General features: G+C 41.2%; 1 protein-coding gene across 1 annotated transcript; it reads left to right on the top strand.

Annotated features, from left to right (window-relative positions):
- Nucleotides 1-15,238: 15,238 nt before the first annotated feature.
- On the top strand, nt 15,239-52,548 carry LOC132407121 (palmitoyltransferase ZDHHC1-like; the record flags this gene model as incomplete). Its single annotated transcript, XM_059993416.1, has 9 exons — nt 15,239-15,414; nt 16,634-16,735; nt 24,432-24,530; nt 29,380-29,570; nt 32,518-32,633; nt 36,050-36,120; nt 39,577-39,679; nt 42,896-42,998; nt 51,288-52,548. Coding segments are annotated over 9 exons (1,113 nt in total), but the record flags the coding sequence as incomplete, so codon positions are not given.
- Nucleotides 52,549-72,089: the final 19,541 nt, after the last annotated feature.

The following is a 72,089-nucleotide window of genomic DNA, read 5'->3' as shown; positions in this document are numbered from 1 at the left end:
TTCTGATACAAAGTTGGAAGACATTACTCATCAAGGAGAACATAGAGTTACTTCTAGATTTACAACTGAACTTCTTGACAAATCCAATTACTTCAGTTTCTTGAAATTCAAAACGGCATCACCTGGAGTGACTATTTTCCCATGGTAGAATTCATGCAGTGACAGATTCTCCACCTCATCTAAGAAGGCGGCAAATAATTTAAATGTATCTCCCCTGTACTCCTTCGCAATGACATACTTCTGAAATACAATGTGTATTTGTTTCTACCATGTCTATGTGAACATCAGAAAAAAAATAACTCTTCTGAGCCACAGTGCCAAACTCAGTGCCAGAGACCAGGTTGCTGCGGTTCCACTCTTGCAGCTCGACCCTCCCAACATTATCCAAATTGGCATACTTACTTTTGAGGGAAACAGTCACAGTCTTACTATACACTGGCTGCCCATTTCCCTTCTTCCTTACAGTAACCCAGTTACTTGCCTCCTGCAACCTCAGGGTGGACTATCTCCCTGTAGCTCCTTTCATTCACTTCCTCAGTCTACCATACGAGCTGGGTTTCTTCAGACAGACCTACACCCAAAACGCCAAATGTAGCTTGACCAAGGTTTTCTACAGCTCCCACAGGGCTTCCCAACTTAATACTCAACACACTTAATTCAGAGAGTGGTCACACAACACTCCTCGTCATTGTAGCTATGCCCCTAACAGCTGCCCAGTTCACTGTCACTAGCTGGGTGCCATCTATAATTAGATTGCCCCCTTTCCCTCTGGACTTTGTTCACACCTCAGGAGACTATTATAGAGGAATGTGCTATTATCCAAGATTCCCATATGCATCTGTGTTGCATTCCTATCCCTCTGCCCAAATTCCTATCTAGGATGTTCCAGTGTCATCGAAGTATCTCAGCAAGTTCCCTTTCCTACCCACATCAGGTAGCTGTATCACAACAACTGCCACTTATCAGCTGTCCTTCAACCTCTGTGAAATTTTGTTTCATGTTTTTGATCAATTGTGGTTTCTGTTCAATTTAATTAATTTATTATAACAATTTAGATTTTATCTCATAAATATTAATTAGACTATTTTACTTGCATCTACCTACACATTTAGAAATTACACCAACGCATTCAAGCAGACTAAATTTTGAATGATTACTGTCTGGGGCTATGTGAATCAAGCCAACATATAGTCTAACTTGGACTATATGTGATGCACCATCAATAACTCACACTGAGACGTAAGGCGAGATATCGGCTTTTATTGACTGGAAGAAGGAACCAGGAGTGAGTGTCCATCATACTATGACCTGGAGACTGAGGCGGAGCGTCAGGCCTCAGATCGCCTTTATACAGGGGCCTGTGGGAGGAGCCACAGGAGCAGTCAGCAGGGGGCGTGTCCAGACAGGCACATAGTTCACCACAATATGTGTGTATTTAAAAATGGGAAAATTAGTAATTTTTATACATTTATCAGACATTCCTTCTCAACTTGTATACTGGAACAGTACCTTTAGAACAAATTTATAATTTCTTGTAGGAAACTAAATACCTGAGAAGTGAACAAAATCAGAATCATCCCAGTGAAGATAAAGCCTTCTAGATTTATATTTAAAAATGTATGTGTGTTAGTATTGGTACAGCTTGAACAGCAATCTGCTGTAACTCCCCACGAGCAATGTTCCTTTCTTCATTCAATCCATATGAAGCACACCGGAGGCAGAGATTTTCAATGAAGAAATGGTCATTGAGATCCCCTTGTCTATTAAAGGTCAAATGCTTATGCCTGGAGTGTGCCACTGATAATGTGTAAACCGTAAGCTAAATTAATAAATCTGCTATCCATTTCTGCATCTACAAATAATACCTAAAATCTCCCAAAAAATTCTCCTGCATTTGCAAATATGCATGTTGTTGTTGTTCCTTTTTTGCCTTGTGGCACATTGGGTGACATTGTTTGCTGTTTCCTCAGCATTTGTCATCTTTTTACGAGGCCGAATTGCTAGCTCAACATTCAACCCAACAGGGATGGAAATCGCGCAAGGGGCATTCTGCCGATTGCACGTCTTTTGTAGATCTGGGACACTTCCCTTTAGTTTTAAAGTTTGTTGTTGTTGCCTTGGTAGGAGATCCAATATCTGGAGGGACATTTAAGTACGACTCTGACTCTGAGGGATCCCAAGACTGAGCTGCGAGCAAATAGAATCTATTATGAGTTTCAATATTATCAACTGTGAAGAGGGAAGAATCAAAGTTGGCGAGCCCACAGTTACAATAGGTCCAGGAGTAAAAAATCTTATAAATCTGTTTATTCATTTCAATGTGTGCACGATGAAACAAAAAATTACAAGCTTCATACTCAGTTGCTTGTGGCCCATCCTTAGCAGCTTTGTTCTAAACCATACAGTGAATTTTTGGCTTATAAGGCTCTGGATTAAAATCAATGTCATTTGCGAGAATGAGTATAAGAAGCACACAAGTCTTTGGTCTGGAAGTCAGAAGCGTGGTGTTCAACTTATTAATACAATGAGCATCGATAGTAAAATGGAACCAACTCACCCGATCCACTGGGTTCATGATTGTAGCCAGTAGACATGCGGTCTAATGTTGGGCAAAATATAAATATGTGTAGTTTAGTTTTATCTAAAAGCAAAATCCCGATCCCAGTAGGCAATGGAAGTAGAAATCCTCCACGACTACTGTTTCCCACTGTACTATCCAGATTTTCCACTGCACACGCTGAATCCATGAATCCACGATAACACACACAAGGCACGGTGTCCAAGGTGGTCTCCAGTGGCGCGAAAAATGCGGAATCAAGTCCAAAACTTTTCTATCAAAAATACAACTAAAAGTGCAGAAAATGCACAACTGAGCTAAAGCTAGAGTTAATAAAAATAACTCAACGACTAAAAATCATAATAAAATTCACGAATTAAAGTTAAAAAAAAGACAGGAGAAAACCTGCAAAATGGAGAGCCGAAACAAAACACGCCCGTTCACACGGAACGCCAGAGTGGAAACGCTTTAGGCATTTTATATCTACAGAAGGATTTCAGAGAGTATTGTTGATTCTGTCACCGATCCCCGTTACATCACGGTACACACATCGAGAATGTTGCATTCACAGCTCCCGTACCAACAAGTGCATTTACGGCCTGACTCAGAGCAAATTCCGAGAGGAACTAAAGAGTGCGGTGAAATACCCACTGAATCGGGTTTGGAAAACCATGAAACGTTAGACATAAATTCTGTAAAGTATTACAGTTCAGCTGCCTTCACGTTTTCTATTCTATCCCCCCACTTGTGCGTAAATGGAAACAACGTGAACAGATTTCCAAAACAAACATGAGAGAATGTGCAGACGCTCGAAACACAAAACAACATGCACAGAATCAGATCCTGATGAAGGGTTTCGGCCAGAAACGTTTTTCACTTTCCCACACAAAAAGGGCTGGAGGAACTCTGCAGGCCAGGCAGCATCTATGGAACGGAGAAAAAAATCTATCGAGACCCTTCATCAGAGTCCTGTCAACTGTTTACTCTTTTCCCTTTTGTGCTTGAATTTCCAGCATCTGCAGATTTCCTTCGTGTGCTCCATTTTGTGTGTGTTGCGCTGATCCAGCCGGCATCACTGGCCTTACCATCCACGAGAAATCTCTTTTGCGCCTCAGTCCCGCCCTGTTAAATTGAAGCCTGATGCGAATTTTTTACCCCTGCTACCCGGTTTTCAAAAATTGCCTGATCTTGGAGTATATTTTCGTCTTTTATTAGCAACTCCTGCTTCCGCCATAACCCGTCCTCTCCTTCACCCTCTTTTTCTCCTTCACTGTCTGTAGGTTCTCCTCCTCAATGCCAACGAGAGAGAGAGAGAGGGAGGGAGGGAGGGAGGGAGGGAGGGAGGGAGAGAGAGAGAGAGAGAGAGAGAGAGAGAGAGAGAGAGAGAGAGAGAGAGAGAGAGAGAGAGAGAGAGAGAGAGAGAGAGAGAGGGATATTGCCTGCAGAACCGCAGCTGCACAACTTTTCTGCTCTCTCTCTCAGCTGGCTCTGGGCTTTCCTGATCTTTCCACATGCTGGGATAAAAGTCGTCAAACAATTGGGGTATGTTCAAACTGGGCAGATATCTGAAGTGCAAACATCTAGATGTTTCTTCTTGTATCTTACGGAAAAGTTGAAGACCATCAAATTGATCTTGGTGATTGGTGAGTAAAGTCATTCTCACTTCACTGGGTGAGAGCTTCTGAGATATGAAAATGGAGACTTTAACAATCCACTGTGAACCACTGGATTTCGGCCGAGCTAGGATGATCAGAATAACAATAATTATATTAAATGCGGTGCAAGATTGATCTAACACATAATATCTACCCAGAGTGACTGCGGTAAACATGATCTGTCACAGTTCCATCATGTTAGAGCCATTTTAGTTGTACATGCAGACACCTTACATATTAGAAGGAGTTCGTGAGCAAAACACTTGCTGATGGCAGCAGAATATCATGATATGCATTAGTTGAATTTCTGTAATAAAAACAGAAGATACTGGAAAGTCGCAAAAGCTGTGCAGAGAGAAACGTAGTTAATATTTCAGGTTGGTGATCTTCGTAACTGAAGAGTTGGAAAACTGGTGTATTTCAAGTTGCAAGGAAAATGGCGAGTGATTAACTGGAGGCTGTGGTACCAATGGCAGTGGTGCTGGCTGAGGGAATGCAGTTATCCCATGTATCACCTCTTAAGGAGAAGGAATATTATTACTTCTAGGAAAGATTTATTGGAATATTAACCAAATGAAGGCAAAGAGCATTAGGTCGGCGGGGGGCATTTTTTTATATAAAGTATGGACGTGCTGGATTGAAGCCTCTGTATAACTTTGATTCCATTACTAACAATGAAACTCAGTTGGGACAAATAATGAAATCTGTCGCAGGCTTATGAGAATCAGGTGGGGAGTGGGGGGTGTAAAATGTCTTAAGAATGGTGTTAGTTGAAGTAGTGTGTTTTAATTGTTTTTGAAATATGGATATTTTACTGTTTAGAGATTTGCAAAAGATTCCAGCGACAGCCCTACAAATAGAATTCAGTTGTGTGCGCTTTTTCCTTATGTTTGCCTTGGCTGAAAATAAAACTGCAAATCTTGACACTGAACATTTACCCTGCACCTGTTAGTGAATGTGTCGAAAATAAGATACCTAAAATCAGCGAAGCACTTGTGTGCCTTGAAATAGGATTTGTTAAGTCTTTTATAGAATGTCAGTGATGCAATTGAATGGTGCGCAAAGATGCTTGCACAGTTCATTAATCTAGGCAATGAATGACAGTTAACTCTGAATGTCCAGAATGGTTTCTGGATGAAAGTACTACTGTATCTTTGTAATGAAGAGCAGTGTGGTGTGCAGTAGCGTAGTGGGCCTTGTTCATATTATTTTGATTCCACCTCTGGAAACCTATCATTTTAAGCTGCAGTGACTCAACTGCTTATGTGTGTATGTGCCTCAGCCAGCCTGCTGATGTTTACTCCCACTGTAAACCTCCTTTTTCAGAATTTATGTTTCCACATGACTCTCTTGAGTGACTTGTTTACAGTTCACACGACTAGTGCATTTTGCACAATCAATGCATCCTATTTAAAATTTTGTCTTATTGATGCTTATAGGTGGTCCCAATAAGATGTGTAGATCTGTGATTTGAAGTGCCAGTTATGTAATCAGAAGGGTGGGTTAGGAGAAAGCTCAGGTTTACATGCCCCCATTTACTGTCCAATGATTCTTATTAGAGTATCTTGTTAATGCAATATCCTGTTGTGTGTTGGCCAAGATTAGGTAACTTGTAGCTTCTTGGTCTGGTCCTGGTCCCACTTCTTTGCAGCCTGTCCAATGACATTATTCATGAGTGTGGGGTCACTTTAAATTTGGCACACACCTTTTCCCCACCCCATGCCTTCCAAAAGTCCCCTGCCTGAGCCCTTCCTACCCAGTTCGTCTCCATGCTGTTTAGATTTGCTAATTATAAGAATGATGAACAGCATCACTTTGTATTTCTGTTCCAAGTTTATCTTTGGTCCTGCCTTGGGATTCATCGGGCTCTGTAATTAATTTGACTCTTTGTGAAGTTGTAATTTCCTTATCTAAGAATTTCTTATGTCATTGTGTACCTCTGCTGCCATCTCCATCCTGCTGGCATTCCAATTATTGCAATGTATGCCAAGTATCCTTACCAAGGCATATAAGGCCCAAGTTTTTTTTTTCGACCATAAGAGGCAGGTCCTATATCAGCCACTCCTTAACCAGCCATTTATCCAGCACTTGAAATCTTTGGATCAATACCACCAAAGAGCCTTACAAAAGATTGACAAATCAGCTGGAAGGACAGACAGCATACTGGAGGAAGCTAAAATGAACAGCAAAAAGCATAGAGTCCACTGTGGGTAAGGAGTTGGAAATTTGGAAATAAATAAGCAAAACATTGGGAGAAGTTTGTTCTCACAGTTTCCCTGGGTGGAAAGTCTTTCACAGATGGTGACTTAACAGAGTACTGCAGTTACTGTAAAGATTTTCAGAATGGATTCAAGGATTTGAACAATCTGGAAAATCTGGACTGGGTAAATAACCCGTTTCTTTGCAAGATGGAAGAACAGGGAGAGCACTTGCAAGAAGAAATGATCAAAATTCAGTATGGTAAAGAATCATTTTTTTTTCAAAAATGTTGGCTTTTTTGGTGTGTGATTACACTGTCGTACAAAGTTTACTTGTCTTTGGAGAAGAGCCAAACTGCTCTTCATTGCATTTCTATCCTACTAACTTGTTGAAAAAGGCTTCAGTGCAGTGAACTACATACAAAGAAAAAAGAAACCGCTTGGCCATTGTTACGCGTGGGGACTTAAGCCTTTTGCTGTCACAACTTGAACCCGATATTTCAACTCTTTCTAAAAATGACCAAGCTCAAAGATCACAATGATATCGAAGATGCTGTACAACGTGGTGTGTAAGATAGGTTTAAAGACAGATAAAAGTTTAAAGCAGAATCATTTTCTCATTTTAGCATATGGTGGGCTTGTTTTTACACGATGGGGGCGCCGGGAAGTACATTATGCCTAAGAGGAGTGTTGGCAAGTAGGAAGGGTCGGGAAACACTGGGACTTTTTGGGAAGGGAGGAGCGGGGAGACGATCGGAGGGGGGAAGGAACAGCCCCTCCCCAACGGTCCGCATTCTCCCGCGCCGCGCGGGCGTCGGAACGCGCAGGCGCAGTGTGTCGCGTCACGACGGGCGGTTGGTGACGTGGACAGTGGTAACCATGGTGCTGGCGGTCGCAATGGCTCAGAACGTGTTTGAAAGGTATGGCGGGCGGACGTGTTTTCTGCTCGGGGAGTGGCGGCGTCGCTGCCCGCCCGGCCGGCCGGTCGGTACCCGCCGTGGCGCCGGGTGAAATCACAGCCGGTCACTCACTCGCCCTGCGCCATGGTGTGGGCAGCGCTCCGGGGCCGAGGGGAAGGGGATGGTTGTGTCTCGCTGAACCGAGTTACTTTTCACGGGTTCGGGTTTAACGATAATGATCCGCTTCGCGCTTTGTAAGGATCTCAGACCCAGAGCCAATGTCATGGCCCAAGGTAGGAGCATGGCGCATCGTAAACCTACATTGCGATGTCCTCCAGAGCCGGCCTTGTCGCCACCCTCGTCCACTACATTTACAATACTGTCCCGAACATGCGAAGCAGTGACCAGGTATGACAGTGTAAAACCACTCCAGTCAGTTTTCTTTCAATTGTCGGCACAAGTATTCATCTTCATCATCATCTTTTGCCGTATCAGCCCAAGTGTTAGAGCCGTCAAATGGGACTTAACCTGCTGTAACCTGGGCTTGGGTGCCCAATTCTGGTTTTGCCTGGATCACACAGCAGAGGTGCAAATGTAGATGAGACAGCAATTTTCCAGTAGTGAGGTGAGAGTGACCAACATTGAGGCACTTCAGGGTGTGCGATGGCTTGTGGTATCAAGGAGTCCTGGCAAATTTGAAGCCTGCTGGCATCACTGTTCTGGCCCAGGTAGTGCCAGTGAACAACGCCACCTCAGGTTGATGTCCAGTCACAAACTGGAGAAAATCTGCAGATGCTTGAAGTCCAAGCGACACACACAAAACGCTGCAGGGGCTCAGCAGGCCAGGCAGTGAGTGCAGTTGACATATTGGGCCCACTGTACTTTTTTCCATAGATACTGCCTGACCTGCTGAGTTCCTCCAGCATGTTGTGTGTGTTGCTCAGGTCGATGTTCTTGTTGCCGTTCAAAGGATTTGTTTGTTGTGCTGGGGAGGGAGGGTGATGTTCTTGCTGCTGTTTGGGGGATTTTTTTTGCGGGGGGGTGGTATGTTTTATTTTGAACAGGTTTTGTGACTGCCTGTGGAGAATTTAAGTCTCAGGGTTGACTACTGCATGCAATCTTTGATATAAATATACTTTGACCTTTGATCAAAGGGACAATAGAGACAGATTAGGGGTGCTGGAAAACTGGAGCAACATGTACTGGATGCTGGAGGAGTTCGGGGGGTCAGGCAGCAGCTAGGAGGGAAATGGACGATCCCTTCATAAGGGCTGGAAGGGTGGAGGACATGAGCCAGAAGGAAAGGGCAAGAGGGGAGGAGGTGTTGATGGGTGATGGGTATATCCAGGTGGAAGGTAGGTAAATGGGATTACTGTCAGGTGATAGAAGAGGCAAAAGGTTGAACAAGATGGAACCTGATAGGAGAGGGCAGTTGACTGTGGAATAAAGGGAAGGAGGTGAGAAATCCTAAGGTGCTGGTCTGTGATATTGATGCAGGTTGGGGACAATCTGGATGGTATTGCTTCGAGCAAGCTTAACACTCTAACATGGTAGTCGAGGAGGCCCTGGACAGTTACGTCAGTGTGAGAATTGGAAGTGGAATTGAATGGCTGCTCACGAGGATATCCTGACCGTTAGCAGCTGGAGTGAAGGTGCTCAATGCAGAGGTCCCTCAGTCTGCTTCTGGTCTCTGCAATGTAGAGCAGGTCACGCTAAGGGCACGGAATGCAATACATGGCGCTGATGGAGTTGCATGTGAAAAGCTGCCTCTCCTGGAAAGATTGTTTGAGGCCCTGAATGGTGGTGAGAATGATGAGTTGGGGGCAGGTTGCTGGGATAAGAGCCTGGAGGGGAGTTAGCGAGGGAGGAGCAAGAAAGGGAGTTGTGGTGAGTCATCGCTGCAGAAAGTGGAGAGGGGAGGGGAATATGTGCCCCTTAGTGGAACTCTTGCAGTTCTCCTCTCACATTTTGGACTGGGTCAGGAGTTAGCTTTTGCACTGCAGTGCTTGTAAATCCTTGCGATTCTCCATTGTCCCAATGGATTGGAGCTGATCGACTACCTTCACAGCTGAGACTGACAGCTTTTGGTAGAATGATTACATGTTATAGTTCTTCTGTCTTTATATAAACTGTTCGATCTCAGCAATAATAATAAAGTGCAGTCTTCAGAAAGAATTTTAAATTACTTTGTATATTTAAATCAGTTTCCTGTTGCTACTTACATGATAATATCTTGTGGTTACCTTCCATTTCAAAAGGCTATCAGTCGCACTGAGTGCCTACAAGCTGACTGGGCTGGGAAATTTCAAACATTTACTCGCTTCTAAGTGAAGAGGTCTTCATCACTCAGTCCTAAGTGATTGTCATCTTCTTGGATTTAGGTCTCTCTTTTCAGAATATACATCAAGGCTCATAGATTGTTAAAACCTAATGGAAAAATGTTACCGTGTGGTCTCCCCCTGCTCCTTTAAACTGAATGGGATGGGTGTCATGCAGGTGAGAAACTGCTAGAAAATTCAGCAGTCTAATGAACAAATAGGCAATTAAAAGAGAGCGAGGACTCTGTCTTGGTTTTGATAACACTTTTAATTGTGACCTTGAGAGAGAGAGAGAGTACGGCGCCAGCTGAGACACGAGCTGGGAAGTCACCATGGTAACAGCTCAGAGCTGTTGAGCTAACGGGCGGCTGGAATTTCAAATGGATTATAAAAAGTTGAGGCTTTTGGTCTGATTACGGCAGAGGAGACACGATATGGGAGAAGTGCGGAAGCTACCCAAGAACCCACTGGTGGAATTTAAGACCACCACGAGGGTGGAGGCCACGGACCAATTAATTTTGACCTGTAATTACCATTGTGGGTAACAGCATGCTGGTGGGGGGTCTGCTGGTGGTGAACCTGTGCTGTGGGTTAATAGACCGTTCCCTAGAAGGGGCTCTGTCCGTCTGTGTCTGTGTGGGGTTCACACAAAGTGACTCTAAAGACTTGGGAAGCAAGAACAACTGAAGCTGCCAACGTAAACATCAACTCAATTCTCTCTCTCTCTCTCTCTCCCTCTCCCTCTCCCTCTCCCTCTCCCTCTCCCTCTCCCTCTCCCTCTCCCTCTCCCTCTCCCTCTCCCTCTCCCTCTCCCTCTCCCTCTCCCTCTCCCTCTCCCTCTCCCTCTCCCTCTCCCTCTCTCCCTCTCCCTCTCCCTCTCCCTCTCCCTCTCCCTCTCCCTCTCCCTCCCCCTCCCCCTCCCCCTCCCCCTCCCCCTCCCCCTCCCCCTCCCCCTCCCCCTCTCTCCCCCTCTCTCCCCCTCTCTCTCTCTCCCTCTCTCTCCCCCCTCTCTCCCCCTCTCTCTCTCTCCCCCCCACTCTCTCTCTCTCTCTCCCCCTCTCTCTCCCTCTCTCTCTCTCTCCCTCTCTCCCCCTCTCCCCCTCTCCCCCCCCACACACACACACACAAAAAAGTTCAACTGAACTGCTTAGACTTTCCTGATACCTACTTCTGGGATTATTATTTTTCTATCCCCACACATTTGTGGAGAGATACATATAAAATAGTTTATAACCTGTATCGTTTTATCCGGTTTAATGATATTAATTTGTAGTAGTAATAAAAATAGTCTCAATTTATAGTAAACCAGACTCCAGGTGTGTTCCATTTCTGCTGGTCCTTTTCAGCTTGTTACAGGATTCATGACATGGGCCTGTTTGGATATATGGAACAATTTCCTTATCTCCGGGAATAGGAAAGTGTTGGATGCTATTGGAAAGAGGTAAAAGCTGGGGAGGAAGCACAGAAAAGAATGATTTGTCAGAATGAAAGGCTTTATATGTTATGACATACAAAAATAACTTGTTTTCACAAAGAGAATCTTAAATAAAATATACGTATGTTGTTTGAATTTGGGAGGTTTTGCTAAAACAGGAGTGCGGCTGACTGAAAGATAAAAATCAGAATCAGGTTTATTATCACTGACTGATAGGTCATGAAGTTTGTTGTTTCGTGGCAACAGTGCAACACAAAGTTACAGACTACTATAATTTACAAAATAAATAGTGCAAAATCAGAACTAATGAAGTAGTCTTTGTGGACTATTCAAAAATCTGCTGGCAGAGGCAGGAAGCTCCTGTACCTCCTCTCCAGTGGTAATTAACAGAAGCGGGCATGCTTGAGTGGTGAGAGTCCTTAATGATGGATGCTGCTGCTTTCTTGAGATTCCACCTTTTAACGAAATCCTTAATGTAGGGATGGTGTCTGCCCACAGTGGACTGGCTCAGTGTACGTCCCTCTGCATCCTCTGTTGATCCAGTCAGAATGCTCTCCACCACTCAACTCTAGATATTTGACACATGCCAAATCTCTTAAAACTCCTAATGCAGTACAGCATGGAGGTGCTTTATTTCAATATTTGGGCCAAGGATAGATTCTCTGACACACAGAAGCTTGAAACTATGACCTTTTTCCACCGCAGACCCCTCAATGAGGACTGGTTCGTGTTCTCCCAGCTTCCCCTTCCTGAAGTGCACAGTTAATTCCCTGGTGTTGCTGACATTGAGCACGAGGTTGCTGTATGACACTTCTCAGCCAGCTGATGAATCTCACTCCCTCACGCCTTTCATTTTCTGATTACTAAAAGAACATCGGGAGATTATACTACAAATACAACAATATGACAGGAAATACAACATTAGCAGTATTTTGCAGAAAGGATTTCAGGATTATTGATTTAAATACATAGTGCAGTTCCTTAGAATACAGACCTTTTTATAGAATTTGATATATATAGGATTTTGATATCCTGACCCACACTCCACTTCAGAAGGTGATGGTAATGCACCTCAAAGCTGTTTGCAAGCTGCCATATAGCCGGAGAAGAAAAATAACTAAAAGGTGAGGGTGTGGCAGATGTGAAAATGTTTGTGTAAGGAAAACCATCTCACAGAATAAATAAAATCAAGGTGTATACAAAGAGAAACTGAATTGAAACTACATAGGAACTACTATCAGAATTCATTTTACACTCATGACTGGGGCATAAAGTTAACGCAGTGTAAACTGAATTGCCTCTATAGTGGAACTACATAACTTTCAATGTTAGCTTACATATGACTTTTTAATTTTACATTGCAGATGGATTGCTTCCGTAAGGGTCATAAAACTGAAGCAGAGGAAAACCGTCGTAGTCAAAGACGCTGCACCCCCAGACGTCCAAAGGTCAATGGTTGGAGTTGGCCACCCCATCCCTTTCAGATTCTATCTTGGATCGCTGACTTGTACTTCCTTATCGTTGTAGTGGGTATACTTATCCCTCTTCTTCCATCGGGATGGGTACCTGCTGGCTACATTGTATCCTTTTTATCAGGACTGCAAGACCTTACCAGTACACGTTTAAGGAAATAGTTGCACAGCCTGACCTGTTTCCTTGCAGTGATTTTATTTGCAAGTTGCAACTTGCAGATATACTGCTGGTTTCAGGTTTGGTGAGCATGGGAATTTAAAAGCATTTGAGCTGATAAAGAACTGCAGTAGAAGTGGGTATTAGTCATGGTGTAAAAAATATACTGTATGAATTTTATAATTTATTCTTCTGATTTAGCACATTTTCCTGTAATAAACTAGAGTCTAAAGTATTAAGGTGACTACAAGACCAGGAAATCTTACTACAAATGGCTAGCAAGGACTGCCTGTCTCTGCAGGCAAACCCCATCATAGAATGGTTACAGCATAGTAGGAGATCATTTGGAGAATTGTGTCCATGCTCGTTGTCCATCCGAGTAGCTTGTCAGTTCTACCCATTGGCCATTTCTCTGCAGCCTTTCAAGATTTTCCTCACCATTTATTTATGCAAGGACAGAATGGAACCTGCCTGCATCACATATGCAGATTACTACCATTCCAGATTCTCATTGGCCACTTTATTGAATACAGGAGTGGAACTCAGTGTGGCCGTCTGTTGCTAGAGCCAATCCACTTCAAGGTTCAAACATATTGTGCATTCAGAGAGGCTCTTCTGCACACCACTGTTGCAATGCATGGTTACCTGAGTTACTGCCATGTTCCTGTCAGCTTGAACCAGTCTGGCCATTCTCTGACCTCTCATTAATGAGACATTTTTGCCCACAGAGCTGCTGTTCATTTTTTTTTTTAGCTTTTTGGCACCATTCTCCGTTAACTCTAGAGACTGTTTTCTATGAAAATCCCGGGAGATCAAGAGTTTCTGCAATTCTCAAGCCACCCAGTCTGGCATGGTCTCAGTCACTTGAATCACATTCTTCCCCATTCTGATGTTTGGTCTGAACGTCAGCTTCACCTCTTGACCATATCTGCATGTTTGTATGCATTGAGCAGCTGCCACATGATTGGCTGATTAGATATTTGCATTAATGAGCTGGTGTGCCTAATAAAGTGAATATATATGTTGCATAATGAAAATAAGATTTATCTTAAGTCACTCTTAATTGATTTTCCCTTAGTTATATACCTGTGACTTTTAGTTCTTTACCCCTTCACCAGCGGGGACAGCCTCCCACTATCCCCTCTGTCCAGACCCCTCATCACTATCAAATCTACACTCAGATTTCTTCTCTTTAAGAAAAGTGATGCAAGCTTTTGTAATATTTGTAATTGTTGTATCACATTCCAGGAATCACTCTCATAAAAGTTTTTTATTGCACTCTGTAAAACCTTCACATCTTTGCTGTCATGGGATGACCAGTACTGAATGTGATACATATGTTTATAAAGGTTCAGCATGACTTCTGTGTTTCTTTTAATAAAAGACAAAGTTGTCTCACATAGTCTACTGTAGTTTTGTGTTGTTTCATGTAGCGCCAGGGTCCTGGAGGAACGTTGTTTCATTTTTACTGTGTACTGTGCCAGCAGTTTATGGTCAAGATGACAATAAAAAGCTATTTGACTTGATTATGGATCACCTTCATTTGCATGTGGATGGGCAAAGTGACTGAGCTTCAAAGACACGCGAGACCAATTTATGAAATATGAGAACCTTTAGGTTGAAAAACCCATGAGGGAATATTTTTGTTTAATGGGAAAAGCATGAACTAATGATAGAATAGTTACGGAAGAATGATCAGTATTATCAGTTTAAAAAAGTATTATCAGTGATTTGGTTCGATATTAAATCTAAGCTTTAAACCTGAATACGCTACAAAACATGCAACATAATTTGGGGGAACTACATTAAAGAATATAACAGTAAGCAAACAATGATACTCTCACATATTCGCACAGCTGGAGGAACTCAACAAGTCATAAGGCATCTATAGAAAAGAATAAAGAGTTATGCTTTGGGCCGAGGACCTTAATTAGGTCCGAGATGTTGACTCTTTAGTAGAACAGGGTTTGATACAAGCAGCCTAATGATTTTACCACCTTAGAAGAACTTACAGTTTTTTTCAATATTCATGTATATATTTTAAAGCTATTCCCTTTTACAATCCTAAGAAATTTTAGCATGGATCAAATTGATTAAAGTATTTTACTTGGGTGATGGTTTAACCAGCTTAACACCAATAATGCAAGACATTTAACTTGGATCAAAGCTGAAATAGCTGACTTGTGTGTATTCATGTGTGTATAACACTACTGTATTTAGTACTTTGCAGCTTTAAAATTATAGATAGGTCAGGTCAAGTCAAGTCAATTTTTATTGTCATTTTGACCATAAATGTTGGTACAGTGCATAGTAAAAATGAGACAACGTTTTTCAGGAACATGGTTCATATGACACAGTAAAAAAACTAGACTGAACTATGTAATAAAAAAAACACAGAGAAAGCTATACTAGACTACAGACTACAAGACAAGTTGTTATTTGGCTTGGTCATGTCTCATTTTATTTCAGTGTTTTAAAACTGATAAGCAAAGAGTTACAAAATTTCATCCATAATATTCAGAACACTTTAACCTTAACCCATTTTAATGGTTTGGTGGTGCTTTTATTTGGCACGTAGCGTTTCAGGTGTTTGCAGCTACCATCGACCCAGCTGAGGATAGTGTTCGGGCCAAGGGATATAAAAGATTACCCCCGGTGTACAAGGGCAAACCACTTAAATCTGGTCTCCATAAGCGTTACTGCCCGCTTTGTGAAGTTAAGGTGTAAGTATCAGACTGTTGCTTAGAACTGAAAAATATACAAAGTATAGGATCGGCAAGGTTCATTTGATCAATGGTCATGTGGCAGTTGGGTAACACTTAATAGCACTAGCTGTGAGATGAGGTTCAATTCCCAACGCTGTCTATAAGGTGTTTGTATGCTCGCTCTGTGATTGAATGGCTTCCCTCCAGGTACATATTCCAAAATGTTTGGGCCAGGGTTATTGAATTGTGAGTTTGTTATGTTTGTGCTGGAAGCATGGTGGTACTTGTGGGCTGCCTCCAGCACATGTGATGGAGTTGTTCTGACTGTGTTGGCCGCTGAGACAGAACAGTGTGTTTTACTGTAAGTTTTGATGTTTCAATGTACATGGGACAAAGCTGGATCAGATCAGGTTTGAAGAACTTTATACCTAACCTCTGACCTTGTGTCTTTGTAGACCTATGATGTCGTAAGCTATTAGAATAATACAAAATCATGTATATTACTCAATGCAGAATTAAGATTGTCTAAACTGATATCTTTATGTCTTATCATTGTCTATGTCTATATAATATTAACAGTTTTGAACCCCAACCAGTAGTTACTTGATACCTTTATAGTAACTGCAAATAATTGCCTTAAAATTGTAAAATTGATTGAAAATACTTGCAACAAAGAAATTATTTCTTTAAGTCCTTGACGACCAGGCTGTTTTCCTGTGACAATGCTCCGCAGTTTCTTTTGATATTGAAGAAAAAGATGCAAATACTAATTAAGGTTTTAGAAAGTATGATATTCGGAATATTCAGAGTAAAACACTGTAATGTATTATCTATCGAATATAATACATTGGAGCACAATTAGTTCATTTGGCCCATTAAGTCTGCTCTTCCATCCATCATGGCTGATTTAATATCCCACTCAACTCCATTGATCAATCTCATGAACCTCCTTTGGAATATTCTGATCTGTGCTCTCCTTCAGAGTTTGACTGTTTATCTGTTACAACTTACCACCATGGAGTTTCACTACAGATGCTGCTTTAGAATGCTGTACAATGTGTAAGCTATTTGCACTGCAGTGTTAGTGTAATTTATTTGTATTTTGACCAAATTAGAAGCACACTAGGACCCTACAGTTATTCCTCTGTGGGAAAAGTATAGAAGTTCCTATTTTTTCATATTTATTATAATTTTGGGATGATAGATCATTATCTTTTCTTGTATTTCTGATTCCCAGGTGTCGAAATTCCCATCACTGCAAGAGATGCAAGAAGTGTGTAGGTCATTTTGATCATCACTGTAAGTGGCTCAACAATTGTGTAGGAGGCAGAAATTACCGGTAAGACAGGTTTTTGTATGCTTGTCAATAAGAAAAATACACATAGCTATTTCGTAATATTTTTGAGTGGAACAGAAATTAAATTAAACTCTTATGACCATGTATGTAAGAGGCTGTGGTCCGGTCTGGTTTTAACATCATTAAGTTGAAACTTGGCCCAATCAGAACCAGTTCAAACACAAATCAAGCTAAAGTGCTTAAATTTTCGACCAGACCCTGACAATCACTGTGAATGTAAGTTTTGTATGTGCTACTGATTGGAGGTATGATATAATGGTCCTGATATATTAAGTGGTGTTGTATCGAAGGTTTTGCCTAATTCGGAATGCTAACTTACGTAGAGCTTTATTTCAGTATATCTGTTAATGTTTTCATTCAGTAAAGTGCAGATGATTTAAACGAGTGTTACTGGACTCACTACTGTCCATTTCACACACGTTTGGGAGTGCTGGGTACCAAATATATCTCCAAAGTATGTTCAAAGATTGTGTAACTGTACTTTGCATCTTGACATTTAAAAGCCGTGTTTGTTGTGAGGATGCACAGAAATATAATGTAGAAGGAAATATACAGAATGTACTATTCACTATGCACTGAATGCTTTGAATACTGTATTGGGAATCAGAGCTGGAAAACTTTTGAGATTAATTTTTCAGGTACCACTAGATGCGGATATTTAACCCTGTTTGATTGTGGAACAAGCATAACATTTCATTTTCAGTTCAATATTATTTTGCTTTCCCTGATTAAGCTCAACCCATCTCAACATTTGCTCCAGTTTCCAGATTTTTGTTATTGGTTTATTATAGTTATGTACTGAGATACAGAGGAAAGCTTCTCTTGCAGACTGTTCATACACTCAAATCCTTTGAAGTCGAGCAAGGTTATACAATATGATGATACAGAATAAAAAGTTACAGAGGTCACCAGGAGACGCTCATGGAGTGAGCACTGTTTTAGATTTGCTCCATAACCTTTACTTTTTTGCCCTATGATCACCCTTATTTAACTTATTTTTACCTACACCAGAAGATTCTTGCTACTTTTTTTGGACTTATCTTTAAGATAATTTTGTGAATTTTGAAGAAATGAGTACTGAAGTGGCTTTAAGATCTAAGGCCGAGACCCTGGGAAAGATTTTAACGGCAATGGAAAGAAAAAATAACTGATCCTAAGCGTACTGAATTGACTTATGATACGTTATCGGAGCTCTTGAATGAAAAATTTGAAGAACAACGACAGTCTTTCAAAGCAGATATAAAGGCTTTCCGGGATTCTCTGGATAAGATTGGTCATGAAGTTAAACAGCATCAAACTTTAATTGCAACTCTGCAAGAGGACGCTCGGAAGCGAGACTTGAAAATCGAGAATCTGGAGCAGAAATTATCTTCAGCGATTAAACAGTTGGAAATACTTAAAGCCAAGTGTGTCGATTTTGAAGATCAGTCTAGAAGACAGAACTTACGCATACTTGGTCTCCCGGAAGGTATCGAACAAGGTGACCCCTCAAAGTATTTCACTCAACTTTTAAAGGATGTGTTCCTTCTGTATTCTCAGATAGTCCTCTGTTACTTGATTGTGCCCATAGAATTATGCACCGATCACCAAGTTCTTCATTTAAAACACCTGTTGTTATTGTTCGATTTCATTATGTGCATGTTAAAGAGCACCTTATTCGTTTGGCTCGGCGTTTAGGGATGGTTAAATTCAGAGAATTCCAATTTCGGCTTGTGGAGAATTTCAGCCCAGAAGTGATAAAGGCACGGCTCGCTTTTAAACCTTTGATGTCCAAATGTTATGAGAAAAGTCTGAAACCAGCGCTTTTATACCCTGCAAAACTTAGAATCTCGCCTTCGAATGCACCACGAGTGTTTTTCTCTCCACATCTGATGTTCGAAACTTTCTGGTTGAGAACTACCCTACTGCTTCAGATTCTTATCTCTAATAAATATATGGTTTTGATCGTTACAAGATTGTTTTTGTTTCCAAAACCAGATTTTGTTTCTGACTTTTGTTGTAGGTTTATTTCACATTTTATATTCCAATTAAAGTTTTTTTTTGATTGACGTACAAATCTTTTTAATGTACTTACTTTAACCATTGTATTTTATTTTTGGTCATTATTATTAATCCTTTGAAGGTGAATTTTTTCAAATGTTTTGATATATATCTTTTTCATTTTTTGTGTAACTAAGATGGCAGTTTCTTTTCTAAAATTTTTCTTGCTTTTTTTCTTTTAATTTCGCCTTTTTTTGTCGTCTTCTTCCTATAATGCCTTTCTTGTCACATCCTAACTTTTATTTGTTCGGGTTTTAACCCGATTTATAATTTACCAGTGTTTATATTCTTTTTGTTTTTTTTTTAACTAGCAATTATATTAAGAAGTCTGTTTTAGTATAGTGTTAATTACTTTTTAGAATTTTAGGTGGATCTTTTTTTCTCATTTATATATCTGGAGTCACCTTCTGGAATCATGGGGGTAGATTTAGTCTCACACTTTTTTTCACTGGCCTACTTTAGGCTCAGGAGGGTCTCTTTTCCATGGGTGGTGGGCAGGGGGTTCCTTTCTAATTCTATTTCTCTTTTTATTAGTTTTTCTAGTTTTTTCATTTGGGCTGATTTCAAACTACTAAAATGTCCACTGTGTCATCATTTCTGGGTCCTCCCCTTATTTTTGTTCCTCTTCCAGGTGCATGAGTTCGTACTTTGATTAACTCTTTATATACCAAAGGGTTGATTTTGGAAATATGGCTCAGTCCATTAATTTTGTCTCTTGGGATACTAATGGCTTAAACCATTCGATTAAATGGAAAAAGATTTTTAAAGTATTCCAAAGACTGAATGCGCATATTATTTTTGTACAAGAAACTCGTGAGGAAAGAGGACAGTCAACATTTTTTTAGGTTTTGGAGGGGTCAACAGTACCATTCAAATTCGAATGCTAAAGTAAAAGGAGTTTGAATTTTTATTGACTTCGCTATAACTTTTATTCTACACGATATTATTTCGGATCCTAGTGGTAGATTTTTTTTTATTACTGGGTTAGTTTTTAATAAGAAGGTTGCTATGGTTAATGTTTATGCTCCAAATGTGGATTATCCTGATTTCCTTAAGTCTTTATTTACTTCTCTACCTAATCTAAATTAATACTGGGTGGTGACTTCAACTGCTGTTTAAATCCTTTGCTGGATAGAGCTATATCCATTCAGACTTTACCAAATAAATCAGCCACTTACATCAATTCTTTTTTGACTGATAATGGAATTTTCGATATTTTGAGATTTCTGCATCCTAAGGACAAAGAGTTTTCATTTTTCTCAAATGTTTTTGATTCTCGAGAATTGACTATTTTTTCATTGACTTTCGTTTTATTCCATCTGTATCTGGTTGTAATTATGACATTATAGCCATCTCTAATCATGCTCCAATGAAACTTTCTATTAAATTAATGGATACAGCTTCTAGTATTAAGCAATGGCCATTTGATTCTACCTTACTGCAAGATACGGATTTCATTAAATTTATGAAGGAATAGATTGATTTCTTCTTTTCAACTAATTCCACGGATGAACTTTCCTGCGGAATACTTTGGGACACTTTTAAAGCAATATGCGTGGACAGATTATCTCCTATTCTGTTGGTTTGAGAAAACGTATTAAGAAGGAAACTCATTTATTGGTTGATAAGATTAAAGGTATTGACAAGAAATATTCGATTGCTCCTAGTGATCTTTACAAACAAAGGGTTGAGCTTCAAATGGAACACAGTTTATTACTTACATCTTCAATTGAAAATTAGTTAATGAAAACCAGAACTGATTTTTATATACATAGTGATAAATCGGGTAAACTGTTAGCTAACCAATTGAAAAATGATTCGGTTAAATGTCAAATTATTAAGATTCATCAACAGAATGGTGAACTGACAGTTAACCATGATGAGATAAACAAATCTTTTCAAGATTTTTATACTTCCCTGTATCATTCTGAATTTCATCATGATCATAATACCCTTTATGATTTTCTTGGGAAATAGAATTTTCCAAAATTATCATCAGAAGAACTGTTAATATTAGAAATCCTAATATGGATACAAAGATTAAAGGTGTTATTTCCTCTATGAATTCTGGGAAAGCACCAGGTCCAGATGGGTGTACAGTGAATATTTTAAGTGTTTTTCCTCTACTCTTTCTCCTTGGTTATGCAAGGTCTTTGAAGAAGCAATTAGACTAGGTAAATTGCCACAGTCTTTTTATAGAGCTTCCATTTCTTTAATATTGAAAAAAGATAAAGACCCTACTGACTGTGCACCCTATCGACCAATATCCTTATTGAATGTAGATTCCAAGATCTTTTCCAAGTTACTGGTGACCAGGCTGGAGAAGGTATTACCTCAAATTATCTCGGCGGTTCAAACTGGTTTTATTAAAAATCGCTATTTTCAATATTAGGAGATTATTGAATATTGTTTATACTCCTTAACGCAGCACCTCAAAATGTGTAATTTCATTAGCTGCGGAGAAAGCATTTGATAGAGTTGAATGGCCATATTTACTTACTGTGCTTGAGCAGTTTAATTTTAGTCCAACATTTATATTCTGGATTATATTGATACTCCATACTCCATTGATATTCATACTCCAGTATCCTCAGTTTTTACTAACAACCAAAGATCTCCCTTTTTTTGTTTATTTTGGAGTACCAGGCAAGGCTGTCCTCTTAGTCCATTATTATTTGATATTGCTTTAAAACCTTTGGCAATTGCTATTAGAGAATCACCTAACATTTTTGGCATTACTCGTGGGATGGATATACATAAGTTATCATTATACGCAGATGACTTGTTATTATATATTTCTGATCCTGAGAAATCCATTCCTGCAGTTATATCATTGTTGGCTCAGTTTAGTGGTTTTTCCGGGTATAAATTGAATCTTAATAAGAGTGAATTGTTCCCCTTAAATAGACAGTTTCCAATTTATGGAAATTTACTTTTTAAATTAGTTAATGACTTTTTTATATACTTAGGGATTAAAATTACAAAAAAATCATAAGGAGTTATTCAAGGTTAATTTTTTACCCTTAATTGATCAGATTAAATGTTTGTTCACTAAATGGTCACCATTGTCTTTATCTCTGATAGGTCGAATTAATGCTATTAAGATGATTATTTTACCCAAGCTCTTATATATATATATTTCAAGTGGTACCAATTTTTATTCAGAAATCCTTTTTTGACAATGTTGATTCAAAAATGTCCTCAGATATATATGGCAGAACAAAAATCCTAGATTAGGTAAAAGATATTTACAGAAGGCATGGAAGGAAGTTGGATTGGCATTGCCTAATTTTAGATTTTATTATTGGACAATTAATATTAGATATTTGAAATGTTTGTTAAGGGATTGGGATTTATCTCCTAGCCCTCATTGGGTAAATCTGGAAACTAAATCTGTGCAAGGATTTTCATTGGCTTCTATTTTAGGGACTTCTCTTCCCTTTGCTCTTTCTAAAATTGCATAAACAAATTGACTATCCAATAGTCAAACACACTTTATGTATATGGTTTCAATTTCAGAAATTTTTTGGGTTGAATCAACTTGTTTTAACTATTCCTATTGTATCCAATTTCTTTTTTCACCCTTCTATTATGAATAAGCTTTATTCAGCTTGGGAGACTAAAAGAATACTACAATTTTCTGATTTATTTTTGGATAATTGTTTTACGTCTTTTGAACAATTATCTAATAAATATAATTTGCCCAGATCTAATTTTTTTTGGAAATTTACAGATTAAGAATTTCTTAAACACTGTACTTCCTACCTTTCCAAATCTTGATTATTCGGGTATTTTGGAGAAATTGTTAGAACTAAATCCTTTTCAGAAAGGTGTAGTATCAAATGTTTACAATATAATTATGAAAATACATTCAGAGGCCTTTTACACGATTAAAAATGATTGGGAAAGATAACTTAACTTTACAATCCCTATTGAGAATTGGGATAAAATTCTTCAATTAGTTAATTTATCCTCCATATGTGCTAAACATACATTGATACAGTTTAAAGTTGTGCACAAGGCTCATATATCCAAGGATAAATTGGCTGGTTTTTATTCCCATATAAATCCTATATGTGACAGATGTCATTCTGAGATAGCTTCTTTAACTCATATGTTTTGGTCATATCCGCTTTTGAAAAAAATGTTGGAAAGACATTTTCGATATTATTTCCACGGTATTGAACGTTGATTTACAACCTCATCCTGTTACTGCAATCTTTGGTTTACCAATGATGGAGTCAATCCATTTATCTTCTTCTAGTTGTCGGATGATTGCATTTCTTACATTAATGGCTAGAAGATCTATTTTGTTGAATTGGAAAGAAATTAATCCCCCTACCGTATTTCATTGGTTTTCTCAAACTATGTTATGTCTAAATTTGGAGAAAATTAGAAGTGTCATATATGACCCTTCTATTAAATTTTAAAAGATTTGGAGGACAGTTATTCATTATTTTCACATGATGTAATTTGACCATCTTCCAATATTATATGTGTTGAGAGGATCGGAGTTGGGGTCACTGATGATTTTGTATTTTTTTATAAATACTATAAGCAGGCTTTTTTTTTCTTTAATAGTTAGTGGTTAGTTTATTAGATTAGTTTTTCATAGTGCATTAATATTATTTATTTATTTATTTTTCTCTTTCCTGTGTTTTTTTTAACATGGTTTACCTAGTTTTTTTTTTGTTTTGTTTATATGACATCTGTATCATTCATGATTTGGGAAGACTTAACTATATTGTATTTATTGCTTGTGTATCCTTTTATGTTCATTTTAATGTAAGTTTGTAACCCCATTATTTATGTACTAATCTTATCATGTTGATATTAATAAAAAGTTTGAAAAAGAGAGGGGAAAGTTACAGAGAAAGTGCAGTGCTCATAAGCTGTATCGTGCAGCATCATAATGATTCCCGTGAGGTGCTGACCTGTGGACACAACTCTCTGCAGTTTCTGCAATCAAAGCCAAGCCGTGATGCATTCAGATGATCCGGCGGCTCTCCTGTACAGTGACAGAGCATTCAGGAGAATATTCACAGGCAATAACCAGCTACTGGAAGGTTATCAGATTGCCTGCCATGCTGATTGTGTCAGGTGGACCTCACCACTGTAGATTCTTGCCAATGACCAAAAGCAAAGGAGGGTGATCCCACTTCCTCCCAAATCCCAAAGGTGGGTTAATGAGCTGCTGTAAATTGCCCCTAACGTACAGGTAAGGGAAGTAATCCAGGGAGTTGGTGAGAATATGAGGAGAATAAAAAGTGAGAGTACTGCAGAACTGGTGTAAATGGAGAGCTGGTGTAATATATGTTGCATCAAGGTATAACACACGCAAAATGTTGGAGGAACTTATCAGGTCAGACAGCATCATGGTGAAAAATAAACAGTAAATGTTTTAGGCTGAGACCCTTCATCAGTACTCAGTTGACTGTTTATTCATAGGTGTTGAAGAAAAAGTTTGTTTTTTTAATCATTGCTAAAATTGCTCAACCATCCCTTCTGCACCATATCTTTTCAATAGGCTTTGATGGCAGAAAATCAGAATTGTAACAGTTCAGGTCACTGAAGTCTTTACAGTGTACAAGCTTTAATATTCATTAACTTGATGTTTTTAATTTGCTTTCTCATGTAGGTACTTCCTGAGCTGTGTTATCTCTGCTGTCCTTGGTTGTCTGATAATTATCACCATTTCAGGCTTTGTCTTTGTTGGATACTTTTTAAATCCAAAACTGCTTTGAAGCAACCCAAAATTTGGATGTAAGTTTATTTGCTAAATTTTAATTTCAGTGATGTTATGTCTCAAATGCTTTGTACAACACAAGTTATTTTGCTACCTGTTTTAATTGACTGCGTTTGAATGAAGTGAAAATTCTTTCAGGAGTCGCTTGTATTTTGATTTTTTTTTGTTTGCTCACACAATTATGTTTATGAATAGAGATGTCTGATGTTTTTGCCTCCTTTTGGGAGGAGCCCAAGACCATGTATAAAGACTGTGCAGTTCCATTGGCTTACTTTAGCTAATTTTCCAGAGATGACTTCAGTTTCCCTATCAAGGGGTAGTGGTAGATGCAGGTACAATACGGGCATTTGAACAACATTTAGAAAGGCACATGGACAATTGAAGGAGGGAAGGGTTAGATTGTGGTTAAATAGTTGACTGAAGAGCCTTTATTATGCTGTAGTTTCTCTGAGTCCCATGTTACAAGTGGGGATGTGTACTTACAAAATACTTTCTCTTGCATTGAGCCATTTTATCAGTGAGGACAAAGTGACACACTGCCATTGTTTATTAGTTGAGGCTAACATTAGACTCTGGGGTTGGACAAGACTACTGCAGAAGAAACATCACAAATTGTCAGGTTTCACTTCTGATCACTGTACTGTCGATCCATAAGATTTGGACACGAGTCACTGCTTTGAGTGGGTTAACAGCCACAGGCCAGTCTCTCCTTTGCCACACTCTCTCCAATCCAAGGATGCGAAGATGACAAGAGGTGTTTCATGGTGCCGTGTTCTTCTGTGAGGCACATTTTCCCTGGTGCGTAAGGCTGAGGGATTAGGAAAGCGTTCAGCAAATGGGGCTATCAGGGAAATGGATGAAATTCAAGGATTGGGGATCGTGGAAGAAATAGAAGCTGTTTGGGGGGGGGGGATAATGGGTGCAAACATTGTGTCTTAGTGGAAGTGCAGTAAAGGCTGACTGGAGGAACCCGGCAATAATTTTAAACGCAATTGACATTATACCAAATCTTATTCCCTCGCCCTTTTGTGTGAATAAAAAACTGACACTATTCTTTTGTTTCTTCTAAACATTTATTTTTTTCCTGACATAACTTCTGTATGAGCAAAACTTATTCTGTATCTCAATTTCTGGATACTGATTTGTGAAATCTGTAAGTGAATTTCTGAAACCAAAGTGGCTTGTAACCCAAATGCAAGGTCACCTGTACATATCAAACGAAAAGAGGTTCAAGCTGTGGGATCTTTATAAATTCCTCAAGACGGCAGCATCCATCATAAGTTGTGCCATCACCCAGGACATGCCCTCTTCTCATTTTTACCATCAAGGAGGTGGGACAGGATCCTGAAGATACACACTCAATGTTTCAGCTTTTTTCCCTTTGTTATAATATTTCTGAATGAATAATGAATTCAAGAGCCCTTCCTCACTTTTTACACTACTTACGTAATTTAATGATATAGGTAGAGAGACAGAGAGATATACTTACTACAGTACAGTGCAAAAGTCTAAGGCACATGTGTATAGCTGGGGTGTCTGTACTGTAAGCTTATATATTGCACTGTACTGCTGCCACAAAAATTATAAATTTCGTGACATACGTAAGTGATGATAACCCTGATTCTGACGTGAGTCCCTACTGTGGACTGAGAGTGGGAAGGGGACAGGAAGAGGGGAATCATGTTTAGGAAAAGGGGACGGGAGAGAGGAGAGAGCAGGAAGCATGAGGGAGATGTTCTGTAATGATCAAAAACCAATTGTTTGGGATTGTGACCTTGCCTGTTGTCTCAGGGCTGGGTATGTCTGCAGCCATGTCACCCCTGCCCCAGCACTCCTGCACTGCCACCTGTACCACACCCCGCCTGCAGTGCTCCCCCCTCACCATTTCCCGCATCCTTTGCTCCTGCAGATTTAGAAGTTTGCTCAGCACTCCACGTTGACAGGTACAGCCGTGTCCAAGAATGTTGGGCACCCTATTTATATTGTTATAAATACAAAGCCTTTTACGCAGTAATGTATATATACCTCATAAATTATAATTGCATCATGATGTATTGCAATGTACTCCAGTGATATTAAACCTGATTCTGATTCTTATGGAAATATTTCTTGGAGAGGAGCAGTGAGTTCTGTGATTGGTCACTTTAAATTTAGACCGTTATGTTTACAAAGGGAATGAGTGCATTCCAGCCCCATATAGGTACTACTTGTTAGTTCGGTTTGGGTAATGGAAACTCTCCCTTGCAGAATTCATAAGTGTCACCCTGAAATCCGATGCGGACTAAGAACTTGCTGTTAAGAAATTCCTGTATGGTGGGGATGGCAAACAGATACGCAATTATATTCATCTCTCAGTCCTTTATGCATAGTTAATAGGCCTGTCAGTTTGACGTCAGTGGTGGGTAATTAATGGAAAGTATTCTTAGAAATGGTATATATAATTATCTGGATAGACAGGGTCTGATTAGGAATAGTCAACATGGATTTGTGTGTGGAAGGTGATGTTTGACAAATATTGAATTTTTTGAAGAGGCTATGAGGAAAGTTGACGAGGATAAAGCAGTGGATGTTGTCTATATGGACTTCAGTAAGGCCTTTGACAAGGTTCCACATGGAAGGTTAGTTAGGAAGGTTCAATCGTTAGGTATTAATATTGAAGAAGTAAAATGGATTCAACAGTGGCTAGATGGGAGATGCCAGAGAGTAATGGTTGATAACTGTTTGTCAGGTTGAAGGCTGGTGACTAGTGGTGTACCTCAGAGATCTGTATTGGGTCCAATGTTGTTGTCATATACATTAATATCAGGATGATGGGGTGGTAAATTGGATTAATAAGTATGCACAGATGATACTAAGGTGGGTGGCTTTGTGGATAATGAAGTAGGTTTTCAAAGTTTGCAGAGAGACTTAGGCCAGTTAGAAGACTGGGCTGAACAATGGCAGATGGAGTTTAATGCTGATAAGTGTGAGGTGCTACATTTTGCTGGGAATAATCCAAATAGGACATACATGGTAAATAGTAGGGCATTGAAGAATGCAGTAGGACAGAGTGATCTAGGAATAATGGTGCATAGTTCCCTGAAGGTGGAATCCCATATGGATAGGGTGGTGAAGAAATCTTTTGGTATGCCAGCCTTTATAAATCAGAGCATTGAGTGTAGGAGTTGGGATGTAATGTTAAAATTGTACAAGGCATTGGTGAGGCCAAATATGGAGTATTGTGCACAGTTCTGGTTACTGAATTATAGGAAAGATGTCAACAAATTAGAGAGAGTACAGAGGAGATTTACTAGAATGTTACCTGGTTTTCAACACCTAAGTTAAAGAGAAAGGTTGAACAAGTTAGGTCTTTATTCTTTGGAGCGTAGAAGGTTGAGGGGGGACGTGATAGAGGTATTTAAAATAATGAGGGGGATAGATAGAGTTGATGTGGATAGGCTTTTTCCATTGAGAGTAGGGGAGATTCAAACAAGAGGACATAATTTGAGAGTTAGGGGGCAAAAGTTTAAGGGTAACACAAGGGGGAATTTCTTTACTCAGAGAGTGGTAGCTGTGTGGAATGAGCTTCCACTAGAAGTGGTGGAGGCAGGTTCGATATTGTCATTTAAAGTAAAATTGGATAGTTATATGGACAGGAAAGGAATGGAGGGTTATGGGCTGAGTGCGGGCCAGTGGGACTAGGTGAGAGTAAGCGTCAGCACAGACTAGAAGGTCCAAGATGGCCTGATTCCATGCTGTAATGGTTATATGGTTATAATGTGGCTTTGTATTATGTAGCATAGACATATGGATTGTTTTCTAGGAGCAGAACCCTATCTCCACCACGTCCCAACCAAATAACATAAGTTTGCCTGTATTCACCAGCTACAGATTTGGGAAAAAACAGTTTGATCGTCGATTCTAATCCATATTTATAATTTTCCAACTTTTTCCCACAATAAATGAGGTTTTGAACAGGCTCTCTTCTTGATAAAATTCAATTTGCTTGTATTTGCTAGATGCAACAGTTCTACTTTGCCATAGGATTAAACATTCAAAAATCAGTTCAAGGTTTTTTAAACACTTAGTTCAAATGACTTGATAATTTGAATAATTACTGTAAAGAAATATTTAAAATCCTGAATTGAAATTCTTAATTATGTTAATATTTTGTGTAAATGTGTTTTGAAATATTAATGGTAATCAATACACTCGGATCTTGATTTATGTGTGTCTTGAAGATCCATATTACCTAAGGCAGTAGGAGTTTCTGGCTTTCATGCAATTATGTGAAAAAACACTACATTATTAATTCTTTAGTATTTTTAAACTCAGTTATTTCTCATAGTTAATAATTCTTTGACTCTAAACAGAAAATTGAAATATTTCATATTAGTGTATACAGTCTACCCTCCCCACAGTGACAAATATTATTGGGTTTTGGTGTATACAGTGTACACCCCCCCCCCACAGTGACTAAAAAGCTTATATGAAGTTAGTGTATTTACTTTCTTTGAACATTTTTAAGTCCCACTGATTTTATTATCTGATGGAATTATTTTATCACCTTATATACTTTATAAAAATTGGAAAGTCATTTATCTTTCAAAAAGCTTGAAATCTTTAGTTATGTTTGTAGAAGTGTGGATAAAAGGACGTGCATTGTAGATTAAGTTTGATAATTTTATACACCAAGCGCAATTCACAAAAGAAGCAATAAGGGCTTTTATCCAGTTTAATTTGTTTTATGGAATCAGGCAGTCTGATAATCAATAGAGGTTCTGCGGCTCTGAATCTTCAGAATTATACCTTAAGCCTTTTTTAAGAAAAAGGTAGACTGGGAAAGAACTGGTGGAACTTAAATCAAATTTAAACTTGTACTCTTTATTCCAACAGTTGTAAATGACACAGATACCTGGCTTGTATTTCTCCCATATTTTTTCATTCATACAAATGCAACTACTATTCTTGTTCTCACTGTGGTGACTGTTGGACTAAGTGTGACTGCACTGATAGTTTTGTGCGATCTTCTGTTCTTCCACTTCTACATCAGTAAGTAATATACAGAATGTCTTCTCCCGTTTTAATGTCAGTAAGACTCACCACTAGTATACTGTTTTTTTTAAAAAGAAATTCAGACCTCTTTAAGTTACATCTTAAAGATTGTGTTACGAGCAAATGATTGTTTAAAAGTTGAACTTGATCCATTCTGTACGATGGAAGATATCTACTTTGACAGATCATAGAAAATATGACTGACGATAAAATAGACTTAGCATATGGTTTTAACGACAGTCGAGCAGACTAATCCTACTTTCCCAATAGAGAACTCCATTTTTTAAATAGAAAGTTGGTTTTCCTGGACTGTTCCTTGTAATTATCAGCAGCAGGGTACTGTTCCATAGTTTTAGTTTTACCACTTCTGTTCTGCCTCAAGGGTGCAGACCTCCAACCTTGCATTCCTTTTCATGAAATAATTGAAAGGATGATGGGTACTTTGTTAATCTCACCCAGAGGGCAGCATAAATGTAATATTTAACTGGATTACTGATTTAGATGAATGGCAGGGTGGAGAATTGTCCCTACCAAAGAAGGTGGGTGTAGCACCTGCTTAGAGCACCCCCCCCTCCTCCACTCCAAGATCAGGGTGACATGAATCCATGGGAGCAGGTGATGGAAGATCATATGAGCAGCTGGTGCATATCGTAAGTCCTGGTTATGTGACTACTGACACCAGGCAACCTCTGAAGAATATTGATAATGGTTGGGGTCATCTGTCTTGTAAAGAAACTGCCCAGAAGGGTGCAATGGCAAAGCATGTCTGTAGAAAAATCTACCAAGAACAATTGTGGTCATAGAAAGATTATGATCCCACAGGTCATATGACACAGCACAGAATAAGTGAATGAACGAACAAAACTAATCTTGAAGTTTGATGCCTGATCAAAGACAGTTAATAATTCCTGATTCTGACAGGACAGGTTCAAATTTTGGAACAGATTCAAAGAATGTAGAAATGAAGGCAAATAGAAATGGCCTTTGCTCTTCTCATACACACTCAATTGACCATCAGATCATTTATGTTTCACAGTTCTGTAGCTCTTGGTTGTATTCAGATTGCAAAGCCAGTTCATTCAAATAAAGAAATTGATGTATTATAGAGATCAAAATATATTAATTGAAGACAATAAAACAGAGAAGCAGAATTAGGCCATTCAGCTAATGAGTCTGCTTGCCTTTGTATCATCACTGATTTATTTTCCATCTCAACCCAATTTTCCTGCTTTCTCCCCATAACCTTTGATGCCCCGACTAATTGAGAAGCATCAAACTACACTTCAAATATGTCCATCGACTTGGCCTCCATAGCCATCTGGTGAGGCTACCCAAAAGGAATATGAGTTGTTGCTTCTCCAGTCTGAGAGTGGCCTCATGACAGTATGTGAGGCCATGGTCTGACATGTCAGAATGGGAATGGGAAATGAAATTGAAATGTGTGCCCAAGGGGAAATCCCATCTTTTTGCGGCAGATGGAGCAAAAGTGCTCATCGAGTGGCCACTCAGTCTACATCGACTCTCACCAGGAGCACCAGATACAGTAGATGACCCTGACAGATTTGCAGGTGAAATGTCGCCTCACTTGGAAGGACGGTTTGGGACTCTAAATGGAGGTGAGGGAGGAGGTGTAGGGGCAAGTGTAGAACTGGTCACGCTTGCAGGCATAAGTGCCAGGAAGAAGATGAGTGGGGAGGAGTAAGTGTCCCAGGGAGTCATGTAGAGAGAGATCCCTGTAGAGAATGTAGAGCTGGGAGAGGTAAAGATGTGCTTAGTGTTCGGATCATGTTGAAGAGGGCAGAAGTTATAAGGAGAATGATGTGATGGATATGGAAAAGCATATATTTTTTGTACCATCTTTTACAGCCTTGGGTTATAACTTGAAGACAATTGAATAATTCTAGAATGCACTAGCTGTGGTAATTATCAAAATAAAAGTTTTATTTCAGAAAGGTTGTTGGATCCAACCTGATGACATGGGCATTAATGTCTCTAACCTATGGATATTTCTCCTGCTCTCCCATCCCTCTTCCATTCCCCAATCTGGCTCCCCGTTGCCCCTTCTTTTCTCCTCGCTTGCCCATTACCTCCTTCTGGTGTCCTTTCTCCTATAGTCCACTGCCCTCTCCGATCAGAGTCCATTTGCCTTTAGCTCTTCCATCTGTCACCTCTGATCTCTTTGTCTATCATTAACCTTCCCCAACCCATTTACTCTCTCCCTCCCCTTGTTTCACCTATCATCCCCCACCACCGTATTCTGGCTTCTTCCCACCCCCCACATCTAATCCTGATGAAGGGTCTCAGCCTGAAACATCAACTGTCTATTCTACTCCAAGATGCTGCCTGACCTGCTGACTTCCTCCAGCATTTGTCTGCGTTGTTCTAGATTTTCAGCACCTGCACAATCTCTTCTGGGTTTCTGTTTCACTGATGGCTCTCATGTTTTGCCTGTGTTTCTTCTGTCCATTAAATTATGGCCAGAGTTGCCTTTTTGTTTATCAAGATATACCACATGCATGTGTGCCAATTCTCCATCCATAAGCATATTACAGGAAAATATCTTGCTAATGTTCCACCTAATTGCAGAAACAGTACATGCATTCAAAACCACTGATATATTGCATAGTCGCTAAAATGAACATTTTAGCATTTATCAGATAAACGTCTCACTGTTTTCTTGATAAAAGTCAGTTCTAATGGTGTTCAGCATTAAAAAATATATTTTGATTTTCTAAAGTATCAAAAGCCCTTAAAACATTACATATATTTTTCAATTTGTTATCTTAATAAATTTTACTTCTAAATTTGATTCTCATTTATGTGCAAAGCCCACAACTAACATGCAAAATGAATAATATTATTACTCATTTTGCAAGATGTTGTTAGAGATTCAGTGTAGAATTTGCAGGTGGCACATAACTTGGATATGTTCTTTTTCTGACAGTGTGGAAACAAATAAGCACTTATGAATATATACTTCTCCACCGTGAACAGCGAGTGTCAAAAGGCTCACCACAAAATGATCATGACATAGAAGCTTTACGATGGAAATCTAATCAGGTAGCAAGGTGTCAGTTTTCTATAAGTGATATGTGCATTTTATAACTTTTGATACTGTCCTATGCCTGTTCAGAAAACTTTGCTTTATGTTCTCAGATTAAGCTGATTAAGATATTGACAGTGGATTGTGAATCTTGAGGGAGTGGCAGAAACAGGAAGTATTTTGTATGTAGAGAAATGAATAGAAGTTAATATATTCTAACTAATAAAATGACATGGGCTGGAATTTAGGATATTAATAGTCTAGGCGGATTTGAGTAAAAGTAAAAAGTGGTAACGTGGACGTCTACTAAGCTTTGAGACATCATGCTAAGAAACATGAAAATATGTACAGTACAGCTGTGCTCCAGTATTGGACAATGAGGAAGTTTGACAAATGATTCCGCAGGATCTTAACCAGTCAGGAATATTGTCAGAGAGATGATGGGTGGACCTATGTGAGGTGCTACACTTTGGGAGTTTGCACGTAAGATGAAGGTATAAAGTTTTTAGGAGGATCCTTAACAGCCTTGACATACAGAGGCATTTTGGAGTATGTTCATAGCTCCCTGAAAGTGGCACCAATCATAAGAAGTTGATAACGCAGGCAAGACATATTTGCTTTGTCAGTAGTGGTGTTCAGTGCAAAATGGTGTAGTCATTTTGCAGCTGGTATGCTACAATTTGGAGATTTGTGTGCAGTTGTGCTTGCCTCATTTCAATAAAGATGTAGAGGCTTTGAACAGGGTACAGAAGAGTTGACCAGGATGTCATCTAGATTAAAGAGATCAGCTGTAAGGAGAGGATGAACAAGCTTGAACTGTTTTTTTTTGTACTGTCAGAGGCTGAAGGGAAGACCTAACTGAAGTATGCAGTCTGAATGGAATGACGTGTTGGTATGGCACTGAAGCAAAAGTGTTGCATTGTATCTTAGTACATGGGGCAATAATAAACCAATTTCCAATGTAAATTTGTGAAGCATAGATAATTTTGATAGTCAGAAGCATAAGGGAGGTCTACAGTTGCTGGAAATTCTGAACAACACTCAAATTTCTGGAGGAACTCGGTTCAGGTGGCAGCTATAGAAGGAATTAACAGTCAACATTTCAGGCCAAGACTCTTCAACAGTCTTTGTTTCAGAGTGGAAATGTTAAATGCTAAGGGGGATAGCTTTAAGGTGGGGTTGGGGGGAGGAGAGTTCAAAAGAGTTTACATGGCAAGTTTCTTGTACAATGGTGAGATCAGCACTGAGATTGTGGTTGAATAATAAATTTAAGTGATGTTGACTGAGGAACCATTAGAGTAATTCTCTTTTACTTCAGGGTATCTCTATCAGGTTTCAAAGGGAGTTGATAAGTTGCTGTGTAAGAGATGAGTGTTGATTTTGCCCGACGCTGCCCCCCTAGGCCTGAGTAGTAGTAGTAGTAGTTGATTTTGGGAAAATAGCCGGGTAAATTTGTTGCTTTTTAGATTTGCTTAGTATGTGTATTAGTGACCCACAGTATCAGTGCCAAGACTTTTTTTAATATGAGCATTGGTGCAAGTGAAGATGATATGTTTGTTAATGGCCATACAAGGACCATGTTAGGAAAAGATATCAGAGTATGTCCTAAATGATACAGTTTTAGGGGGATGAGATTGGCAAACATATTTAAAGGTGATTGTACAAAAAGATAAAATCTGAAACAGGTCTATTAGTCACATAAACGCTCTCCACTCTGCAGAGATACCTGCAGGTCCTGTCTCAGTCTCTGCCAAAGCTGCAGGCCTCTTTCTCCTTTGCCACCCATAGACCTGCCCAACATTTCATCCTCCACCATATCCATGCCTTCAACTCCAGTTCTTTGCCTTCTTCACTTCCAGGAAGGATCAGATCTCCGTACGCCAGACCGCAGATCCTGCCGACTCAGACTCAGATTCTGACAGCCCTGGACACCTCCATTCTGGGGATATAATCCTCACCAACTCCAGCTCCAATTAACCCGGGCAGCACCAGACCTCAGACTCCACCACCAACTCCAGTTCTAACGAACCCAGGTGGCACCAGACCTCAGACTCCACCATTCCCAACTCAGGTTCCAACAAAACTAGGCAGCACTGGACCTAGGTCCACCACTGCCAACTCCAGCTCCAACAAACCTGGGTGACACTAGACCTCAGATTCCACCACCAACTCCAGTTCCAATGTACCCAGGCAGCACCAAACTTCTGATTCCACCACTGCCGACTCCAGCTCCAACTAACCCAGGCAGTACCAAACCTCAAACTCCAGTGCCAACTCCAGTTCCAACGAACCCAGGCAGCACTGGACCTCGGACTCCACTGTTAACTTCAGTTCCAACAAACCTAGGACCTCGCATTCCACCTGGCTTGACCTTTTCCCTTTTCCTTCCCTACTTTTTCATTCTGGCATTTTCCCGCTTCATTTCTAGTCCTGAAGAAGGGCCTTGGCTCAAAATATCAACTGTTTGTTCATTTCTGTAGATGCTGCTTGATCTGTTGAGTTCCTACAGCATTTTGTGTGTGTTGCTTTGGATTTCCAGCATCTGCAGAATTTCTTGTATACACTATTTTCATTACTTGTATTCCTTGAAAACAATATAATCGGCAATCTGCTTGAGACGTCAGTTGAAAATAAAGTAGAAGCATCAATGGTTGAGAACTGGAGAATAAAATGTTTTAATATTAGAGATCAACCATGTAAAGGCAAGATAAAATGTTTCTCTTGTACAATCTGTAACTCAGTTTAAAAGTAAATTGGATAAGCTTCTAGGAGGAAGTGGCCAAAGGAAATTAAACAGAATAAAAGTAATTTTCTCTATCTGAGGAAGCACTATCATTGGCTGAAATTGTATGACGTACTTTTATTTTCAGATTTTGGCTATTGATAAAGCAGTTACTGGTTCTGAACTTGATATTGAATGTTCAAACATTGACAGTTACGTTCCAGTATAACAATTTGAATTGGACAAATTACTTTTATCCCATTTATGCCATTTCTAAAGATAATGACTTGGTGAAAATTCAGTTTCAAGGGCAAATATTCTTTAATCTGGACAAATTGCACCCAATGTCAGCTCTCCACACATGTGCATCTTCAAGCAGAGCTTCTTACGATTGACAGTTTAGCTTTGAGCTTAGCAGGCTTGGTTTATGACTTAACAAATTTGTACCAATCCTAGCATATATTTATCATTAAATATTAAACAAAACTGAAATTCTGCCATTTTTATCTTTAATTGTATAATCATTAACCTTTGGTTGTACTGATGAAACGTTTTGCTTCCATCCCGAGAGACCAGTAATGAAAAGCTTATTGGCAAAAATGTGTGTTTCTACCTGGGCCACTTTGAAAGAAGTATGTCTATCGTGAAGATTGTATTTTTTTTTTTTTGAAACAGAAGCTCAAGTGGTATGGTAACCCTTCTGTTTTCCAGAATACTAATAATGCGGCATCTCATCAAAAGGGTAATACTCACGTTCACTTTGAGAGCACCTCAACAGATGGGTCAGTAACAAATGAATAATTACTCGTTCTAACTTGTCTCAGCATCCAAAGCTAAATTGGTAATCATTTTAAAAGAAGTGTTAGAATAAGTCCATAATAATGTTAATTTACAACATTAAATCAAATCCATTCAAATTAATTTGTTGGCGGAGGAGAGGGAACTGTTCCTGAAATGTTGAGTGTGTGTCTAGGCTCCTGTACCACCTCCTGGATAGTAGCAATGAGAAGAGGGCATGTCCTGGGTGATGGGGATCCTTAATGATGGATGCCTCCTCTTTGAGGCATCACGTTTTGAAGATGTCCTCGATGCTGGGGAGGTGAGTGCCACATGATGGAGCTGGCTGGGTTTGCAGCATTCAATAGCTCTTTTCAGTCTAGTGTAGTGGCCCCTCCATATCAAACATAGACCACCAAGTTGAGTCTTCATGTACAATATTTATTTAAACCAGCATGCAACATCTTTATTTGCTCACATTATCTACCTATAACCCTGCAGTTAGATGTATTATTGAAATTGGGTGTATATTTTTTACAACAAAGTATTCTTTTAAATAGTCTTGTTGGAGTTCAAGTACATTTAAATCTGAGGAGATGTTTATAGTGAATGCCTGATTTGGTATACATTATAGTCCTTAGATCAATATTGGTACTGGGCCAGGAAGCAAATATTTTTTTTAAATTGGAGATGTTAGATGTTTTCTGCAATCAAAATCAGTTATGAAAAATATACTGGGAACCATGGTAGGGTGTAGGACAGGGGTCAGCAACCTTTACCACTGAAAGAGCCACTTGGACCCGTTTCCCACAGAAAAGAAAACACTGGGAGCCGCAAAACCCGCTTGACATTTAAAATGAAATAACACTGCATACAACATTTTGTTTTGCCTTTATGCTATGTATAAACAAACTATAATGTGTTGCATTTATGAAATTGATGAACTCCTGCAGAGAAAATGAAATTACATTTCTGCATGCAACAAAAACATTTTGAACTACGAAAAAAAGACGTTGGGTTGAAGGTTACTTTTAAGTAAAATACTCAACGTCTATTTGAGTCCTTCTTGTATTTATGAAAAACGCCAAACTTAAATTTGCCGCCAGCAGCAAACCAAAAATAACGTCAGCCAGTTGTCAACCTGAAAAATAAAAGGACTATTTCACTGAACAATGAAAACATATGAATATACGTAAAATAATAGGCAATTAAAATATTTATCATACTTGTTCAGGTTGACTCACACCTGACAATGCAGTCGTATTTAGTAGGGATGGATCGATGCTTAGGGGAGTGACCGGGAAGGATAATGTGTTTTTTTCCTCTCTGAACTCACAGAAGCGTTTCCCAAACGATGTTTGCATTGCGATGATTGCAGAATGTAAATACTCCGAATTTATCATGTCGTGACCTTGTTTGAACTCTCTCAAATTGGGGAAGTGAGACAATGTGCCTTTCTGTAAATCTCTGGCAAGCAACGTCAACTTGCGCTCGAATGCCAAAACATCCTCCAACATGTGCAGGGCTGTACGTCCTTACCCCGTTGAAGAGCTGTGTTCAGCGTGTTCAGGTGCGCTGTCATGTCTACCATGAAGTGTAGCTTTTCCAGCCACTCTGGCTGTTAAAGCTCAGGAAAGTTGAGCCCTTTGCTGCCCAGGAAAGTTTTCACTTCTTCCAGACACGCGACAAAGCGTTTCAGCACCTCCCCTTTGGACAGCCACTGGACTTTGTTGTGCAGCAGGTGCCCCATCAGTAGCTACTGACACCAGATGGGTGGTCTTTATTCCTTTGGCTCTTAAACAATTCAAGACAGCCTCACAGATGTCCTCCCCCCGTGTTTGGTCTTTTAGAGGTATCAACTCAATCAGTTCTTCCTGTGGCCCGGCAGAGTTTACATACCGGCAGAACAACGCTATTTGTTCAATATCACCTTTGTCTTTAGACTCGTCACAGGCAATCGAGTAGGCCACAGCTGAATTGATGTCTTTAATTTGCTGTCTTGTGATGTCTTCTGCCATTTTTATGGTTCTGTCTTTGACAGTCTTTGCAGAGAGGGGCATATCCCTGATTTTCTGCACAATTTCACTCTTGTTTTTAAAGTCCGTGAATAGATGTTCTGAAATCTTAATGAAAGATTCTTTTATATATTCACCATCTGTAAACTGCTTCCCGTGCCTGACTATTTCCTGAGCGTCAATATAACTGGCGTATGTCGTTGATTTTCCAGACTTCATCCATTTCTGGAAATGATTTTTGCTCAGATCAACCTTCCGCATCAGTTCCGAAACGGCTTTTTTTCTCTCATCTCCATCCGGATATTTTTGAGCAAAGGCTGCGTGTTTATTCTGGAAATGCCTTGCGACATTTGACTTTTTGTTGTTTGCTAGTTTCTCATTGCATATTAAGCATACCGGTAAACCAGTCTCGTCAACAGTGAAAGCAAATGAATCTGTCCACGTATCATTAAACGTTCTGTTTTCTTCAGTCACTTTTCTTTTTTTAGAATTCTCCATAGTTGGCTTACCTTGGATCGAAAAATTAAAGAAATCGCGCACTGGCGGGTGTCAGGTATTGGCAGTGGTGACGTATATTAATAGCGATAAAAACACGTTGTAGCGGTGTGCTCACGCAGTCAGTAAACTGCAGTCGAATAACTTTATTCGAACTAAACAGCCTTGCTTTTAAGCCTCCCTCAACCCAGCCCCCATGGACGCAGATGCTGCAAAAGACGCGTACTCACAAACCCCCGTAGGCTATCTCCCTTAGCCAGAATGCTGGCTAATTGTGAGCCGTTTCGGATGTGCCAGGAAATGTGTCGCCACACTTAGATTGTACAAGATCACCATAATCTTCAAATTTAGAATTACATTTCAAAAGCTAACAAACTAACATAAAATACATTTTAATTAAATACTGACCAATTATTTCCCAAAGCCACAGGGAGCCGCAGCACAGAGGTGAAAGAGCCACAAATGGCTCGGGAGCCGCAGGTTGCCGACCCCCGGTGTAGGAGAACTGATTTTATTCTGTTTCCTAAGTGCTTGAGATTTTGTGTACATCAGAACAACAATACAGTGAGATACCTAAATGGGAAGTGATAGAAATGGCAAGATAGACTTTTGTAGATGGGAAGAGATGAAACTTGGAAACACCAACCTGTTGGCCTAACGTCAGTAGTTGGACTCTATAATAAAGCTTGTGAGATCGAGACTCAGAAATACTAATAGCATTGAACAAAGTCAGCAGCAAAAGAATGCTTGACTGATTTATGCTTATCAGTAAAGATAGACCAGACACAGGATTGAATGTGTCAGGTCACATGTTTACATAGAAAACCATCAGACAACAAGGTAAATTTATCTTTCATTTCCCTCTTTACTAGTGTGAAAAATCTTGCACCTTACCACTGACTGTCTATACATGACTTTGTTTTACTTTGTATCCTGTTGTCTGTTTCATAGGTCAACATCAGAGTATCACCAGGACACTGTCATGATAGAGGATGAAAGTTTGCCAGCAGTTGCTTCTAATTGTAATCAAGACAGAAGAAAGAAGATTTCGCAGGTAAAGGAGGCTCATGCAAAAAACATTTCATAGTATTTATAATTAATGAATTCAGGATAGATCTTCAGAGATATTGATCAGAATCAGGTTTATTATCACTGGCATGTGTTGTGAAATTTGTGAACTTACCAGCAGTTCAATGCAATACATAATACAGAAGAAGAAAAAAAATAATAATAATAAGTAAATCAATTGCAGTATATGTATATTGAATAGATTAAAATTGTACAATAACAATATATATTAAAAAAAGTGAGATAGTGTTCATGGGTTCAATGTTCAATTAGGACTCGGTTAGCAGAAGGGGAGAAGCTGTTCCTGAATTGCTGAGTGTGTGCCTTCAGGCTTCTGTACCTCCTACCCGATGGTAACAGTGAGAAAAGGGCATGCCCTGGCTGCTGAAGGTCCTTAATAATGGATGTTACCTTTCTGAAACACCGCTCCTTGAAGGTGTCCTGATTACTTTGTAGGCTAGTACCCAAGATGGAGCTGACTGAATTTACAACCCTCTGCAGCACCTTTTGGTCCTGTGCAGTAGCACTCCCCAACCCCCTGTACCAGACAGTCATGCAGCCTGTCAGAATCATGTTACATCTATAGATGTTTTTGAGTGTATTTGTTAACACACCAAATCTCTTCAAACTCCTAATGAAGTATAGTCACTGTCTTGCCTTCTTTAACATATAACCGTATAACCATATAACAATTGCAGCATTGAAACAGGCCATCTCAGCTCTTCTAGTCCACGATGAATGCTTACTCTCACCTAGTCCCACCGACCTGCCCTCAGCTCATAACCCTCTATTCCTTTCCTGTCCATATACCTATCCAATTGTTTTTTAAATGTCAGTATCGAACCTGCCTCTACCACTTCTACTGGAAGCTCGTTCCACTCTGAGTAAAGAAGTTCCCCCTCGTGTTACCCTTAAACTTTTGCCCCCTAACTCTCAACTCATGTCCTCTTGTTTGAATCTCCCCTACTCTCAATGGAAAACGCCTATCCATGTCAACTCTTGTCTATCCCCCTCATAATTTTAAATACCTCTATCAAGTCCCCCCTCGACCTTCTACGCTCTGAAGAATAAAGACATAACTTGTTCAACCTTTCTCTGTAACTTAGGTACTGAAACTCAGGTAACATTCTAGTAAATCTCCGCTGTACTCTATTTTGTTGACATCTTTCCTATAATTTGGTGACCAGAACTGTACACAATACTCCAAATTTGGCCTCACCAATGCCTTGTACAGTCTTAACATTACATCATATTACATCCCGACTTCTATACTCAACATTCTGATTTATACACGCCAGCATACCAAAAGCTTTCTTCACCACCCTATCCACATGAGATTCCACCTTCAGGGAACTAAGCACCATCACTCCTAGAGCACTCTGTTCTACTGCATTCCTCAATGCCCTACCATTTACCATGAATGTCTTATTTTGATTATTCCTACCAAAATGTAGCACCCCACACTTATCAGCATTAAACTCCATCAGCCTTCTTTCAGCCCACTCTTCTAACTGGCCTAAATCTCTCTGTAAGCTTTGAAAACCTACTTCATTATCCACAACGCCACCTAGCTTTGTATCAGCTGCATACCTACTAATGCAACTTACCACCCCATCACCCAGATCATTAATGTACATGACAAACAACACTGCACCCAGTATAGATCCCTGAGGCACACCACTAGTCACCGGCCTCCAACCTGACAAACAGGTATCCACCACTACTCTCTGGTATCTCCCATCCAGCCACTGTTGAGTCCATTTTACTTCTTCAATATTAATACCTAACGATTGAACATTCCTAACTAACCTTCCGTGTGGAAGAAGCCTTCCATGTAGACAACATCCATTGCTTTACATTCGTCAACTTTCCTAGCAACCTCTTCCAAAAATTCAATAAAATTTGTCAAATATGACCTTCCACGCATAAATCCATGCTGAGAGTCCCTATAACTTTATAATTGCATCAATATGTTGGGACCAGGTTAGATCCTCAGAGCTCTTGACACTCAGGAACTTGGAACTGCTCACTCTTTCCACTTCTGATCCCTCTATGAGGATTGATGTTATGTTGTGCTGACTTCCCCTTTCTGAAGTCCACATTTAATCCTTAATCTTACTGACGTTGAGTACAGTGTTGTTGTCACAACACTATTCACCCCCCTCCTCGTCACCATCTGAAATTCTGCCAACAGTAGTTGTGTCTGCAGCAAATTTATAGATGGCATTTGAGTTGTGCTTAGTCACACACAGTTGTGGGTGTAGGGAGAGTAAGCACGTATCCTTGAAGCACACCATTGTTGATTTTCAGCGAGTGGAGATGTTATTTCTGATCTGCACAGACTGTGGTCTCCTGGTGAGGAAATTGCAGGGGGAGGTACTGAAGCCCGAGTTTTGGAGTTTGTTCATTAGAACAGAGCGTGCTATCGATAACATTGAGCACTGAGCCATAATCAATAGACAGCAGCCTGAGCTAGGTGATTCTATTGTACCAAGAGCCAGGGAGATTGCATCTGCTGTAGACCTATTGGGGTGATAGGCCAATTGTGCTGGATCCAGGTCCTTGCTGAGGCAGGAGTTGGTTCTAGCCATGACCAAGCTCTCAAAGCGCTTAATCACAGTAACTGTGGGTGCCAATGGGTAATAGTCATTGAGGCAGCTCACCCTTCCCTTCTTGAATGTTGGTGTGATTATCACCCTTTTGTAGCTTGAACCAGTTTGACTATTCTCCTCTGACCTCTCTCATTAAGGTGTTTTTACCTTCAGATCTGCTGCTCACTGTATGCTTATTGTGTTTTGCACCGTTCTTTGTAAATTCTAAGGGCTGTTGTTTGCGGAAACCTTAGAGATTAGCAGTTTCTGAGAGATGCTAAACCACCTCATCTGGCACCAACAATCATTCCATGGTCAAGGTCACTTAAATCACATTTCTTGCCCATTCTGATGTTTGACCTTAATAACAGCTGAATCTCTTGACCATGTCTGCATGTTTTTATGCATTGAGTTGTTACCACACGATTGGCTGATTAGATATTTATATTTATGAGCTGGTGGACAGATGTATCTATTAATAAAGTGTCTACTGGACGTAATTAAAGTAGTACTTTGCATGTGAACAGCTCTGTCAGTTTCTGAATGAAACATATATATCCTTCTGGCAGAATTTTACATCTGGTGAATAACTGATATTAATCTTTCTGTAGTTGAAGGAAAAACGAAGATGTAAAATGTCTGCACGTAGATTTAAACGCAAGGCTGCAATCAGGACCTCTAAAAGACCATTTCGACCTTCTCAACTAACACCAGGTAGGGGTTAAGTAGTTACTACCTGAAGTAAAGTTTTTTTTAGAAAGTTTGTACTAAAAACAAATTGAAGGGATTGTGAACTTTTATAATGTCCTAATAGCCTGATTTTCTAACTTTTCATAATTTGAAATGAACTAATCTATTTATCAAAAGAAGAACATTTGTTTAAATGGTTTCAACATATTGCGACAAAGTTAATGTAAAAGTCATAAAAACACAAAATGCTGGCAGAACTCAGCAGGCCAGACAGCATCTATGGGAGGAGTTAGTGACGACATTTCGGCCCAAAACCCTTCATCAGGAGTGGATTGAGGTTTCGGCCCAAAACGTCGTCACTACCTCCTCCCATAGATGCTGTCTGGCCTGCTGAGTTCTGCCAGCATTTTGTGTTTTTATTTATTTCCAGCATCTGCAGATTCACTGGTGTTACCTTTTAATGTAAAGGTCTATTGATTTTAGTTAATAGATAGCTAAAGCATCATATTTACTGCACTTTATTTCAGTCTTCTGAAATATATTCAGCTATTTGAGTCATGTTGATTTTCATCTTGTGCTGAATTACTCAACTAGTTTCTTTCACTGCAGTTTTATTGACTTTCATGCATTGTAGGTAAGGGGCAGGGCATAAGAAATCACTCTGGCTCCCCACATTCCAGGTAGTCCCTTCCCTTGTACCTGTGCCATAGTCTCCCACCCACTGCTGGAAGCTTTTCTATTGTGACCACTTTCTCCTCAGGTTTCTGGGGCATTCCTGATTGTTCTAATTGTAGGTGACCTTTATACCTTGAGTTGGTACAGCCAGCCACCCCTGTAGGGTGTAGGTCGGTTTTAAGAGGCAGTTTTGTTTCTTCTTTCCATCCTTTTAATCAGCCCTGATGCTTGGGCCGTCATGGTGGATGTGATACACCGTTGCTGGTGGCCCGGTCTTTCAGGCTCTTGTAATTTAGAGATACAGCGCGGAACTGGCCCTTCTGGCTCAGCAAGCCGCACCAACGAGCAACCCACTGATTTAACACCAGCTTAATCACAGGGCAATTTACAATGACCAATTAACCTGCTAACTGGTACCTCTTTAGACTGTGGGAGGAAACCAGAGCACCCTTGTCCTACAAAATGAGACCCATTATCCGATTGTATTTCCTGCGGGTCCCCAAAACAACGGATCGACTTCTGCAATCCTTTCAGCGTATGGTCCTGATCAGACTCGAGTATGTCTTGGCCATGGTGAGCAAGTACTTACATCATTACTGCTGTGGCAGGGCTTCGATATAATCCATCTGCCACATTAGGGCTGAACCAGTTTCCCTTTTAGTGTGGTGGAAGTAGTGGTCTTTCAGGGAGAGCTGTCTTTTTAACCTGCTGGCAAATAAAGCATGTAGCGACAGCTTCCTTTGTTACGTCCACGGGTTGCAGGTCCATCCAGCGGTGTCAAGTGACCAGCCGTGTTCCTTTTCCCCAGGCACTCAGCAAGATTCATTAGGCCATACCCTTATTCTCCTTTTGTTTGGGAAACCCTATCTCATTTAACAGAGTGACTTCCTGAGACAAGGGGCTGTCATTAGTGCTTTCCATCAACTTGGGAGAACATCTTCATAAATAGGGGCATCACAGCATGAAAATTCAACATAACCCCTCTGTACAAAAGATCACATCTGAAGTATAGTATCCAGTTTTGGTGACTATGCGAAGGCCTTCAAAGGCAAAGAAAAGATTTACTGGAAAATTTCTAGGAATGAGTGATTTTTGCTTCAAGATGAGATAGGAGAAGCTGGAGTCATTTTCCTCACACTAAAGAAGATTGACTGGATATTTGATGGAGCTGTACAAAAGACTATGACCAATTTTAGGATAAAACCAAGAAAAGCTCTCTCAAATATGATTTAGGGATCTTATTTTTGGAGGGGTTGATTGGAGCCCAGAGATATATTTGAAGTGAAAGGGAAATACAGTAAAGGAGAGGTATAAGGAGAAACACTATTACACAGTGAGAGGCAGATCTGGAACTCTGTGCCTGAAAGAGTCCTAGAAGCAGAAACAGTCAGGGATAAGAGAAATGGAAATGGAGAAAATAATTTTCATAGCTCGGGGGAAAGAAGATAGTTTGGGACCAAATGAATTGCTCTTAGGGTACCCACAGTGGACAATGTGCTGAAAGACACACTCCTGCGAAGCAACTGATCTGTGATTCTACAACAAGCCAAGGGGGGGGGGGGAGGGAGGGAGAAAGAGAGAGAGAACTTTGACCGCTCAAAGCATTGATATTAGTCATGGAGAATTGAATACAGAGATCCTCAAGAGGCTAGACTTAGAAGCATGCAGATATGGTAAATTATTCATGAGATTGGAAGACAAATGACTAGAGGAATATGAAAAACAAACATTTATGAAATTGAAATATTTCTTTACCATAAATCAAGAAGCCAGAGTAAAGGATGTATGAAATATAGACAACAGAATTCTGAATTATTATATTTATAGAGAAGAAAAGATGAAAGACAGGCCAGGAATTCTTTGTGCTTCATCAAGTGTACAGATAACAAAAAAAGAGGTTTGATTGGTAGAGCTTTGGCAAGGATGAGGGTATGTCCATATATAGAGGTGAATACTGGAGATCTTACTAATGACACGCACAAGGCCAGTCTACTAATTTTGAGGAAGTTTAGAATCAAGAGATGTTGTCAAGTGGTAAAGCTGAGGCTGTCATTTCAAATAATGTTGGCAAGAAGATGCACATACAGGGAGAAGGGGGAGATGTGATCGCCAGAGGTAACCGTGCAATTGATGCAAGTGCTGCACAAAATTCTACTGATGGCGGTCTGGTGAGAGCAGGTGAATGTGATTCCATTCATCCAGAAAACACTGAATAGATATAGGAAAAAGAAAGTGAAATCAACATTGAAGGTTGAAGACAAGTTGAGAAGGAAGGACACAAGTTCTTGTTTCAATCAAATTGGATGATAGTAGTGATCAGAACTTTAGCAATAGTGTGGAACAAGTAGGAATTTGCTTTGGTGGATAACAAGATCTAAGTGAGATCAACAGAGATGTAGGAAGCCCAAATATCCTCAAACTTTGTAAAGGAAAGAGCAATTGGAGCTGAGGTGTTCGACAAATAAAGAGCAAGGGACTTGTAATTATGAGTATCGTGTTTTAATAAAAGAGCGTTGTAGCTGAGGGACCAGAACTATCCACAAAAGACCAGCACTAGAAGCAGGAAGGGTAATTCCGTATTTATTAGTTTACAGCAAATAAAGTCAGAGTGGGAGGTGCACTGGGTCCCACACCACCAGGTTCAGAGTGGGAGGTGCACTGGGGTTCCCACACCACCCGGTTCAGAGTGGGAGATGCTCTGGACTCCCACACCACCCAGGTTCAGAGTGGGAGATGCTCTGGGCTCCCACACCACCCAGGTTCAGAGTGGGAGGTGCGCTGGGCTCCCACACCACCAGGTTCAGAGTGGGAGATGCTCTGGGGTCCCACACCACCAGGTTCAGAGTGGGAGGCGCACTGTGGTCCCACACCACCAGGTTCAGAGTGGGAGGCGCACTGTGGTCCCACACCACCAGGTTCAGAGTGGAAGATGCACTGGGGTCCCACACCACCCAGGTCCAGAGTGGGATGTGCACTGGGGTCCCACACCACCCAGGTCCAGAGTGGGATGTGCACTGGGGTCCCACACCACCCAGGTCCAGAGTGAGAGGTGCACTGGGGTCCCACAGCACCAGGTTCAGAGTGGGAGGTACACTGGGGTCACACACCACCAGGTTCAGAGTGGGAGGTGCACTGGGGTCCCACACCACCAGGTTCAGAGTGGGAGATGCGCTGGGGTCCCACACCACCAGGTTCAGAGTGGGAGGTGCACTGGGGTCCCACAGCACCAGGTTCAGAGTGGGAGGTACACTGGGGTCACACACCACCAGGTTCAGAGTGGGAGGTGCACTGGGGTCCCACACCACCAGGTTCAGAGTGGGAGGTGCGCTGGGCTCCCATGCCACCCAGGTTTAGAGTGGAAGGTGCACTGGGCTCACATTCCACCAGGTTCAGAGTGGGAGGTGGCTGGGGTCACACACCACCAGGTTCAGAATGGGAGGTGCGCTGGGGTCAGACACCACCAGGTTCAGAGTAGGAGATGTGCTGGGGTCACACACCACCAGGTTCAGAGTGGGAGGTGCGCTGGGGTCACACACTGCCAGTTTCAGAGTGGGAGGTGAGCTGGGGTCCCACACCACCAGGTTCAGAGTGGGAGATGTGCTGGGGTCCCACACCACCAGGTTCAGAGTGGGAGGTGTGCTGGGGGTCCACACCACCAGGATCAGAGTGGGAGGTGCACTGGGGTCCCACACCACCAGGGTCCGAGTGGGTGATGTCTTTAAGCTCTTTTTGCAGTTGAGGGTGAGGGAGATAGTTAAGAGGGTATAATAAGACAACTTACACAGGATGAAAACAGTTGAGGTTATCTTTACACCGCAGAATGATCTTTGGAGAAATGACAAGTTTTGGTACCTACACAGGGTGAAATAATTCTAAATCCAGTTTATCCTGATCAGATGCTAAATGGCTAAGCATTTCCACCTCATCCATTAAGGATCCTCAATATGAGGCGAGGGGTGCTATGCAAGGCCAGGGTGAGAGAAGTATTTTGAACAGGAAGGGATCAGCAGTACTAAGATGTTGCAGAACTGCTGTAGTGAATGGAGATTGGACAGGGATCTCACACATGGAATTAGGATTGTCCTTATGCCGATGAGTTACTTCCTCTCCATTTCTGTGGCTTTGGAGGTGGCCAATGTACTTTTCCACTGATGAGGCCCGTAGTTTGTGAGGTGTGCTCCTTCCACTGCTACTGCTGGAACTGCTGAGTTCCTCCAGCAGTTTGTCTTTTTCTTTAGATTACAGCATCTGCAGTCTGTCCTGTCTCCAGACAAGAGCTCTGAGTTCAATCATTTTCTGTTCCCGATTAGTGACAAAACTCTAAAGTGCTGTTATGATACTGTTATAGGTTCACCAGTGAAGGGCAGAGTTGATTGGGATAAATCAGTTCTTGCACTGTAAACTAATTTTCATAGCAGAACCTGAAAGTGAGGGGGAAAACCAGGCAATCAGTATCAAGACTGTCAGCAGTGTAATCTGTGACTATCGGAGCTGCAGTTATTTGGTCTTCACTATAGCATCAGGTGGATGATGGCAAGTCAGTCACTCATTTTCTACCAGATCAATGAACAAGCGAAGCAGGCAGCCTCGAGTTGGGTGCCGATTTACAGTTTCTAAGGTCCAGTCTCATCGCTGAAGTTGTGTGCTTTTCCATTGTGACAGATAACAGGCTTCGTCATACAACTTAATAAATAGACAAGCAGGTTTATAAAATAGTCTGCAAATGATTATTACGGAATGCGGTTTTCCATGTCATTTTTCAATGATGTAATATCTGTCAATGATCAGAAAGAAGTTTGTTATCACTGATGTTTGTCATAAAATGCATTCTTTTGTGGCACCAGTGCAGTTGCAAGACGTAAAATTGTTACTAGTTACACTAATAAATAGTGCAAAAGAGGAATAGTGAGGACCGTTCAAAAATTTGACGGTGGAGGGGAAGCAGCTATTCCTAAAATGTTGAATGTGCTGGCAGTAATAAGAAAAGTGCATGTCCTGGATAAGGAGGCTCATTAGTGATGGATGCTGCCCCCACCGTTTGAAATGGTGGGCAGAGTTGTGCCTGTGGAGCTGACTGAGTCTAACAGCCCGCTGCATCCTCTTTGAGTACATTGGAGCCTCCACACCAGACAGTAATGCAACGAGTCAGAATGCTGTCACTAGTTATTTGCCAGAATCTTTGGTAACATTTCTAATCTCTTCCTAAGCATGGTCGCTGGTGTGCTTCCTTCATTAATTTTGGGTCCAGGATAGATCCTCTGCAATACAGACACCACAGTGCTTGAAGCTGTAAACCCTTTCCACTGCTGGCCCCTCGATGAGCACCAGTGTTTGTTCTCCCTTTCCCTGTCCTGAGGTCTGCAATCACTCCCTTGGTCTCACTGACATTGAGCGCAAAGTTGTTATTGTGACTCCACTCGATCAGCTGATCCATCTCAGTCTTGTACACCTCCCTGTTGCCATCTGACACTCGGCCAACAACAGCGGTGTCATTAGCAAGGTTAAGGACGGTATTGGAGCTCTGCCCAGTCACACAGTCATGAGTGCTGAGAGTAGAGCAGTGGGTTGAGCATGGGGTTATTTCAACCATTCAGCACCACTAATGAATAAGCTGGATGAACTTAGTAGGTCGGGCAGCATCCATTGAAATGAGCAGTCAACGTTTCGGGCCGAGACTGACTTTCAGGACTGAAGAAAGAGGGGGCAGGGGTCCTATAAGGAAGTTGGGGGGAAGGCGGGAGGTGCCAGGTGGAAAAACCAATCGGGAATGATCAAGGGGTGGGGCAGGGGAAGCAGGCAGGGGATAGGCAGGAGAGGTGAAGATGGAATGTAAGGGGAAAGCACTACGGGTAGTAGAAGAAGGCAGAATCATGAGAGAGGTAATAGGCAGCTGGAAGAGGAGGCAGAGTGAAAGTGGGATGGGGGAAGGGAGAGGAAGAGAATTACCGGAAGTCGGAGAATTCGATGTTCATACCAAAGGGTTGGAGACTACCCAGACGGTATATGAGGTGTTGTTCCTCCAACCTGAGTTTGGCGTCATCATGGCTATAGAGGAGGCCATGTCTGGACATATCCAAATGGGAATGTGAAGAAGATCTGAAGTGGGTGGCAACCGGGAGATCCTGTCTGTTGTGGCGGATGGAGTGGAGGTGCTCAACGAAGCGGTTCCCCAATCTGTGTCGGGTCTCGCCGATGTAGAGGAGGCTGCACCAGGAACACCGGATGCAATAGATGACCAACAGACTCACAAGTGAAGTGTTGCCTCACCTGGAAGGACTGTGTAGGGCCCTGAATGGTGGTAAGAGAGGAGGTATAGGGACAGGTGTAGCAATTACACTCGCATGGATAAGTACCAGGTGGGAGATCTGTGGGGAGGACCACTGTAGTTTCCTGATGAGGAAGTCAGGAACCCAGTTGCTGAGAGAGGTGCAGAAGATCAGGTTTTTAAGTTTGTTGATTAGTATTGAGAGGGAGTTGATGCTGAATGCTGAGCTGTAGTCGATAGACGGCTTTCAGATGTTGGTATTCCTGTTGTCCAGGTGGCCCAAGGTCGAGTGGAGAGCCAGTGCAGTTGCATCTGCTATAGATCTGTTGTGGTGGTGGGCAAATTGCAGTGGGTCCAGCTCCTTGTGCAGGCAGGAGTTATCTCCAGCCATGACCAATCTTTCAAAGCACTTCATCACAGTAGACATGAGTGCTAGCATGCAGTAGTCATTGAGGCAACTCACCCTGTTCTTCCTGGATGCCAGTACGATTAATGCCCTATTTAAGCCTGTGGCTGACTGTAGCAATGAGAGGTTTGAAGATGTCCTTGAACACTCCAGTCAGTTGGCTGACATGGGTTTTCGGTAGCCTGCCAGGTTCAGCATCGGGGCCTAACACCTTGTGTTTTATTTAATATTTTTCTCTTGTTTTATGGAACATATTTTTTTCATGGTTACCCCGGTGTTTCAGTTTTGTGTTCTGTTTTACTTTCTCGTTGTCTCATCTCCTGCATCTTCTCCACGTACCCTGCTTTGTGGATTCTTTTGGAGCCTTTAAGTGATCTGAGACGAGTTTCATGGAAGAAAGATAGTGGGAACCTTGCAGGCATGGACCTTCTTTGAGAAATAAGGCATGGGGGATTAGGTAGGGTGGAGGGCCCAGGTGGGCAGAGGCATGAGCATATGACCCATGTACTCAATCTTGACCATCATTATCCCCAGGCCTGAGCATAATCAAATCCTGAAGGTTAAAGCTGTCATGTGGACATCCTTAGCTTTTCAGCCATAAACTATATCAGAACAAGCACAGCTTTAGTGCAAGGTTTCTGTAGTACCTTAGTTGTGTCTGCGAACTTTGCGGTGATTTGCCCCACTACTATGATGAGCTGAACTCTGAGGCTTTGGGCCTGTCTGGGATGCGCTGGAGATTTGGATCTCAGGACTCAGTTTGGTTCAGAATGTTGCTCGCTTCCATAGTTTGCATGATTTGTGTTATTTTTTTCTCTGCACATTTGGTGGTTGGTCTTTACTTTTATTAAATTGGGTTCTTTCAGGTTTCTTGCTGTGTGGCTGCCCGCAAGCAGACAATTCTTAAGTTTGTATTATTTATACATACTTTGAATCTTTAATTCCACTTGTTTGTTCCATTCCACAGCTCTTGCTGCAGCTATTCGGAGATCAGTGCTCTCTGTCCAATCCTTCCCATCGATGGATTATCTGTCTGCTTTATCAGTGAGCACTGTCCGTTCCGTGCGGGCTGCAGGACCTCCAGCTGAGTACCATTCAGACTCTGCAGAGTCTGAATGAAATCCCGGTGGTCCAGTCAAGACTCGGCAGTGCAGCAGTGGCCATGCAGACCAGCACAAACTTCCACAGCACAGATAAATTTTGGAAATTCTCTGCAGACTGCTATTTCTAAAGAGCGCCACAACAAAAGACCAGATCAGCCAACTAAAGCAAAAAGGCGAAAGGCTAGGATCCAAGCAATCTTATTGAAACATATAAGATTGTGAAGGGGCTTGATCGGGTGGATGCCGGGAGAATGTTCCCAATGATGGGTGAAACTAGGACTAGGGGGCATAATCTTAAAATAAGGGGATGCCATTCCAGGACTGAGATGAGGAGAAATTTCTTCACTCAGAAGGTAGTGGGGCTGTGGAATTTACTGCCCCAGAGAGCTGTGGAAGCTACTATACTCAATAAATTCAAAATGGAGATGGACATTTTCCTGGATATAAATGGCATTAAGGGATACGGTGAGCAAGCAGGTAAGTGGAAATGAGGCTAGGTTTAGATCAGCCATGTGATCTCCTGGGCCAGTTTTTGATAGCCTGGATGGGTTGGAGAGGAAGTTTCCAGATTTTTTCTCCTCAATTGGCAAATCGTTTTTTTTTCCCCGGGTGATCACATGGGATTGGGCAGGATGAATAAAATAAAATGGGCGGCATGGTGCCTTGTTGGTTGGCATTGTTGCCTTGTGGGATTCGGTGATAACTAGCCATGATCTTGTTGAATGGCGGAGCAGGCTTGAGGGGACTTTTGGCCTACTCCTGCTCCTATCTCTTATGTTCTTATGTAAGTATTGAACAGTTTTCCAGCATTTAAGTCCATTTCTTAAATGGAACTGCTTCTCAGGGACTGGTTCAGTGTGATGATTTTTAAGTATCACATCAGTTGTTTTTTCACATTCTGTTTACCCTCCATTAACAAATTGTTCATTGTGGTAATCTGAGGGGGAGAAAACATCATTTAACAGCTTCTTTTAAACACTTTCCTAAAACCACAGCATTTATTTTGTGTGGCCTTGGCAATCTTTTATTGGCAATGTGACATTGCTCTTGTTTTATTGAAATTTTATTTCTGTTATTTAATAGTTAAACTCTGAAGTGCCAAAAGTATTTTAGATACAATTTTATTTTTTTTAAGACTACAACATTGTTTCTGTACTAAAATAAATTGTTTTAAAGGATAGGTACCTCTTGTGAGATTTATTTAAACATTACTGCGGAACACTTGCATCACTAAAATGCCATGTTGTATACACATCATTATGGTTATTTCTATTAAGCCTCCGCACTGGAAGACCAATTTAACACCTTCATCTCGTTACCATACACTGAAACCTTTTCCTCTCAACTCAGTTTGCAGAGATTACTATTGCTGCATCACAAAAGGTGGTGCACCTCAACAGAAAGGCAGCCAGCACTCCAAGACTCCACTTGTGGAACTAAACAAGGCCACGTTGCTGAGATCAGAGCACTGCAAACAACAGCCACTGACTGTCTCTTAACAGTAGCAAACATAGATTCTAGAAGTGAAGCATCTGTTTTCTGCTGCATTAATCATATTCCTGCAAACCCAGCACTCTTGTCTCATAGTAGGATGGAGAATGTGTGGGGATAAACAGACCAAATCAAAACAATAATGGTGAGAGAAATTCCAGCCTTGTGTCCAATTTATTGGAGGTCTGTCTGGAACAACAACATGAATAAAATATAAACTCTGAATTTGTTACACACCATACAAAGAGGATGTAACTCATTTATCCCGGTAGAAGCCCTGCTAAGCCACTGCGATACACAGTGGCATGGTTTCCTTCCTGTTTCGAGCGTTCTCATTTTCATTTCACAACTGAGCGGCAAGGTAGCGTAACAGCATGTTGTTTTGCATCGCCACAGACCCGAGTTCAATTCACGGTGCTGTGTGTAAGGACAGTGTGGATTTCCTCCAGTGGCTCTGGTTTCCTCTCACATTCCAAAGACATAGAGTTTATGAGGTTATTTGGTTACATGGGTGTAACTGGGCTGTGCAGGCTCATCGGTTGGAAGGGCTGTTACCGTGCTATGTCTCTAAATCTTTAAAAATAATCGAAATCTAACGACGTAAGCACTGCTTGATCTCAAATGTTTCTTAGTACCTGAAGCATTGAATCTGTTTCTCCACATATAAAACCGTAAGACACAGGAGCAGAATTAGGCCGTCCAGCCCATCGAGTCCACTCCGCCATTCCATCATGGCTGATCCTGAATCCCATTCAACCCCATACACCTGCCCTCTCACCATATCCCTTATTGCCCTGACTGATCAGGAATCTATCAACTCCTGCTTTGAGTATGTCCACGGACTTGGCCTCTACTACATTCTGTGGCAGAGCATTGCACAGATTCACCACTCTTTGGCTCAAAAAAATCTTCCTGTTCTAAAAGGTCACCCTTCAATTTTGAGGCTATGCCCTCTAGTTCTGGATACCCCGACCATAGGAAACATCTGCTCCACATCCATGCTATCTTGTCCTTTCAATAGTTGGTATCTTAACCCCTTCATTCCCAGAATAATGCTGCCGGACCAGTATTTCCAGCGTTCTGTTTTCATTTCAATTTTGCAAAAACAGGAGATTTTTTGCAAATGGTCCTGTTGTGATTGTAGCAAAGAAAGTCAAACTTTTGACTATATCATCAAAGGTGGCTTCCTAGATCTTTCCCAGATCTCATGATCAACATTAAGCAAACCAGATCTATGTTGTTATTACTGTCCGATAAGAAAATGGGAAGAGATCTAGTTATGGCTCTTAACAACTACGGATAGTGCCTAGCCTGATGAGGAATTAGGGAAAATTTAGCTTGCTATACCACATGAAGCCGGGCAGATCAGAAGAGATCTGGGTTCCTTGCTGAAATCTGTGCTGTGTTAACAGCTCTCAAGTGGTGGTGGATATTCTGAAATTTGCCTCTGTAGGATCAAATGGGCAGAACAGTAGGAGAAATCAGACAGGGTTTCTGATGTGCATTCAAACTCCTCCTGGAAATGCATATGTTGATGTCAGATAACAGCTTAAATAATAACTGTTGGAGGCCAAACTATGTATGAACAGAACTAAATTACTTGGTAAAACAATTAAAGGGTATTAGTAGAAAAGTTTGAGGGTAGGAGACTGGGACTTAGAATAAGTAACCTACAGGCCAGAGCTGCCAAACTGATAAGTGAATTTTGGATGGGTATCTCTTTTTCAGTGGGATAAATTACCAGTCATTTCTGTGAACCATTCAGATAGTGGAACCGTTATTTTAGCAATCCAGAGTTATGTTACACCAACCCATATGTACTATCAAATACCCAGAGATGCTTGCTTCCAGAGTAATATACCATGTGATCTGCACATAACTATTATCTACTCTTTGATTTCTCAAAATGCAAGTGGTAGTTTGCACTGAAGTGTCGGGAGATCAGAATCAGATCTATTATCACTGACAAATGACGTGAATTGTTTTGCTGTAGCAGGGTGACAGGTGACATCAGACAAAAGATCTTCCCCTGAACTGCATGCTTGTACACTAAAAGTTTGTGACTCGAGTACTTGTGTATCATTAGAGTCACTCTTCAGTGTGGGAATTCAGCAGTGCTCCCAACAAGTACTGACTGCTTTGGCAAGAGAGCATAAAAATCTATTTAAATTCCTTTGCAAACAGGCCTCAATGACCCAGTTATATAATAGTGGTCAAAGGAACTGGCAAACGTTCTGAATATCCAGCCTGAAGGAAGCCCGAGTGTACAGTTGCCTTGACACCCACTCGCAATATGGTCCCTATGTTTGTAATTGTGTCGGTCTGAGTCAGCAGTCACCTGTGCATCCTGCAGCAACAGGGTCCTTGCGCCATCTAGTGGGTGCAATCGTGTTTGCAGTAGATGGCAGGTTCAAGAGATTCCACACAATGCACCCAACTTGTTACATGATTGATTGGGAAAAGGATATTAGTTAGATATTGAGTTCCCATATGGCACTGTGGTCAATAATACACATGATCTGTCTACTCTGCATATATCGAACAGACATTAGCTGTGATTCTGGCATCACAAATATGTGTAGATATATCACATGCTACACTTCACACCTGTAACACTATGGGTGTTATTTCGGGTGCACTTTACGCTGTATGGTGTACTTGCTACCTGACCTGGCTGTCTCCAAAGATCATTGCAAAGTTGAATAGTTGGGTTATAATGCCCTTGTTATTTCTGTGCTCATCTTTCTGCCTTAGTAAGAATAACTGTTGACCTTATATTCACACATGCAATGCCCGTGGAGATGGTTGAATTCAGACATTAATTTAGCTCTAAGCCATGTATGATTTATGTGCTGTTGGCAGCACCTCCACAAATAAGATCCTTTGGAATTTTTTACTGCATCACTTTGATAATTAACCATGTATGGCAACATGTGTTGAGCAGTTTCACGGGAATATTCAAACAATTTCAGCATTTGAATCTAAAGCTGCTTCAGTTCTGTGAAGAAATTTCTTCTAGTGCGTGTTAGAAACTAGGTTTAATTCAGCACACATGAAGTTCCAACATAGCTTATTGAAGCTTCAAGTGATAGCTAATGAACTGAAGAACCACTGAATTTCATTTTGATGTGCGGCTCTGCCCCAGTGCATCAATGAGACTTCTAAGTAACAAGTGTAAGTGGAATTTTCAGTGCGATGACCTGATTGTTGCAGGCAGTGACACATGTTGCAGTTCTGTAAAACACTGGTCAGACTATTGTGCTCAGTCTGACTGCCTAATTATAGGAAGGATGTGGAAACTTTAGGGAGGGCGCAAAGGAGATTTACCAGGATGCTGCCCGGGTTAGACAGCATGTTTCAAGAGGAAAGATTAATGAACTAGAGTGTTTCCTTTTGGAGAGAAGGGTGTTGAGAGGTGACTTAATAGAGGTGTAAGAGATGATAGAGGCATAGATCCGGTGAACGGCCAGAGACTTTTCCCAGGGCAAAAATGGACAATGTAAGACGCTTAGACGAAAGTAGAGATGGGGAAGGGGAAGATGTCAGAGGAGGGTAGGGGCTGTGTTATTACACTGAGAGTGGTGGGTGCATGGAACCCACTGCTAGGTGTGATGATGGAGGGAAATATAAAAGACTCTTAGATAGGACCATGGATGAAGGAAAATTGAGAGCTTTGTGGGAAGGAAGGGTTGGATTGATATTAGGGTAGTTTAAAAGGTCGACACAACGTAGGCTGCACTGTTCTGTGTTCTATTATTGCTCTTGGAAGAAGTTTGCTGTCAAGGATCGACCGAGTCTGTGATAGGGATTTTGCATTTCCATTTGATTTCATCCCTGACCTCAGTTGCTGAAAGGAGTGCTCTACATGGAGTTTGCACCGTCTCTGTGATAGCGTGAGTTTCCCGGTCACTCGGATTTCCTAGTGGTATGGTACTTGGTACATTGATTGGTTTCCGCAGCTAGGTGGAATCAGGATAAAGCTGATCAGCATTTAAAGAAAGAATAGTTTAAGGGGAAACATGGAGCATTCTCCATGTTGTAAGAAAAAATTAGATGTTCACTGTAGTCCTGCTGACAATTTGGCAGAGCAACTGATGAATAATTATCACAGGCAACTAACTAGGAAGTAAAAATTACACTTTAACTTATCAATCATTTTGCAATGACAAAAGTAAATGTTAAACTGTGTTCATGGATGAAAACTACAATGAATTCTCAAAATTCTTTAAACATTTTGAAGCAGTTATGAAGGATTAAACACATGTAAAATTAGTACTTTGACCAGAGGTTTCCAAGCAGTAATTATGCCTTAGCAAACTATTGAAAATTCAGTTACGTCTTATACAGAAATCACAGTATTGCAGTCAGAATCGGGTTTATTATTACTGTCCTGTATGATGTCGGATTTGTTGTTTTATGAAACTTAATGTTTGAATGATTGATATTCTTGTCAATCAACTGATTTCACATTACACCAAAGAAATTCCCAACAGGACACTCAATTGAGAAACAGTAAGTTGCCCACAGCAGCTCCTGTCTTCTCACATTCAGTTCTGCAAATGCCAAGTCATTCAGCTGATATTGGATTTTCTCTTTGTAGTGGTGAGTACTGAATTCACACTGTAATCTTTATCTCAAACCTTGGATGAATTCAATAAGACCATATTGTACCACAGAATGAATACACAAAAACAATGGAATGGAACCAGACCTTGTACCCTTAGTGTTATTTCTAATCCATGTACTCATCTGTTTCTTATTACAAAAAGCAGTTTTTTCATTGACAAGATAAAGAGAGTGTGAAGTGTCACATATGTGGGTAGGAAGGAACTGAACCAGGGGAATAAAACTGAGTCAAGGTCTTCTGATGTGAGTTCGGTAGACCCCTTGCCCTGGTCGTCTCGTTTTCACTATAGATGTCCAGTCCCTATACACCTCCACCCCCCACCAGGAAAGCATCAAAGCCCTCCACATTTTTTTGGAACCCGGAGCCAACCAGTTCCCCTCCGCTAGCTCTCTTCTCTGTCTTTCAGTTTTTCTCACTGTGAACCTTTGTCTTGTACTTGGTGCAGAGCGTAGTGGTTAATGCAGCTCTTTACATTACCAAACAGGAGTTACCACTCCCTGTAATAAATTTATACATTCTCCCTGTGACCATGTGTGTTTCCAACTGCTGCTCTGGTTTCACCTCACAATCCAAAAAAAGCCATAGACTTAGGGTCTGCTATGATCATTACAAAAAGCATGAAATACCACAAACTGTCATTATGATGTCCGTTTTCTAAAAACCTTACACATCTTTAACCATGAGCCATAACTCTGCCTTCTGCTCATTTGTGCTTATCTTTATTGAATTGAATAAAGTCAATCAAGCATTCACCCAGTCCTAAAGGAATACTTCAAAGTTCAAAATAAATAGTACAACCGTGAGATCAATCTTGTTGCAAACATCCACAAAACAAAGAAACACAATAAGATCCATGGACGACCATATAAAACTAAGATTGACAAACATTGAATTGCAAAAAAAAAAAAAATCATGCAAAAAAAAATAAGCAAGTAAACAAATACAGAGCAACTCACTGGAGAAACTCGGCAACTAAGGCAACATCCATGGAAATGAATAACAGTTGACGGTTCAGCTGAGACCCTTCTTCAGGACTGGAAAGGAAGAGGGAAGACACCAGAATTAAAAGGGGAAGGAGGCTAGCTAGACGAAGGAAGATGAAGCAAGTTGGGTATGGGAGGTAAAGGGCTGGAGATAAAGGAAACTGATAGGACAGGAGAGTGGACCACAGGAGAACGGGAAGGAGGTGATAAGTGAGAAGAGGTAAGAGGCCAGAGTGGGGAATAGAGGGAGGAGAAGAGGGAGTTGTTTTTTTTTTACTGAAAGGAGAAACCGATATTCATGCCATCAGGTTGGGTGCTGCCCAGACAGAATATAAAGTGTTGCTCTTCCATCCTGTGGGCACAAGAGGAGGCCATGGATAACGTGTCGGAATGAGAATGGGAATTAAAATGTTTGGCCACAGGGAATTTCCACTTTCAATAGATGGAACAGAAGTGCTCAACGAATCTGTCCCCCCCTCCAATTTACAATGGGTCCCACCAATGCAGAGGAGGCTGCATCGGGAGCACAGGACACAAGAGACCACCTGAGCAGATTCACAGGTGAAGTGCTGCCTCACCTGGAAGGACTGTTCGGAGCCCTGAATGCAGGTGACGGATGAGATGAATTGACAAGTTTAGCATTTTGTCTGCTTGCCAGGAGGGAGAGTAGAGGGGAGGGATGAATAGACAAGAGAATCATGGAAGGAGCTATCCCTGTGGAAAGCAGAGAGAGGTGAAGATGCGTTGGTGGTAGGATCCTTTTGGAGATGGCAGAAGCTGCAGAGAATGAAGTGTTGGGTGCAGAGGCTCATAGGGTGGTAGTAAGTAAAGACAAGAGGAACTCTATCACAGTTATGGTGGAGAAAAGATTGAGTGAGGGAAGATCTTTTGGAAATGAAGGAAATGCAAGTGACGGCAGCATCAAAGGCGGGCAAAGAAGGAGGACATCTCCGATGTCCTGGAAAGGAAAGCCTCATCCTAGCTACAGATGTGGTGCAGATGAAGGAGCTGAGGAAAGGGAATAGCATTTTTACAGAAGATGTGGTGGGAAGAGGTATAGCCAAGAGTGGAGTCAGTTAAGTGTTGAGGTGAGTAAAGCTGGTCCAGGTGCCCAATGGCTACAGACTGGGATTCCTAACCTGGGGTCTAGAGGGGTCCATGACATAAAAAAGTTTGGGAACCGCTCGCTACTGGGCAACAGCTACTCCCAAAAATGGTTGACATGGAGAAGTGAACTGAACACCAGTTCATTTCCTGTTTTGATTTTTAATTAATGTGATAAATACTGAGAACTTGAATTGCAGAGTTCTTGAGAGTGTTTCCATAGGCTATGGAATCAGTTCAGTATTGGAGTGAATGAAGTTGTCCTCTCTGGCTCTGATCTTTGAGGGGAATTAACTGTTCATAAACCTGGAAGGGTGGGACCTGAGGCTTCTGTTCCTCCTTTCTGATGAAGCGTATAGTTTAGTTTTGAGGGGATGATGGTGTTGAATACAGAGCTGTGGACAGTGAAGAGCATCCAGATGTATGCATCTTCACTGTCCAGAGTCCAAGGCTTGAGTGAAGAGCTGTTGACCTGTTGCTGCCGTAGGCAAATTGGAGAGGGTCCAGGTTGCTCCTCAGGCAGGAGTTAATATATTTCATCACCAACCTCTCAAAGCACCTCGTCACCATGGGTGTACATACTACTGGAAAGAGTAATTGAGGCAGGTTACCATGTTCTTTATGACTTTATAGTTAGGACTTTATTCCCTGGTGCACAGGAGATTTGAAAAAGAGATACAATTGTGAGGGATATAGACAAAGTAAATGCAAGCAGGCTTCTACCTCTGAGGTAGGGTGAGACCAAGACTAGAGGTCATAAAGTGTCAATAAACCAAAGCAAGCAATAGTTCCCTTTCATTTCGTTCATTCCTGGGAGTTGGACATCATGGGCAAGGCCAGCATTTAACGCCCATGCTCATTGATTGGAATCTAGCTTCTCTAAGTGGGCAGTGCACACTGCTGTGGGTCAGACTGCATGAACATAGCAGATTTCTTTCCCCGAAAGACATTAGGAATAACATTGTGAATAAAGAAGCTATTTGGTGGTTTCATGACTGGTACTATCTTTTGTTTAAGTATCAAATTTTTAAAGTTCCTGTGATGGGATTTGAATGTCCATAGATCGGTGATTTGGGCCTCTAAATTACCAGCCCATTAACCTGATATTTATGTTAAGATCCCAATAATACTGTATATATGTGTCCTTTAAATCTAATTTTAAGAAAGGGTAATCCTTTGATTTACTATTCAACCGAAACAATGCTGTTGCTACTATAACTGTAACTAATGACCTGGTCACATTGTGTTGTGCTATTTTCTCCCACCATCTTGATGTTAAACAGCTTGTTGCTACAGCTACAGGAAAAAACAGAAAATACCATCCCTTCACTTTAAAGGAATATTTTTTAACTGAACGGGAACAGCAGAGCTTAGTGGAGAGATTATCAGGACAATGCCGAAAGAGGTCAAAGGTGAGAGCAGTAATTCCTCCTTATTTAATACATTAACTGTAGCCAGATCAGGTAGGGTTTGTACAGAAGGAAAGATTAAGGAGCAATGATTTATTTTCAGATTTGAGACCAAACTTTATTTTTTGCTGGTTCAGATTATTTTATGCTGAATTTGATCTTTTTATATCTCTTCCTTCCAAGATTTGTCCCATTGTCCCAGTTTTTCATGCATTGTAACACTTCCACCAACGTTTGCTGAAATGTATCCCAATTCCCACAGGTCGCGGTCCTTTGACCCCAGTGTTGTGTGTAGTTAGTGAAGTGATGGTGTAACACGATGAAAAGAAATTGCTTCCCTCTGGTTTGCACCAGAATCAGGACATCACTAAGCATGAGTGTTTTTGACGTCCCACCACTGTTGTTATACAACAGAGGTTGCCAACTTTTTTTATGCCATGGAAAAATATCATTAAGCGAGGGATATGTGGACCCCAGGTTATACAACAAACCAGACCATATTAAAAGGAGCCAAAAGCAGCAACCAAATCATGACAGATTCTGCTTTCCATGATAACTAATGTAATAACTCTTTGAGGCTTCAGTGGAGAGAGGCCTCAGTCAGAGAAAGCAAAGAAAAACTCCAGGTTAATTTATTTTTCTCCTTCCCTTCTTTATATCTGCTCATTTAGGACAGCAGAGATGCCAGGCAGGAGAGGATGTGTTGTGATCTCAGGATTGCTTCCCATGCCACATGCTAGTGAGGCCTGAACTAGGAAGATTAAAAAGCAAACACAAGGAAATCTGCAGATGCTGGAAATTCAAGCAACACACACAGAATGCTGGTGGAATGCAGCAAGCCAGGCAGCATCTATAGGGAGAAGCGCTGTCGACATTTCGGGCTGAGACCCTTCTTCAGGAATAACTGAAATGAAAGAAATTAAGAGATTTGAAAGTAGGAGGGGGAGGGGAAAATGCAAAATGATAGAAGACTGGAGGGGATGGGGTGAAGCTGAGAGTCAGAAAGGTGATTGACAAAAGGAATTCAGAGCTAGAGAGGAGAAAGGATCATAGGATGCATGGCCCAGGGAGAAAGTAAGGGGGAGGGGAGCATCAGAGGGAGATGGAGAACAGGCAGAGTGATGGGCAGTGAGAAAAAGAAAAAAAGGTGAGGGGGAATAAAACTAAATATATCAGGGATGGGGTAAGAAGGGGAAGAGGGGCATTAATGGAAGTTAGAGAAGTCAATGTGCATGTCATCAGGTTGGAGGCTACCCAGCCGGTATAAAAGGTGTTGTTCCTCCAACCTGAGTGTGGCTTCATCTTGACAGTAGAGGAGGCCACGGATAGACATATCAGAATGGGAATGGGATGTGGAATTAAAATTTGTGGCCACTGGGAGATCCTGCTTTCTCTGGCAGACAGATCATTGGTATTCAGCGAAACAGTCTCCCAGTCTGTCTCGGGTCTCACCAATATATAAAAGGCCACACCGGGATCACCGGACACAGTATACCACACCAGCCGACTCACAGGTGAAGTGTCGCCTCACCTGGAAGAACTGTGTGGGGCCCTTAATGGTGGTGAGGGAGGAAGTGTAAGGGTAGGTGTAGCACTTGTTTTGCTTGCAAGGATAAGTGCCAGGAGGGAGATCGGTGGGAAGGGATGGGGGGATGAATGGACAAAGGAGTCACGTAGGGAGCGATCCCTGTGGAAAGTAGAAAGGGGGGGGGGTGAGGGAAAGATGTGCTTGGTAGTGGGATCCTGTTGGAGGTGGCAGAAGTTAAGGAGAATTATACGTTGGACCAGGAGGATGGTGGGGTGGTAGGTGAGGACAAGGAGAACCCTATCCCGAGTGGGGTGGTGGGTGGATGGGGTGAGGGCAGATGTGCATGAAATAGGAGAGATGCGTTTGAGAGCAGAGTTGATGGTGGAAGAAGGGAAGCCCCTTTGTTTAAAAAAAAGGAAGATATCTCCTTCGTCCTGGAATGAAAAGCCTCATCCTGAGAGCAGATGCGGTGGAGATGGAGGAATTGTGAGAAGGGGATAGCATTTTTGCAAGAGACAGGGTGGGAAGAGGAATAGACCAGGTAGCTGTGAGAGTCTATAGGCTTATAGTAGGTATCAGTAGATAGGCCGTCTCCAGAGATGGAGACAGAAAGATCAAGAAAGGGGAGGGAGGTGTAAGAAATAGACCAGGTAAATTTGAGGGCGGGGTGAAAGTTGGAGGCAAAGTTAATGAAATCAATGAGCTCGGCATGCATGCGGAGCCTTTCTGGCACTCAGCTTCACCCCACCCCCTCCGGTCTTCTCTTATCATTTCGCATTTTCCCCTCCCCCTCCTACTTTCAAATCTCTTACTATTTTTCCCTTCAGTTAGTCCTGACGAAGGATCTGGGCCCGAAACGTCAACAGCGCTTCTTGCCATTGATGCTGCCTGGCCTGCTGCGTTCCACCAGCATTTTGTGTGTGTTGCTAGGAAGATTACATAGTTTAATTTGTGACTTGGTGTAGGAGAGAGGGCATCACATTTTTGGATCATTGGACTCTCTTCCAGGAAAGGTGGGACCTGTACAGAAGGGACAACTTGCACCTGAACTAAAGGGGAAACTAATATCCTAGCAGGAAGGTTTGTTGATGCTGCACAACGGGGTTTAAGGTAGAGTTGCAGGGGGATGGGAACCAGAGTGCCTGAAGTTAGTGGAGAGGTTGTGGAGGCAGATGTTGGTAAGACCTCAGACAAAGTTAGGAATCAAAAGGTTGAGCCTGGTGTGACTGGTATCCAGAGCTGCATATATTTCAATGCAAAAAGTATTGTAGGAAATGTGGATGATAGTGCTGAAGATGAGGTATCTGGGCTTAGAAACAGCGGCAATGTGTAGTGAGGACAGGCTACTGATGGGGTAACATTGCACTCAACAGGATAAGTTGCAATGTAAAAGGCAGACAAATAGAAAATGGTGAATACAGAACTGAAGGTGTTATATTTGAATGCCTGCAGTACACAGAATAAGGTAGCTGAATTTACAGCACAGTAACAGATTGGCATGAATGATGTTGTAGGCATTACTGAATTATGGATGAAAGATGATTATAACCAGGAGCTTAATATCCAAGGATACACATTGTATCAAAAGGAGAAGCAGGAAGACAGAGGGGGTGGCATTGCTCTGTTTGTAAAAAAATGAAATCAAATCATTAGAAAGAGGTGACATTGGGTGGAAGGGTGTTGAATCGTTGTGGATAGAGCTAAGGAAATGCAAGGGTGAAAAACAATCCTGATTGGAGTTGTATACAGACCCCAAAACAGTGGTAAGATGTGGTCTGCAATTTACAATGGGAGATAGAAAATGCATGCTAAAAGGGAAATGTCACAACAGACATGAGGGATTTGAATATGCAGGTAGATTGGGAAAAACTGGCTGGTGCTGGCTCAAAGAGGGGGAATTTCTAGGAAGCCAGTGAAATGGTTTTCCAGAGCATCTCATGGATGAGTCCACTAGGGAATCAGTTATTCTGGATAAGGTGCTGTGCACAGAACCAGAGTTGATTAGACAGCTTAAGGTAAAAGAACCCTAAGGGAAAGTGAACGTAATGTGATCAAACTCACCCTGAAATTTGAGGAAAAGCTGAAGTCAGATGTATCAGTATTACAGTGGAATAAAGGGAATTACAGAGGCATGACACAGGAGTTGGCCAGAGTTGATTGGAAGGGAGCACTGGTAGAAATGACGACTGAGCAGCAATGGCTGGAATTTCTGGAAGCAATTCAGAAGGCACAGGATATATACAACCCAAAGAGGAAGAAGTATTCTAAAGGAAAAATGACACAACTGTGACTAACAAGAGAAGTCAAAGCCAACATAAAAGCCAAAGCGAGGGTAAATAATAGAGTAAAAATTAATGGAAAGCGAGAGGATTGGGAAGCTTTTAAAAACCAAAATAAGGCAGCTAAAAAGTCATTAAGAAGGTACAGGTGGAATACTATTCCACCTATACTATTACACTATATGTAAGCTAGCCAATAATATTGAAGAGGATACCAAAAGTTTCTTCAGATACATGAAGTGTAAAAGGGAGGTGAGATTGGACATCAGACTGCTGGAAAATGATGCTGGAGAGGTAGCAATGAGGGACAACAAAACAGCAGATGAACTGAATAAGTATTTTGCATCAGTCTTCACAATGGAAGACACTAACAGTATGGTGGAAGTTCTATGTGTTAGGGGTCATGAAGTGTGTGAAGTTACCATAACTGGAGAGAAGGTTCTTGGGAAACTGAAAGACCTGAAGGTGGATACGTCACCTGGATGAGATGGTGTGCATGCCAGGGTTCTGATGGAGAGGGCTGAAGAGATTGTGGAGACATTAGTAATGATCTATCAAGAATCATTAGATTCTGGAATGGTTACAGAATACTGGAAAATTATAAATGTCACTTCATTTTTCAAGAAGGTGGAAAGGCAGAAGAAAAGCTATTTAGTCTGACCTTAGTGGCTGGGAAGTTGTTGGAGTTGATTGTTAAGGATGAGGTCTCAGGATACTGGGAGGCACATGATAAAACAAGCTCTAGTTGGCACAGTTCCCTCAAGGGAAAATCTTGCCTGACAAATCTGTTGAAATTCTTTTAAGAAATAACAAACAGGACAGACAAAGGAGCATTGGCTGATGTTCTGTGCTTGGATTCTCAGAAGGCCTTTGACAGGATGCCGCACATGAGGCTGCCGAACAAGCTACAAGCCCATGGTAATACAGGAAAGATTCTAGCACGGATAAAGCAATGGCTAATTGGCTGGAGATAAAGAGTGGAAATAAAGGGAGCCTTTTCAGGTTGGTTACCATTGACTAGAGGTGTTGCACAGAGGTCTGTGTTGGGACCGATTATTTTTTATGTTATATGTCAATGATTGGATGTTGGAATTGATGACTTTGTTGCAAAATTTCCAGACGATATGAAGATAGGTGGAGGGGCAGGTAGTTTTGTGGAAGTAGAGAGACTACAGAGGACATGGCCAGATTAGGAGAATGGATAAAGCAAGAGCTAACGGATTACTGTCTGGGGCTGTGCTGTCCAAGCACTGATTACAGTCCGGGGGCTGTGTTGTACGAGCACTGGTTATTGTCCAGGGGCTGTCACTGATTACTTTCCAGGGGTTGTCACAGATTACTGCCCAGAGGCTGTGCCTAAGGTTGAAGGAGATGAGTTATACAGCTCTTGTTACATGCATGTGTAGTTCAACTCTTTGAGCAGTTATACAGACAGTTTGAAGTTAAGAACTCACCTCCTTCTACCATAGGCCATGAACTTATCAATCACTGTTGTGGGCCACGTCATGGAGGTCCAAGACGGCAACTTCTACAAAGAAGGGATCCATATGCTTCATGACCACTGGACTAAGGGTGCAAATGTAGGAGGGGACTATGTTGAAACATAAATGTGCTAGGTTTTCTAAAATTGACTCCTTCTGCCTTAGGCCATGAACTTATCAATCACCCCTTGTATTCAGCAGTGAATGTAAAGCATGGCCTTGGAGACACCTGCACTATTTTACAGTTACATGGACCCATGTTTATCTTTCAACTGCATCTTAAAAATAGACTGGCTGATCATTATCACATTGAAATTTATGGAAGGTTGTCTTTAGATAACTAGTTACTCTGTTTCCTCGATTAGACCAATAACCACACATTGAAAGGCACTTGTATTGTTACATCACAAGGATAAGAAACTTTTGGAAGAACCAAATGTAGGAGATGGGGCTTTGAGAGATAGGAATATCCCATTGGGCCAAAATGCCTGTTTCTGATCTGTCTGACCCTATAATTTAAAATGTATTTAATGTATAAAAAAAAAGCTTTGAGATATCTGAAAGGGTAATATGTAAACACGTGATACCATCTTATTCTCTATTGAACAATGTGCAGTTAATAAAAAATATTGGAAATACTCAGCAGCTGTGAAGAAAGACACTGAGTTAATGTTTTGGATCATTGATCGTTCATCAGGAGAATTCTGACATAAAGTTTTGAGACAGAAGCATTGATACTGTTCCTCTCTCCTCATAACTGTACCCAGCCCTCTGCTGCTCTGCCTTTGAAAAGTTCTGCACCTTCCTGGCATTGCTCAGATGATGAGCAATGAGTGAGGGAGGGAGGAAGGAAGGAAGGGAGGGCAGGGGAGAGGGATATCTGTAGCCTGGGAAATTCATTTGTTGTTTTTTTGGTAATTTTTTTCTCATTAATTATTTTTGAACCAGATCACCAGTAGTAAAGGGAGTAATGTTATACTTGCTGGCATTTTTAGATGCAGGTAAATTAAATGGATCTGAAGCTGTCGGAGAGAATTAGCTGGGAACAAGGCACTCTTGAAATGATCCACTTTGAAACTTTTTTCCAGTTACCATGTCTGTCTCCTCTGTTCAATTCTTCCTCATAATCTTATCTGATTTCCCTCTGAATGTACCTAGTCTAATGCTGCTGGCTCCAGAAAGCCCATCATTTCTGAGAACCCGTGATTACTCTGTGCCCAGAGTATTTACAGCAGACTCTCTGAACTTGCAGAGCACATCGGTCAACTGCTATTCATGATCCTCCAACAGCTACACCGAGGTAGAATTTCACCTTTAATGCACGGCTGTTAAGGACTGCCAGGACCGAGTGCAGGAAGCAAATCTGGATGGATGCTCCCCACACCAGTGACCTATCTTGCCCAAATTTTCTCCCACTGACTGGTGTTAGAACATTCCTTTCCAGCCCGTTGTGGTGCAGGCTCTTCCCTGCTGATGGCTCATGTTGTAAATGGATAAGGGGAGAGGAACAGCAGTTCGGGTAGGAGGGGTGACCCCGCTCTGCTTTAGACCTGACCTCTAGGATCAAGAACCAAGTTTTATTCCTCTTTCACATTCACATGTGTCAGGGATTCGCTGTGGCGTGTTAGCATGACAAGCAGCAAAAACCAACATTCAAAGTGCAGTTGATGGTTGGTGATTTCACTGGCAGTGGTGACCATGCAGTTGTTGCTGGGTGCTGTACACACTTATGAAATGTACATATGTGGTACATCAGAAAGCAAATGATACTTGGAGGGACAATAATGCTTGCAGGCCAAAATGCGGATAAAATAGCCAATGCATCCTGAACGTCCTCTCCTTATGCTACACATGTTCAATTAGGGAGTACTGTTGTTAAATATGTACCTGCCATTCTACTACTTCAACCATGTGGACATGGAATGCTGGCAATACTCTGGAAATCCAGCAACAATTTGTAGAGAGAAACAGTGCACATGTTAGAAAGAGTAAAGATGGAAGAGTAGACATGGTTACACCCCAGACTGAGGGCCCTCGAGTTGTATTTATTTTTAAATATTTTTGTTTATTTAGTGTAGGGCACGGTAGCAGGCCCTTCCTTCCCAGTGACCCTGCGCTGCCCAATTACAACCATGTGACTAACTAACCGGTACCTCTTTAGTATGTGGGAGTTCACTGGAGCACGCCAAGGAAAGCCACACAGTCATGGGAAGAACGTAGAAACTCCTCACAGACAATGGCAGCAATGAACCCAGGTTACTAATACTGCACAGCATCACAGTGTTGTGTCAATAAAAAGAGATTACCAGTTTAGAGTAATTTTCAGCAAGTGATTGCACTTAGAAAACTGGCTGTTGTTGAGCAGAGCAATAAATACGTTCAAACATGAATCACATTGAGTTTCATCCAATAAATGAAATTAGAGTCTCAGTAAAATGAGGAGTAGACTCAAATCTACTCTCCCCATGACGTTTGAACTTGCATCAGTTTGGAATCCATTCTGTTTAGAAAAGCTTTAGTTCTTATCCTCACAAGACACATTTGTTAGGTTATTCTCAATAGCTCAGTTGGTGAAAGGAAGAAATAATGAAGGTACTGTTTATCTCCAGTGCAGCGATCGATGACTTGGTGATCTCCTGATCCAAAACTTATTGTCCTGCTAGTCTCGAGGACTGATCTCCACTGCCCCGCTGGGGTTCTGGTGAAATCTTCTCTTCAGTGCTGTCCTCCGGGTCTGACCCACTCTCCATTTCTACTGAGCTAGTCTATGCTTCCCTGCTGATAAATGAACACCAAACAGTTCACACTCTCTGTGGATTTTGAATAAATTCAACTTTTCACTGGAAAGGCGGTGAAATAAGTTTTTTTCACTCAGTGCCATTTTATCAGATACACCTCTACATCTGCTCATTAATGCAAATACCTAATTGGACAATAATGTGGCAGCAACTCATTGCATGAAAGTATACAAACATGGTTAAGAGGTTCAGTTGTTCTACAGACCATGCGTCAGAACGGTGAAGCAATGTGATTTAAGTGACTTTGATCATTGGTGCCAGATGGGGTAGCTTGAGTGTCTCAGAAACTACTAGAATCTTGGGATTTTCATGTACAACAGTCTCTACAGTTTAAAAACAGCCAATAAGTGTCATTTCTGTGGGTGAAAACATGCTAATGAGATATGTCAGACTGGTTCACGCTGATAGGAAGGTGACTGTAACCCAATTAACCACACATTCCAACAGTGGTGTGCCGAAGAGCATCTCTGAATGCACAACACACTGAACATTGAAGTGGATGGGCTGCAGCAGCAGAAGACCATGAACACACACTCAGTGGCCACTTCACTAGGTATAGCAGGTATCTGACAGAGTGGATGTCCTTGTGCATTTCTGGCAGTACACTTTGCAGTAGACTGTTTCATTTCTTTCTGTATTTATCAGGAGGATGGCTGAGGGAGGTTCAGTGAACATGCAAATGTTACATGAGTCACTTAAGAAGTTTGCGGCCTATGGAGACACCAAAGCCACCGGCAATGAAATTACTGGAAAAAACTGGACCAAGCTGTACAAAGACTGCAAAATCGTTGATGGCAAAAACATCACCTCAACAGACATTGGCATTGTCTTTTCGAAAGTGAAGTAGGTGGCTGATAAATGTAGAAATCAGAAATACATCACTCCCTGCATTGAATAATTATGTATTGCCCACATGACAGTGCTGAGTCTTTTTACAAGCTTCCGCAATATGAAATACTACTTTTAAATTTGATAAGGCTGTGCTTGTTCAGTCAAAACAACTGAAAGCAAGACCCATTGTTTACTCTTTTACCAGTGCTAAACATTTGCAAAAGTATCAGCCAGCTGCCGTAAGATGAACTCCGTGGCTCCATTCACAACAAGCAGGATTTCCCAACGGCCAACAACTTTAATTCCAATCCCCATTCCCAACCCAACATATCGGTCCATGGCTTCCTCTACTGTCACAATGAGGTCACTCTCAGGTTGGAGGTGCAACATCTCATATTCCCTCTGGGTAGCCTGATGCATAAACATCCATTTCTCTGATTTCCTTGAATTTTTCCTCCCTCCTCTTCTCTCTTTTCCCATTCCCCATTCTGGTTCCATCCTGCCCTCTACTTCTCCTCCCCTGCCTATCAAGAGCAAGAGGATAAGACAATTAGAGAATAGGACAAATCAAGTGTGACAGTGGAAAAGTGTGTATGAAACAGGAGGAGATGGCAGAATACTTAATGACTACTTTGCTTCAGTATTCACTATGGAAAAGGATTTTTCCTTTTTTTGTGTAATTTTGCAATTGTAGGGATGACTTGCAGTGTACTGAAAAGTTTGAGCATGTAGATATTAAGGAAAAGGATGTGCTAGAGCTTTTGGAAAGCATCAAGTTGGATAAGTCACTGGGATCGGACCCTGAGATGTACCCCAGGCTACTGTGGGAAGTGAGGGAGGAGATTGCTGAGCCTCTAGCAATGATCTTTACATCGTCAATGAGGACGGGAGAGGTTCTGGAGAATTGGAAGGTTGCGGATGTTGGTCCCTTATTCAAGAAAGGAGTAGGGATATCCCAGGAAAGTATAGACCAGTGAGGCTTACTTCAGTCGTTGGAAAGTTGATGGAGAAGATCCTGAGAGGCAGGATTTATGAACATTTGGAGAGGCATAATATGATTAGGAATAGTCAGCATGGCTTTGTGAGAGGCAGGTCATGCCTTACAAGTCACCTTGGAGTTGATGGTAACTTGTGATTAGGCAATGCAACATGAGGTACAGTGGAGGCAGGGGAATATCACTAGGGCGCAGAGACGAAACTGCTCTCTAAGGATTTGCCAAAAACGTAATGTGTATCAGGGAAAATTTACACATTCTTACAGTAAAATATATCATGGTATAATGATGAAATTTGTAATTTTGTGAAGAAAGTGATCGTACAAATTTTTGTTGTACTCTTTTTATAAATAGAGCCATAGATCGAATGGACAGCCAGAGATTTTTTTCCCAGGATGGAAAGGATGAATATGAGGGAGCATAGTTTTAAGGTGATTGGAGGAAAGTATGTGGGTGTCAAAGGTCAGTTTTTTTAAAAAATGCAAGAGCGTGGTGGGTGCATGGATTGCCCTGCCGAGGTGGTGGTAGAGGCAGATACATTAGGGACATTTCAGAAAGTGTCACACGGATGATAGAAGAAATGTAGAACTATGTAGGAGGAAAGGGTGAGATTGATCTTTAGAGTAGTTTAAAAGTTCATGGGTCAAAGGGTCTGTACAGTGCAGTAATGTTCTATGTTCCAATACACCAAGTATCCTTAATCACAGTTTTCTCTGTCATTCGAGAGACTTGAGCATCATAATATGGGCTGTTGCTTAGTTAACTACAATCGGATTGCTGCACTGTTGGAAGTGCATTCTTTGGGTTACACTTTAATGAGTCTCTCTGTCTCTGTTTGCTCCCTTCCCTGCTCTTGATCTCCCAGTCGACCTTGCACTTTATTTACCTGCATAACAATTTCTCCATAGGTGCTACACGGTATGCTGTGTTCTGCATCCTGATTTCTTTTGATTGCCTCTGTATTTGTGTACAGCATGATTAGTTTAAAGAGATTAGTTTTTTTGTCACATTAACATTGAAACATAGAAAATGCTTACAGTACATTGAAATGCATCGTTTCACATCAACAACCAACATTTTCCGAGGATGAGCTGGAATTAGCCCACAAGTGTCACCATGCTTCCCGTGCCAACTTAGTAT

Source organism: Hypanus sabinus, chromosome 17, assembly GCF_030144855.1.
Source record: "Hypanus sabinus isolate sHypSab1 chromosome 17, sHypSab1.hap1, whole genome shotgun sequence".
NCBI classification, from domain to species: Eukaryota; Metazoa; Chordata; class Chondrichthyes; order Myliobatiformes; family Dasyatidae; genus Hypanus; species Hypanus sabinus.
This window is presented reverse-complemented; position numbering and strand designations above follow the sequence as displayed.